Source organism: Ipomoea nil, unplaced genomic scaffold (genome assembly GCF_001879475.1).
Source record: "Ipomoea nil cultivar Tokyo-kokei standard unplaced genomic scaffold, Asagao_1.1 scaffold3197, whole genome shotgun sequence".
NCBI lineage: Eukaryota > Viridiplantae > Streptophyta > Magnoliopsida > Solanales > Convolvulaceae > Ipomoea > Ipomoea nil.
The window spans coordinates 114,863-186,951 of NW_017619625.1; the positions used below are offsets into that span (position 1 = coordinate 114,863).

At 37.7% G+C, this 72,089-nt stretch overlaps 5 protein-coding genes across 6 annotated transcripts; 4 read left to right on the forward strand and 1 right to left on the reverse strand.

Moving 5' to 3' along the window:
* Window positions 1-22,796: 22,796 nt before the first annotated feature.
* On the forward strand, window positions 22,797-24,095 carry LOC109168355 (oxygen-dependent coproporphyrinogen-III oxidase, chloroplastic-like). The gene is made up of 4 exons (XM_019317369.1): window positions 22,797-22,842; window positions 23,348-23,526; window positions 23,616-23,714; window positions 23,803-24,095. The coding sequence occupies exons 1-4, from the start codon at window positions 22,797-22,799 to the stop codon at window positions 23,890-23,892; spliced, it is 414 nt and encodes a 137-aa protein (XP_019172914.1). The 3' UTR covers window positions 23,893-24,095.
* A 52-nt stretch (window positions 24,096-24,147) lies between these two features.
* On the forward strand, window positions 24,148-25,969 carry LOC109168345 (ribonucleoside-diphosphate reductase large subunit-like). Of its 2 annotated transcripts, XM_019317357.1 has the most exons (7): window positions 24,148-24,296; window positions 24,471-24,711; window positions 24,803-24,879; window positions 25,043-25,213; window positions 25,304-25,390; window positions 25,469-25,618; window positions 25,809-25,967. In XM_019317357.1, the coding sequence occupies exons 1-7, from the start codon at window positions 24,153-24,155 to the stop codon at window positions 25,860-25,862; spliced, it is 924 nt and encodes a 307-aa protein (XP_019172902.1). In that variant the 5' UTR covers window positions 24,148-24,152; the 3' UTR covers window positions 25,863-25,967. The 2 variants fall into 2 exon arrangements, with proteins under 2 accessions (XP_019172902.1, XP_019172904.1); XM_019317359.1 differs by lacking the exon at window positions 25,304-25,390 and having other exon boundaries at window positions 25,809-25,969.
* A 2,422-nt stretch (window positions 25,970-28,391) lies between these two features.
* On the forward strand, window positions 28,392-33,188 carry LOC109168342 (uncharacterized protein At4g15970-like). Its single transcript, XM_019317353.1, has 3 exons — window positions 28,392-28,752; window positions 31,681-32,049; window positions 32,635-33,188. The coding sequence occupies exons 1-3, from the start codon at window positions 28,423-28,425 to the stop codon at window positions 33,118-33,120; spliced, it is 1,185 nt and encodes a 394-aa protein (XP_019172898.1). The 5' UTR covers window positions 28,392-28,422; the 3' UTR covers window positions 33,121-33,188.
* Window positions 33,189-44,412: 11,224 nt separating this feature from the next.
* LOC109168372 (uncharacterized aarF domain-containing protein kinase At4g31390, chloroplastic) lies at window positions 44,413-55,632 on the forward strand. Its single transcript, XM_019317382.1, has 14 exons — window positions 44,413-44,866; window positions 44,957-45,163; window positions 45,721-45,810; window positions 45,911-46,057; window positions 46,469-46,633; window positions 46,939-47,079; window positions 52,145-52,324; window positions 53,375-53,570; window positions 54,058-54,185; window positions 54,407-54,478; window positions 54,656-54,771; window positions 54,890-55,037; window positions 55,151-55,220; window positions 55,409-55,632. The coding sequence occupies exons 1-14, from the start codon at window positions 44,573-44,575 to the stop codon at window positions 55,471-55,473; spliced, it is 2,019 nt and encodes a 672-aa protein (XP_019172927.1). The 5' UTR covers window positions 44,413-44,572; the 3' UTR covers window positions 55,474-55,632.
* An 11,519-nt stretch (window positions 55,633-67,151) lies between these two features.
* On the reverse strand, window positions 67,152-69,086 carry LOC109168357. Its single transcript, XM_019317370.1, has one exon. The coding sequence runs from the start codon at window positions 69,084-69,086 to the stop codon at window positions 67,152-67,154; it is 1,935 nt and encodes a 644-aa protein (XP_019172915.1).
* Between the last annotated feature and the right edge of the window lie 3,003 nt (window positions 69,087-72,089).

Here is a 72,089-nt window from a genome sequence, read left to right on the forward strand (position 1 = left end):
TAAACAATTTCTCACAACGGGGGTTATCTCTATTGACTACATGATGTCAAAAGATAACGTAGCGGCCGCTAACTCGCTAACCCGAGGATAAGCAAATGGTTGTGGAGAAGTTGGAACGAGGAATGGGTCTGAAGCCCTTGGACTAAAAGTTCTATAGTGGATACCCAACCTAGCTGGCACCTAGGTTCAATGGGACAACTAAATTATGGAACGGAGCATGTCACTGTGGGGGTCTCGGACTCCCTACCACTCCTCGTTAGAAACAGTGACTCCCGCGCAAGGTTAGCATGTTGATGCTTTAATGATTCGAATGTCGGTTGACATGTGTGAGTATGCGGGATACTCGGAAAAGAATCACCTATGTGAGAGAGAAGTGAGGGTCGCTTCAAAGGAGAATTGATGGCACAATTCTTCACAAACTCTTGCAGAACCAGGACGGTGACCCACGACCAAAATGGGCACACTCATGAGAACAGAGCATGGTTGAGAGATTCCTGTGTGAGATATGTCATCGTCTACACAAACGGCATTCGGTTCAAAGACATCGCGTTCTACCGTACAGCCAGTAGAGTAAACATGTCTTCACAAGGGAAGGTTCAAAGGGTATAGTGATCCCTACCTATCCTATGCAGGGATCGACCGTTAAATACAGTTGTTTCCGATTTCAAAATACCCTGAAAATCAATTTTCATTCATGTGGGGGATTGTTGGAAAAATAGCATTAAAATGATATTTTGAGTGATTATTTTGTGGTACAAATATATGTGGGATCCACTTCCGATTTGGGTCGGGTCAATGTGGATTCGGGTTCTTCGTAGTGAGACGAAGAATTTGATATAATGTACGCTCAAAATGGGTAATAGGTGAATGAGAAATTGATTCTCAAAGTGAACCTATTTGAGAGAAGTCAAAATTTAAGCTTAATGCTAATCAAGATTAGCATTAGATTCGTGCTACTCATGTTTCGTTGTAGCACTTTCGTGTTGTGCCAATCAGGCATGCTAGTATTTAAATTATTAAAACATTATGCATGTGCTGGTAGCACATCACGTGCAACTTAAATTTGATAAGCTTTGAAAGCTTAATTATGGAAATTTGGGATGATGCATTATGCATGGACGAAAGCTTGCATGGACGAAAGTTATGCAATTAAACATTGAAAGCTTAATTAGTGAATTAAGCTTTTGAGCTCCTTTCGTATGAGCTACTTTCGTGTTGAGCACGAGTCAATGCTATATGCATTGATTCGTGCTGCACCGTTTCGGTGCTTGCGGACCACTCGGGTGTGTTTTCCGGTCCCAATTTGTTAAACTTTCGAGTTTGTACGGACTTCTCGGTCACTTAGATATTTTTGAAACTGGTCGTTATGGTCGGTACGAATTAATCGGATATTAAGTTCGTGACCGTTGATATTATTTCGATAATAAATTCGACCGTTTCAAACGTTATAATTCAATTTTAAATTGAATTTATGTTGGTTAATGTGTCATGATGATGCTATTAAGTACCAACCTCCTATATAAGAATGTAGTGGGAGTAGAGATCTTTTCAACTGTATAGTGAGAGACAACAAGTGAGGGAAGAACACGAGAGTACACAACACACAAAGATAAGCACTTTTTCTTCTCAAAATTCTGCTCCTACTTCTTTCTTGCTACTGTGTTTTGCCCGTGCTCTAGTTCGCCGGGTTCGTTCGTTTGGGTGCTCAAACGTCGAACCGTTGTACGTTTTATCCTGGGAAACCTAGACCACAACGCTCCTAGCACTTTTGGGAGGTGGCAAATAAGGTTTTAAGGAAAGACAGACACTTTGCCTAACTCGTACATTTCTCTCTTCCTTCTCCTTCTTTCTTGTTTGGATTATGCTTGTAAGCAAAAATCCGTTCTCCATCTTTTGGTATATTCGTGGTTGATATATATTGGTATATCTTTTTCGTAGATATACATGTATATATAACCTTTAGGTCCGTTTATATATATTTGTGTGTATATATATACTTCGGATAAATATCCAATAATATTTTATATACTTGTGTGTGTATATATAAATATTATTTTTTGGGATATTAAATCGATTGTGGTTCATTATCACCAACAATCCTTAGGCCTACAATAGGAGAATACAATGTATTGCATGGGTTTTGTTGGTTTTATGACTTTTGGACAGTCAACGGCAGGCGAACACTACCGTTAGAATAACGAGAATATAGGAAAAATATAGGAGAAATATGTGGAGAGAATATAGGAACTTTGTATTAATGAATATTGCTTGTGAATATCTGCTCGTCCTCCCTTGTCATCTATGTGAGAGGCCTATTTATACGTATTTTGGGCCTAGAGCCCTACAAGGAATAAGAATTCTAGACTGCCTCATATTGGGAGTCTTAGTTACATAATGAGACCTAATTCCATTATACTATAAATAATGAGTCCAATTCTAATTATATTGGGAATAACATGCCCAATCCTTGACAAACCCTTGGGTTGCTCTGTCTTGTACGTCCTTCTTGGGCTTCCATGATCCAGTTGCTTTTCTTGGGTCGGTCCGTATGGCCCAGACCTAGTATATTATCCATCATCTAGTCCCCCACTTTCTTAAGATTTCGCGAAGTCGGTGTCTTAGGAAAGTATCTCAAAATATTCACTTATTAGCTAATAATAATAATAATAATAATAATAATAATAATAATAATAATAATAATAATAATAATGATAATAATGATAATAATGATAATAATAATAATAATAATAATAATAATAATAATAATAATAATAATAATAATAATAATGTACGGCAATAACACCACATGAACATGAAATGGTGGATTTCTTTTGTTATTATTATTTATTTATCTATTTAATGTATATATATTCACAATTCATGCAAAGTATGCGCATGCCATACGTTCATATATATAGAGGCACAAAAATAGGATAGCATTATTAGGGATAGTTATGCTGTGGGCTCGTGCCCAGCATGCTTCATGCGCACGGATAACGGTGCCGTCAGGCACCGTTATCTTCCTCTTTTTTTAAAAAAAAAAAAAAATTAATTTCAGACCGCTTCGTTATAGGAGCATATATTCACAGCTTTGTGTTCATAATTTCATAACTGTACATTCATAATTCCATAACTGTACATTCATAATTCTATAACTGTACATTCATAATTCCGTAACTGTACATTCATAATTCAATAACTGTAAATTCATAATTTTCGAAGCTCTATGTTCATAATTGTATGTTCATAATGTCAGAGTTCTATGTTCATAATTTCATAACTGTACATTCATAATTCCATAACTGTACATTCATAATTCCATAACAGTACATTCATAATTCCATAACTGTACATTCATAATTCCATACTGTATATTCATAATTCCATACCGAACATTCATAATTTTCGAAGCTCTATGTTCATAATTGTAAGTTCATAATTCCATAACTATACATTCATAATTCTATAACTGTACATTCATAATGTCATAATTGTATATTCATAATTTCATAACGAATATGCCGTTAACGCCGTTAACAGCGTTTCGAACAAATTTTTTTTTTAATTAAAACAGCGTCGTTTTCACGGAAAACGACGCCGTTTTAGCACCGTGCAAGGTGCGCACGTGCGCATAGCATAACCATTATTAGTATATAGATATATGACCAGTAAAGTGATAAAGCAGGCCAATTAAAGGACTATTTGCCTTTCTACACGCGAGGAAAAGGGAATACATAGGGCTGTGAGAAGCGTTAAGCATTCAGGTTTTGTACACGGCATACACGAAGAAACCAGCGGACCATCAGCAGCAGCGCAAAGAAAGAAAGGACCTGCCATATGCATTTGTATACTGGCACACGCAAAGGGTTGACTTTGTCAAAAGAGTAAGGGTACGTGGCCAAAGGAGGCTAAGGGTGAGCCCATGTGCTATGCTTATGTGAGCATGTTCTATATATATATATATATATATATATATATATATATATATATATATATATATATATATATATATATATATATTATATATGAAGCAGACGCGACCCGAGGCTGAAGGTAGAATGGTCGGAGAAAGAGTCTCATCATCAACTTCATCTTTTTCGGCTATTATGGCTACTACGATTTTTGTAGGCGACAAGAAGATCAAGGATAATCACTTCTCTTGTTGCAGCAGTCGGAACCATGGACTGAGAATCGGGGAAAATGTTGTAGCCTTCTTTGTCAATGTTGCTCGCCATCAGTCTCTTTTCCGTAGTCGCAACTCCCGCAGCAGCTTCTCGCGGTCACCGCTTACCGCCGACCGATCATTTTCGCACGCAGGTGCAAATGTATTATATATATATATATATATATATATATATATATATATATATATATATATATATATATATATATATATATATATATATATATATATATATATATATATATATATATATATTTTTTTTTTTTTTTTTTTTTTTTTTTTTTTTTTTTTTTTTTTTTTGGCTGGTGCTTTTTAATGAAGTTTTTTTTTTTTTGGGAATAGCCATGCTTTCTTCATCTTTGCGAGAGTGGTTGATACACACTGTGGCGCTTGGCAGCAACCTAAGCTGTACAATCTGTGAGGCAAGCGGAAGTGGAGGCAGAGCGCATACTTTCTCCGAGAAGGAATAGAATTTGAATGGATTCCTCTTTTTTTTTTTTCACTTTGAGTGACCATTCAATTATCATCGATAGTTGGCGGATTGATGCGTCGTGGCTAACCGATCGGTTACCCTTTTGACTGGTCGGTCAACCCGAGTATTTTTTTTTTTTTTTGTCTGATGGTGATTCATCTGGTTTTTCTACCAGACATCTCTCAGTTAGTCTTTTTCAATCTGTTTATCTATTTGTTGCTTCTTCCAGCTCACTATTACGCATGATGTACTTTATTCATCTGTCTAGGTTACATCCCCCTCCTAACCTTTCTTTCCCAGGTTCTTGACTGTCACAATGCTTGAGTGAGCAGTGAGAGATTCCTCTAGATCATGATTATCTGGACTCGACCATCGAACTTCAGGTGTTTGCTGATCTTTCTAATGCTGACGTGTCTTTTGGACAGCTGGATAGTGTAGGGCCAAGAGCTAATGATAGTGGTTGCGGGCTGAGCATGGGGATGCTTCCAGCTGTGATCCTGCTTCTTGGATAATATGCAGCAAATTTTTTTTTATTTTTATTTTTTTGTACAACTGGGTGTTATAATGGCAATTTCTATTCTGCTTGTTTTGCTTTTATATTCTGTTTGTTTTGCCAAGTCTGACGTTTCCCAAGCCATTTTCCTCAGTGAAAGCTTGGCAAGTCTTCAAGTATCATAGTAGTTCATCTTTGTGTTTCTCAAGCCATTTTTCTCCTTCTTCAAATGTTTGCGCATGGCGCTAGCTCCTTGATACAGAACAAGCACAGCCTGATGTTATTGTTACTCTGAATGTTACCCTGTAAGCTAAGCTTCTCCACCATCCACATGATTTTTTTTTAATTTGTGATAAAGATCGGTCTTCGTCGCTGCGGCCAATGAGTCGGCACTTCCGGCTGGTTGGTCGATCGCGGCGACCAACCAGGCCTGCCTGCGGCTGGTCGGTTTAGCCGGCCGCGGCTGGCCAGTTTGGCCAGCCGCAACAACGCCGGTCGGTCGCAGTGACCGACCATGCTTCGTTTGCGGCTGGCCATTCAGCCGTAACAACGCCGGTCGGTAGCTACGACCGACCAGGCTATGTTTACGGTTGGCCATTTTGGCCTGTAACAGCGTTCTCTTTTTTTTTTTTTTTAGTATATTATTATTTATATAAGGAAGAGTTTCCTTTTGCTAAACATCCTCTATTTTGTTTTTGTCCTCTTTGTAGCCGATTGGTCGCCCAGCTTCGGGGCTGACCAGTCAATCGTTGACCGCTGGTGACCGGTCAGTCATGGCTGATTGTTCGCCACTCTCTTTGACTTTTTTTGTTTTTGTGTTTTTTTTTTATGATGGAAACCGCCGGTGCTGAGTGAACAGTCGGTCACCGAGAGGTGATTGACCGGCAGGTCTTGGACAGCCAGTCCTTCAGTCTTGACCAACTTTCTTTTTACTCCATTTGACGTTTTTTCTGTTTTTCTGTCTGGCATCTCTCAGTTAGTCTTCTTCGAGCTATTTATTTATTTTTTGTTTCTTCCAGGTTAATGATATGCCCAGAGTACTTTAATCGTCTTCTGATTCACAACGTACTCTTGACTCTTCTTCCCAAGTTTCGGGCTGTCGCAGCGCTTGAGTTAGCGGTGAGAGATTTTATTTGGTTATAGGGGTTCGACCGCCAACATTCAGGTGATAGCTGAACTTTTCAAATGCTGAAGTGTCTTTCCGGCAATTGGATTGTGTAGGTCCAAGAGCTGATGATTTTGGTTGCCAAGATGGGCCGAGCAAAGGGATGCTATTGTCAGTGATCATGCTTTCTAGATGATATGTAACAGTTTTTTTTTTTTTTTTGACCCATTGGGTCTTGTAATGGCGATTTCTAATATGCTCATTCTTCTTTTTCGATTCGTTGTACCGCTCTCAGATTTGAGATTCCATACTCCATTTTAGTTATCTCGTATTCTTCTTCGCAAAAGATATTTAAGAACGTCTCCCGCTCTCAGCAAGTACGCCCAACCACCAAATAGTATGCTCATCCGCCAAATATTTTTGTGAACATCGCCCGTTCACAGTAGTATGCTCATCCGCCAAATATTTTTTGAGAACGTCGCCCCTTCTCTGCCAGTATACCCATCCACCAAAGATTTTTGAGAACGTCTCCCATTTTCTGTTAGTATACTCATCCATCAAAGACTTTTGAGAACGTCTCCCGTTCTTTGTCAGTATGCCCAACCGCCGAACGATTTTTGAGAACGTCTCCCGTTCTCTGTCAGTATGCCACTCCGCCAATGGCTTTCTTGAGAACGTCTCCCGTTCTCAGCCAGTATGCCCATCCGCCAAATATTATCTGAGAACGTCTCCCGTTCTCAGCCAGTATGCCCAACCACCGAATGATTTTTGAGAACGTCGCCCATTCTCTGCCAGTATGCCCATCCACCAAATATTTCTGAGAACGTCTCCCGTTCTCAGCATTATGCTCAGTCGCCAAATATTTCTTAGAACGTCTCCCATTCTCAACAGTATGCTCATCCCCCCAAATATTTCTGAGAACGTCTCCCGTTTTCAGTTGTATGCGCATCCGCTAAATACTTCTGAGAACGTCTCCCATTCTCAGGTTATGATATCCCATACTCCATTTGACCACTTCCTGACGACCCTGCTTTATACCCTGTTGTGTCCTAGACTCTGCCCTAGACTTTATACCGACTAGACTTCTCTCCTATAACCCCTAGACTCTACACTAAACCCTTCACCCGTAACTCCCCGTTATCTATTAGATTCCCCGTGACCTGATATTGTCAGGTTCTTTACTCCGGCAGTTATATGCATTTGTTTCACTATGATCTGATTACTGCTCCATGCGTGACGACCAGTGAGGGGTTTGAAGTCCGTTGACCACCGAGTCGTAGGAAGACGAGTCGATCACTGAGTGGTGGGAATACGAGTCGACCACTGAGTAGTAGGAGGCCGAGTCGACCATTGAGTGGTGGGAAGGTCTATCGACCACTCAGTGGTAGGAAAGTCTGTCGACCACTGAGTGGTGGGATGACCAGTCAGGATGAGTGGTTCGCCTAGATGACCAGTCGGGGTGACCAACTAGGATGACTAGTCTGGATGACCAGGTGGCAAAGCACGTGATTAGTCTGGATGACCAGTTGAGGTGACCAAACCACCCGCGTAGTTTGTCCAAACTAACTGCAAGAATTCAAAGGGCATTTGAGGTGGTTTGTTGATATTGGAGGTAGGTTGTCTCTATTAGTTTGATTGTTTTACTCTGGATGATTTTATGTATATTGGAGGTCATCATCGTGTGACGCTCCCTATTGTCTTTATGTGGTGCCTGTCCTAGAGAGTGGTAGGACTACCAGGGTGCGAGTGACCAGCAATCTTTCCTCATTATCGTGGCTTTTGAGTGCATTTACTTCATGTAAAGGGTAGGCGCGGGAATCCTTTCAGATCAAACTGATGGCTTTATTAAAATTCTATGATATGATAGTCTATTGTACATAATAACTAACCATGCGAGATTATTTTTCCAACCATTGATAGTGTTTCTTGAGCCGCCTTGAATTCCGAATGTGTCTTCTTGGTTTGAATTTGTAGGTCTTGCTTTCTTAGCGAATTATGGGCTTGTGTTTCCAATTTCGGTCTTCCTGTTCCTCACAGTCGTCATCTTGCCAACTGGGACTTTCCGGCAAGGGTTCTATTTTTTGTTCAGTTGGGATAATGTCCCCTGCTAGTTGCGTGGGTAGTAGTGACCATTGGTTGGGGCAAGTGACCGGTCTCCCTATATGGATGGGATCCTCAGCTGGTTGCGTGGGTCGCCGTGACCACTGGTTGGGGCGAGTGGCTTGTCTTTCTCTATGGACGGGATCCTCGGCTGGTTCCGTCAGTTGTCGTGACCACTGGTTGGGGCGAGTGGCCTGTCTTTCTCTATGGATGGGATCCTCGGCTGGTTTCGTCAGTTGTCGTGACCACTGGTTGGCGCGAGTGGCATGTCTTCCTCTATGGATGAGGTTTCCGATTTCCTTTTGTAGAGTGGTGCATTCTTCGGTGGTGTGACCTGCCTTCTGGTGGTAGCGACAATATTTAGGTCCTCTAGCAGTCGGTTTCATATACAGCGACCGGTTGATTGGTTGTGAGAGGGGTGGTAGTGGTCGGCTCGTGGCCGATGTATGGCGAGGTAATTTTGCATTGTACGCTAGTCGGGACCCTAGTTCGGGGACCGCTCTATAACAGTGGTTGATGGGTTCCTTGTGGACGCTTGATTTATTTTTCTTTTCTGACGGTCGATCACCCAAATGTGTTCTTATATCTTTGCAAGGCCGTTCTTCTTTCCTCTTCCTTTTCTGCCGCAAGGCTTCCTCTGTATCTGCGTATTTATGGGCCCACTGGATGGCTTGGGCATAGGTCTCGGGGTTTTTCCTTCGTAGGCTAGTGAGTAGATCCCCAGACCTTAATGCTTCCATGAACAATGTTAGCGCTGTTCGATCGTCCAAGTCCTCTGCTATCTACATTTGCTCTTGCAATCGCTTTAGAAAATTTTCCATTGTCTCTGGCTCTTCTTTTTGTACTGAAGTTAAGGCCATAGAGTATTTTTTTTCTCTTATATTTCCAGCGAAGTGCGTTAAAAACTGCTTTGCAGGGTCCTGAAACAATTGATAGATTGGGATGGTAGTGACGTGAACCATTGCTGCGCTGCCCCACTTAGTGTTGAGAAGGTGTAGCAGCACATAGGATCTCCTGCCCCTATTATTCTCATCCTTGTTCGAAAACTGTTCAAGTGGTCATCGGGGTCGCCTGTCCCGTCAAATGCGGGGATCGCCTGGCATTCAAAGTCTTTTGATACGTGATATTCTTGGATTTCTATGGAGAATGGGTTGGTGGACATCGGAGACCGAGTGGTCGGCCGGTCCTTTCTACCCTCGGCTTCCATCTGGACGTCGGGGGTCTCACCCCAACCTTCTACCAGGCCATCCAGAGAGACTCCTCTCTATTGCGCTCCACCGCTTGCGATTCTCGCGCGCGAGGGCATGCCATCTGAGCAACCCTCGCACGCCGTTGGGGGTTGAGTCTTGTTTTCCGTCGCGGTCGTTTAATCGTGAGGTTGTCTTGTCCTAGTTGTCCGGTGGGGGGTTGTTGGCTTGAAAGTACTGGGCGGTCAAGGATTGAGACCGTGCGGTGATGTTCTCTGGGTGATTCATGCATTCTCTCAAGTGACATGTCCTTGTTGTTTGCTCTGTCCGAATGATATGACGAGGGGGGTCCCGTGGGAACTCGCCCCTCAGTATGCAGTCACGCTGCAAGACTCCCAGGAGGTGCTCAGTGGCCTCCACTACAGTGGGAGGAAGTTCAACCGGTTGGGTCTGTGAGACGCCAGCGACGGGTGAGCGTGTGCTTGAATGAATTGTCCTATCTTCTCGAGGATTTTCCAGGTTAATACCTTCCCTTGGGGGCACTGACCGCTCGTTGATGCGAATGGTAGGCCTATTGAGGGTTTCTCGCAGATCCCGAACAGACCAGCCTGTGCGGGTGTTACGGCGAGTGCTCCCCATGATTAGGGTTTCGATCGTGTGTTTTAGGTTTGTGGGACGAACGTAAACTTTTCGTATCGATCCCCACAGACGGCGCCAATGTTGGTTTTATGACTTTTGGACAGTCAACGGCAGGCCAACACTACCGTTAGAATAACGAGAATATAGGAAAAATATAGGAGAAATATGTGGAGAGAATATAGGAACTTTGTATTAATGAATATTGCTTGTGAATATCTGCTCGTCCTCCCTTCTCATCTATGTGAGAGACCTATTTATACATATTTTGGGCCTAGAGCCCTACAAGGAATAAGAATTCTAGACTGCCTCATATTAGGAGTCTTAGTTACATAATGAGACCTAATTCCATTATACTATAAATAATGAGTCTAATTCTAATTATATTAGGAATAACATGCCCAATCCTTGACAAACCCTTGGGTTGCTCTGTCTTGTACGTCCTTCTTGGGCTTCCATGATCCAGTTGCTTTTCTTGGGTCGGTCCGTATGGCCCAGACCTAGTATATTATCCATCAGGTTTGATTCTAATATTAAATTGAATGCTTCGTTCCCTTACTAACACGATAATTTATGATCAAAACCTTAAATGGTATTTTTTTGTTTGAGGTACCCTATACTGCATTATTGTTGATTCTTAATTAACTGTGACAATATTGAATTATTGAACAGGTAATAATGAGCTCGGAGCGAGGCAGTAGATTCGTTAGTTTATGTGAAATATTCTTTCAGAATCTTATTTCAATCGTTATGCTGTGGAACCATGTTCACCTTGCAAGGTGGACACAGTTCTATGTTCATAATTAGTAAACTATATGTTCATAATTATAAAGTTATATATTCATAATTTTTGAACTTTATATTTATAATTATTAAACTCTATATTCACAATTACAGAACTCTATGTTCATAATTACTGAACTATATATTCATAATTATAAAGCTATATATTCATAATTTTTAAAATTCATATTCACAATTATTGAATCTCTATATTCATAATTACATAACTATATGTTCATTATTATGTTCACAACTCTATGTTCATAATTATAGAACTATATATTCATAATTTTGAACTATATATTCATAATTATGAACAGTTTTAGAATCGTGTCCACCTTACAAGGTGGACACGGTTCCACAGCGTAATTTGCCATCTTATTTGTCATTTATGTTTTAGATTATCTAATTTAAGGATTGTTATGCTGTGCAACCGTGTGCACCAAGCATGATGCACACGGGTCTAGATTAATAATTTATATACTATAGATTCATAAATTCTGTACTATAGATTCATAATTGATAAACCGTAGATTCATAAATTAAGTACAGTAGATTCATAATTTCTATACTACAGATTCATAATATCTGTACTGTACATTCATAATTTCTGTACTGTAGATTCATAATTTCTAAACTGTATAGTTATCAAATTATGAACATATAGTTATGTGATTTGTAAATATAGAGTTCAGCAATTGGGAATATGAACATAAAAAATTATAAACATATAACTCTATAATTATGAACATATATTTATAAAATTAGGAATCTACAGTATAGATTTTATGAATCTATAGTATATAAATTATGAATCTAGACTCGTGTGCACCATTCATAGCATAATTTGCCTTAATTTAAGATTTGGGCCACATCGGACTAGTGGAAATTGGGCCAAGGCCCATAATTTAATTTCATTTGGTTGAGTTTAAGAGTCCGTACTGCATAGCCCGAAATAGAGGCAAATTATTGTGTAGACCATGAATATCAGGTATATTTTTAATATATTAAAAGTATATTATTTTTGTACTGAAGGTACATTATTTTTGTATTGAAAATACATTATATAAAATAATGTAATCTTAGTATATTAAAAATGTACTTTCAAATAATGTACCTTATTGTACATAAATAATGTACCCTTAATATATTAAAAATGTACTTTTTATTTATGGTTCACACAATTGTGTGGACCATGGTCCATGCAATAATGATTGCCAAATAGATATATACAATAGTCAATTGTTATATCGTGCACCAGGGCGCACAATGCATTGTGCGCCTCGCCTTCCCAAAAGTCCAAAACGACGTTGTTTTGTTAAGTTGTGTGGGGGTTGTCGCGATGGAGTGTATGTGTATTTTATTATACAATTATGTACATTTTATTATACAATTATGTACATTCGAAACATGAGTTTTTTTTTTAAGAGTTAAGAGTTTATGTGTATCATGTTAAGAGTTTATGTGTATCATGTATTATGTTAGATTACGTGTATTATCCTTTCAAAAAAAATGTATGTGTATCTGTTATACAATTATGTACATTCTATTATACAATTATGTACATTCGAAACGTGAATTTTTTTTTAAGAATTTAACAGCAGACACGACAAACATAATTTTTTTATAAAAAAAAAGTACAAAACGACGCCGTTTTAGGTCAGAATGCACAATGCATTGTGCACCCTGATGCACGATATAATTTGCCTACAATAGTTTCGTTACTTCCTAGTTCGTTATGCCTGAAAAATATAATAATATTTGACTTGCATTAAAAAAATGATTGAACATCAAGACTCAAGGTGATCCATATTCTTAATGACTTCATATTGTATATAAAATTATTTTTTTCAATTTTTTTTTTTAATTTTACATTTTAATAACGTTACCACATAATATAATTATTCAGAGCGGTGAGAAACATATTAGATTATTAGTATTTTTTTTCGAATAACAGTGCTATTCGAAGGTGTGTAAACTTGGTTTTGTAACTCTAGCTAGTAAAAAAATACAAGAAGGTAAACTAACTTAAGTTGAACATAGTTGATGGGCTCAAATCATAAAGACCAATATACCACTCTTGCTGGAAGTCGAACTTGTTATATTGTAGAGCGATTGTCGAATTTGAAACTCTGATCTGTGATTATGAAGTCAACATGACCATTACAAGAAAAATGCACATAGACAACACTAGAAAGACAACAGTTTTTAAGAAAAGTGTTGTCTTTTGTATAAAAGACAACAGTTTGGTCCAAAATCGTTGTCTTTGATGCAACACTTTTGTCAAAGACAACGGTTTTTACTTAACCGTTGTTATAAGTGTGTTGTCTTTATGCATTTTGTGAAAAGACAACACCACAACGACAACAGTTTTTTAAAACCGTTGTCTATGTGCGTTTTTTTTTTTTAAAAGACAACGGTTTTTTTAACCGTTGTCGTTGGTGTCTTGTCTTTAAGCGCACTTGAATACACAACACTAGAAAGACAACGGTTTTTTAAAACCGTTGTCTTTGTGCGCTCTTTATTTTTAAAACGACAACGGTTTTATTTAACTGTTGTCGTTGGTGTGTTGTCTTTAAGCGCACTATAATACACAACACTACAAAGACAACGATTTTTTAAAACCGTTGTCTTTGTGCATTATTATTTTATAAAAGACAACGGTTTTATTTAACCGTTGTCATTTATGTGTTGTCTTTTAATAGCACTTGAATACACAACACTACAACAACAACGGTTTTATATAACCGTTGTCATTGCGCATTCTTTATTTGTTTAAGAAAACGGTTTTATTTAACCGTTGTCTTTGGTATGTTGTCTTTAAGCGTATTTGAATACACAACACTACAAAGACAACGATTTTGTTGAACCTATGACCTTAAACATAGCAATTAAAGTTTAACCAACTAAGTAACACAAACTTTTATGTACTAAAGTGCAACATCTGGTATATAACTGGGTTGTTTCTGTGTTGTCTGTGAAAACCAAGACAACGATTTTATAAAATAGGTTAAAAATGCCTCTAAGAAGAATAGAACTCAAGACTGTTAAAATAATCTAACATAACAAACTAAGCTAAACTAACCACGCCACACCAACACTTATATACTCAAACCAAGCCACACCAACACTTATATACTCAAGCACAACATCTAAGATATAACGAGTTTGGTTCTGTGTTTTCTCTGAGAACCAAGACAATGATTGTATAAAATATAACTTAAGGATGCCACCAGGAAAGATAAAACCCGTAACCTCTAACATAACAAATAAAGCTAAACCCACCAAGCCACACCAACTCTTATTTACTAAAGTGTTACACCGTATATTTTACCTATAATTTGGACCTTCATTGTTTTTGTTACGAGATGAAAATAGATGTTTAGAAGATCTAGAACAAAAATAAAAATGTAATTAATTTTTTTTGTCCAAATATAGTGCATAAAAATTTAACAAAGAAATAATACAATTCAACAATTCAACAGTTAATTTAATAGTTCTATTTTCGTTCATATTTAAATATAAAATTATTCACCAAAGATTTTATAAATCTACAGTATAGAATTTATGAATCTACAGTATAAAAATCTATGAATCTCGCATTTTGTACCTATACCCGGCTATTTTGGGTCTAGCGACCCGGGTAATAAAGCTAATATTCTCTTACCCTGTTATACATATATATATATATATATATATATATATATATATATATATATATATATATATATATATATATATATATATATCGTCCAGTTTATGGTGGACCCGATCCCTATAAAACCATGAATATACCCGGCCTACAGGCACCCTAGTCTAGTGGTCTCTACCCGACCTCAACCTAGTTACTTGGGGTTCGATTCCTATTAGTAGCGCTAGCATAATTAGCTGTAGCCCATTCATTGGGCCGTGATCTTTGTATTTGGATCTTTATATTTGGGCCGCCAGCCTGGGCCTGTACCTGGGACTTTATAAGTACTATTTTAGGCCTAGCGCCCCGGATAATAAAGTTACTATTTTCTAACCCCCGTTCTGTACCTATATACCCATTACTATTTTGGACCTAGTACCCCAAGTAATAAAGCTATTATTTTCTTACCCCCCATTCTATACCTATATACCCGAGTTATGATGGACCCGGTCCCAATATAGGTGACAGTTCACTTTTAGTTTTTTTTTTTTTTAATCAAAACATTCAATTTTTGTCCTAATATTATTGTGACATGACCAATTTTGGTCACGCACTTTGTATTAAAAATATCAAAATGTCATTCAATTTAATTTAATTTCAACGATTTTATTGATATAGGACCAAAATTGATCATGTCGAAATAATACTAGGATCAAAATTGAATATTTTGATAAAAAAGGATTACAAATAGACTGTTACCTATAAATCTAAGATCAAAAATGAAATTCAATCTTCTTTAAAATTTGACTTTCAAGACTATCACACTTTGCAAAAATCTCTTTCTCCAAAAAAAATAAAAAATAAAAAAAATAAAAAATAAAAAAATTCCCTCGCACACTCTGTAAAAAATAATCTCCTTCCCTCTCAACAAATAAATTTCCTCTCAATTATTTTCATTAACACTTAAGGAAGACAAAACAAAAACAAAATTTCTTCCGCCATTTCATTTTGCCCCAGATCCAAATTCGAGTCACCGAGAGCTGAAGTCGATGAGACGGAGAGGCGAGAGCTGAAGTCTGAGTTCCGCCAGTCACGTCACCGGCCACCGCTGCTCTCAGCTGGTCACGCCACCGCTCACCGCTGCTCTCCGCCAGTCCGACGCCACCACCAGCGCCCTTTTCTCATTACTTCTAGTTGAATTCCAATTTCCATGTATTTCCTGTGATCTTAACATGTTTATCTTTTTGTCTTTTGTTTTTTTAAATTTAGTATATATACGATACTTATAATATAATATAATATAATATAATATATATATATATATATATATATATATATATATATATATATATATATATATATATATATATAAAAGTAAAATCCTCCTACATCATTTTTCCGCCCAAACTTTTTTACTCAATTACTTAAATATTTTAATTATTGGTCAAAGAATTAATAAATCTTATTTAATTTGGTAACCAAATAATATTGCATATTTATAGTATTGCCTATGTGAATACTATGCAATACCATAATTATGAAATATCACAATTAAGACAAGAGTATATATATAGAATCAGTATCTGTTTATTATTTTTTCAAGAGAAAATGACACTTTTTCCCCCTGAGTTATATACTTATAGTCATTTTTCCCCCTCAATTATTTAGGTAAGCACATTAGCCCCCTCAATTTTTCTAAAAGTGATGGTTTTCCCTCCCTGATATATTAAATTGACATTTCTAACCTTAAAGTAAACATTTTATTTATTTTACTTCTCCAACAAATTATCGCGTATACGTAGGGATGACCACGATTCAGATCAAACTGAACCGGACACTATAGCAATTGAATTAAAAGTTTCCAGTTATGATTAAGATCTAGAACCTAATATTTGGATTTCAATTTATTAAAATTATGAATAAAAAAAATTGGATCTTGAACCGTGAATCGGCGGTTCTGGATCCGGTTCGGGATTTTGAACCGTCTTTATTTTAAAATTTTATTTTTTATTTTAAATAGTCTAAATTCAACAATAAATGTATTTTATTTTTTCAGTTCGGTACATGAATCGTCCGTTTCGGTTCGCGATTTTAATAAACTATAAATATCGAGTTTCGATTCTAAATTGTAATTGGAATATTTCGATTTGGTTGCTATAGTGTTTGTTTGGTTTGAACCAAATTATTGTCATAATTTGTTAGAGAAGGAAAATAAATTAAATATTTATTTTAAATATTTATTTTAAGGGTAAGTATGTCCATTTAACATTTCAGGGAAAAAACAGCCACTTAAATAATTCAGGGGGAGAAAGTGCTATAAGTATATAACTTAGGGGGAAGAAGTGTCATTTTCCCTTTTTTCAATTATATATTTAATTAATTTTAATTTTAATTATAAAAATATTTACAGAATATTAATTTCATATATGGTCAATTTTTTGTGGCTATAAAATGATAGGATTTGCCTCTCCCTGTACTACTCGATCAGAGATTCAAGAATCAAATTCTCTCTCTAAAATTTTTTCAAGAATGGTGGATTGTCGTCATTGTTCCCGGTCCCAGCACAAGAGAGTGTCTCATCCTGGTCGGCATTAACATTTCCTTTCGTATGTATTCTCTCTCGGTTTTCTTTTCAAATTCTGAGTTTCCCACGCGTATGTGTATGTTTATCAACACGTCTTCCGTGTGCAGGTATTTCAAAAACGAATCGAAATTGTGTCATAACGTTGGACAAAGCTTTATGTATCCAACTTGGGGGATGAAGTTTCGAACAACAATATTTTTGTAAATTCTCTCCAGTGTATTTTTTTAATTCTTATTTCAAATTTATTCATACACATAGATAATCTGGGTGTGTGCATGCAGGAACTGTTTTCATATATTGGTTATTTGAATTCGTCCACACTCCACATAGAGAATTTGTTTGTTTTTTTTTTTTTTTTTTTTTTTTTGGATTTTCCAATATTTAAATAAGAAAAGTGGTTTGTAATAAAAAATGTTGATATATTCTTTTTTTTTTTTGTTTTTTTTTTGGGAGAAGATATGGATCTAGAAAGATTGATCGGGAAGCAATAGAGTTCGCTGCTCATCAAGTGGATAAAGTTTGGGGAGGGACGAATTCTGTGTATATGTAAAGAGATATAGAGGGAAGCATGATAAGAATACAGTAAAACCATAAAATGAAATTCAAAGCATTTTTAGTTGTCAATATATCAGTTGAGCTTTGTTTCGATTCAATCTCTTCGTCTTTAAAGTGTGCATTTTCTGTAATAAGAGAGTAGTTTGTCTCTCCCTTCAAGAGGTTTTTCTTGCCATTAAAACTTTTGTTTTGGGGACAAAAGAATTATGAAGTACTGTAGCTTAGTTTGAATAGAGTATTATTTTGATTTTATTCTTTTGCTGACTTCTCTTGATTCAAATCACTTTTCTAATGTGAAATGATGTTATTGACTTACCATGTTTGCTTCGATATGCTAAGTCATTTAAAATATAATAAAATTTATAATTGTATTACTTCCATAATAATAATATTGAATAAATATTAACTATATGTTTAGAGTTAATAATATATTATATTAAAAGATTAATATCTAATATAATGATGGTTAATACGGATAAACCTTATATAAGCATAATCTAATATAGAAAAATATTCATTATTAACCATATATAACTTATGAATAAATGAACTTATTGAAACTTAATTATTTATAACTTCAACTTTAATCTAAATATATGACTTTAAATATATAGTTTTAATATCCAAAATTAATAAGATTTTTCTTAATGTGAATCTATATATTTATAATAATTTCAATTTAATAATATTATACCTTAATTACAAAAATTCTACCTAACAACTTTAGTATTACATGACATACAATAATTACCATAAATAATATTTAATAATTGACAATTTGTATTAGGCAATAAAAATTAATAGTTAATTATTATGTCAATTATAAAAAATTTTGTACTGTGAACAAATTATTTTTTATTATTTTGATTTAATAATATGTTTATTATATCTTATTTATAAAAATTAAAAGTAATACTTTTAGTACTGTAACTAATAATTAACTTAATTATTAAGGCAGTTAATATATATTTAACTTTAAATATCTTTAAATTTATGAATTATAGTAGCATGGAATCAATTAGTGGGACAATTATATTATTACAAGTTGCATTAATAATTGACTTTTTAAATTATATTCCATTTTTAATAATGAGTATTTTCCTAAAGTATATACATACACAAATTATGCTTATCAAATATAGAACTAGAAGTGTGTGTGTGTGTGTGTGTATAATTAATGAAATTATTTTATAGAAATTTCCATATAATTATATATAAGCAAAATCCTCATATTTAATTTTTCCTGTCTAAACTTTTGTAGTCAATTAATTAAATATTTTATTGGTCAAATAATTAATAAGGCTTATCTGGTAAGAAAATGTAAAATGAAAGTTAACTAAAATATATTAATTGGTAATATTATGTATGGTATTATTTTTTATAATATAATTAGTAATATTATTGTTTAAGTATGATAAAAATCCTAATTTTAATTCGTAATATAATAAAAATTATAATCGTGACCAGCCCTCTTAATTTATAATCTATACTATAATTAGAAATAAAATCCTATTTACCTGATTTTCAACACAAACAATAGTAAATAGTAAAGGTAAATTAACAAAAAAAAAATTAAAATTAAAAAGGAACATGAATATTTCACAATAATATTCTACATTATCAAATAAAAATTGAACAAAAATTAGGTAAATGGGAAAATGAAATGAATATTAATAATTGACTCAAAATTAAAAATTAAAAATAAAATGGAAATTAGGTTAATTGAAAAAAAAATATTAATAATTGGCTGAAAAAAATGATCCATACTTACTAAAATGGAAAAGGAAATGGTCAGATTATTACTTTTTAATTTTTCACTATAATATTACACTCTAGAATAAATCAAATCACAATTATATCATAAATATTTCACAAATTTAAACAATGAAACAGAAATTAAAAATAGAACGAAAATAATTCAATAATAATATTCTACATCATCAAGTAAAGGTAAATTTAAAATGAAAACAAAATATTTCAATAAGAATATTGTACATCATCAATAATAAAGACATATTTTAAACAATAGTAAAGGTAAATTAAAAATAGAACAAAAATATTTTAATAATAATATTCTACATCATCAGTTAAAAATGGAATGAAAATTATGTAAAAATATCATTGCATCTGATTTCTAATTGACTCATTGACTGAAAAAGAAAAAATAATTGATTGGAAATGAATATGATATTATTAATTGACTGGAAATATAAAAGGATTGACTACAAATAAAAAATGATTCATAATTGACTAAAGTGAACAAAAATTGTCAGATCATTGCATTTTAATTAAAAATTGGACGGAAATATTTCAATAATAATATTCTACATCATTAATAGTAAATGCATATTTTAAACAATAGTAAAGGTAAATTAAAAATGGAATGGAAATATTTCAATAATAATATTCTACATCATTAATTAAAAATAGAACGAAAATTAGGTAAAAATATCACTACATCTGATATTCTAATTGACATAAAATAAAAAATGACAATTGGCTGAAAATGAATATGATATTACTAATTGACTGAAAATATAATAGGATCACTAATTGACTGATATTCTACGATTATATATTTTCACCCGAGTCACCCATCGTAATGGACTGAAGATGTTAACTATAGACGAGGATTGACAAGATTGTGTTGCTACTACCAATGTCGTATACAATGAGGTTTCAATAATGTGTAAATACAATCGGTGATATTATGTTCTTTTAAATGACAAAATTGCTATATATCTAGACAAAAATATATTTTCCATACAAATGAATTAGGATAGCAATTCATTCCTATAACTAAGTTGCTAAAGAATGAGCATGTTTGCCTAATTTATAAAAATACTAAACAATGATAAATAAAATCTTCAAAGTTACAGCACTGCATGCGTACATCTACACATTAGCTATTAATTTGAGCAATTATTTGCTCAAATTCAAGCAATGGTAACATCAAAACATATAAACAATCCAAATCATATTTTCAATTGCACTGTACAATATAATATTTGATATTCTAATTTAAATAATTATATATCAATTTAAATATTCTTAGGGGTGTATTCAATCATGATTTTTATAGAGTTTTAAAGACTTTTAAAATTATAGATTTTAATAAACTTTGATTGACTTTCATAGAGGTCGTTCAAAACTTTTTAAAACTTTAAAGACTCTATAGAAGTTAATATAAAAAATATTTATAGACTTTTATCAACTTTTTATTTTAAAAAGTCTACAAAAGTCATTGAAATTCTAAATTGAATACATCCTTAAAAACTTCCAATGATTTTGATTCTTATCATTTATAATTTTCTTACAAAACATTTATAATATATCATAAAATTCTTCTATTATATAGTTCTTCACCCACATCAACATTCTCAACATTATTATTTTTATCCATAGTATGCTGAGATTTCTATGCTAATTACTTATTCTTCAAAAAAAATGCTAATTACTTTATTTATATATATATATATATATATATATATATATATATATATATATTAATAAACATCAACAAAAAAAATCATTTCATTAGAAATTCATAACAATATTAAACAATAAAATTTATAATAAAAGAATTGATCAAATAAAATATTTAAAAATATAATTACTTGCATAAAATAAAAAAATAAAAATCTAATATTAATAATATGTATATAAATTATACTTGATATATTGCTAGGCATCATACAAAGTACTATTATTTGCAATAGCAATTTGAGACTGCGAACAACAACAAGGTGCTACTGTTTGCAACCCCAAATTGTTGTTGCGAATAGTAGTTCGCTATTCGTAGTAACCTGTTGTTAAAAAAATGAAAAATATATATTACGAATATAAACATAAAAAGAATAAAAATCAAAATATATAAGTATTTATATGAATATTATGAAACATATACTAAAATTTGATGATGAAAAATTTGCTTTGTTCATGTATTTAGGGAGAATTAGAGAAAGTTAGGGATAAAAAATTCATAGAAAAAATAAAAATCAATATAAACAAGCAATAATGTTTAACAAAAAAAAAAAAAAAGCAATAATGAAGTAAAAATAATATTATTTTGAATTTTTAAATGAAGATGGTAAAGTTTAGGAGAGAGAGAAAAATTAGTAGAGTTTAGATATGAGGAAAATATAGGATAATGAAGAAAAAAAATTATTTTATTGAATTTAGATAGGTTCATAAACTTTGTAGGGAGAAAAAATAGAGTTTAAATAGAGAGAGAACGTTCAAAGTTGTTAGAAAGAAAATTTTGAAATCTTGGGATTGATGGTTGAATTTCAACTATTTATATTTGAGAAAGAAAAGTCTACAAAAGTCTTAAAATTAAAAAGTTTACAAAAGTTCATAACTTTTTGAATACCACACGAGTTTTAAAGACTCTTTAAAAGTCCTAATCGAATACTATACGATTTTTAAAAATTCTTTAAAAATCTTGATTGAATACCGCCTAACTTTTAAAGACTCTCTAAAAATTTGAATTGAATATCTCTAAACTTTTAAAGTTCATAAAAGTATTTAAAACTCTATGAAAGTCATGATTGAATACACCCCACTTTAATATATATTATAACAAAAATACTAGTTATAATTATAATTATACAAAAGGGCCTAAACCAGTAAACCCTCTGTCTCTCAATCGCTCAAAGCCTCAAAGAGTCGTGAACCCTAACAACCCTCTCTGCCTCTCCCTGTCTCTCAATCTCTCGCAAATCATGTACAAGTTAACTAATTCTATTCCCTCTTTCAGACAAAAATTTGGTCTTCCCGCTCTATTTCCCTCTCATTTGCTCAGAACATTCTCTCAGACAAGTCATCCCGCTCTCAACCTTTCCTCCGGTCAGTGTCATTCTTTTCTCACACTCTCATTCTCATGTCTTCTCTTCTCTCAAAATCAGATCTAGATCTAGTCCCCATCCTCGTTGGTTCTATAATCTTCCGGTGGCATTCGGTCGCCAATTTTTTCGCTCGTCGCTGAAGATCGAAGACTAGAGACGAGAGAGTTGCTGCCAGCTGCATGCTCTGCCGCCTCCAAGCCTCGCCTGTTCCAAGCGAAGAATGGACGAAGCTGCTCCAAGCCTCGCCTCCTCTCCCGTCGACGAAGGTTGCTTAATTTAGAAATTTTCTGCTATGAAGGATTAAACTTCTAATTGCTTAATTTTTATTTTTTTTTATGTCTGGGTTGATTTCAATTCTAGTCTGGATTCCCTTGAAATGGATCTTGCTGGAGATATTATGTTGATTTGTAGATACAATTAGTTAATTGATTATGGACCTACCCAGAATGCTATTAATCATCTGCAGCATCAGAGATAACTCTGCACTCAATTAGTAGTGGCATATTGAGTAATCTCCTTAGAAGTCGTTCGTTGAAGTCCAAGAAGTGTAGTATGTGTAAATGTCCATGTATGTATATAATGTCCATGTTTGGTTATGCATAAGAAATGTGAGAGAGTGTGAGTTTTTCCTTTAGGATCCTCTTCAAAAAAACCATCAGTATAATACTGCTATAGTCAGCATCTTACAATGTCTCACTGTAAATCTCCATAGTGCCTCAAACCTCCAGAAAGAATTTGCAGTGCTGTTGACATCCCTACAATTGTCAAAAGTATTCGATGTCTATTTCTGCCTAAATGACTTAATTGTGCATTTTTGGATTGCAGAGTGTGCAAATTCTGTTATTCCTGCATATATACCCATTATAGAGAAGAGAAAGGATACGCCATTCACAGCCAGTCACAAGGAATGGCAACAAGTACGTAGGGGACGCTATGTGGAATTCAACTTGGTATGAAATTCAGCTCCAGTTTCTTCAAGTTCAATTTTTACAAGCATTTGAGCATTTTCTAACATTAAGTGTTCTACTTTGAATTGAAGGTCTACGATCGTGGAACTACATTTGGACTGAAGACAGGTGGTCGGATAGAGAGCATCCTTGTTTCACTTCCACTAACTGCTAGATGGGAATATGGCCATGTAAGTCTACCTCAACTCTATTCTTTCATCTCTTAGAAATAAAAAAGCAGAAATAATCTCAATCACAAGAAATTGCCACCCATTGCAGCAACCAGCAGAGGGGACTGAAGAATGGCGACTATTGGATGCTTGTATCAACCTGCTCTACCTTTTGATTGGGTTAAATGATACGCTGTAAACCTATATCACTCTAGTCATAATATGCCTAATACATAAAATAGGTGGTACGAAAAAGATGGCCGCAAAACTGACAAATGGAAGACTCAATCTCAAGACCAGAGGCATTCAGCCAGAAAAAGGTCAGGCACGTATTCCTTTACCATTGCGGTATATGCCAGGTTCAAAGGATCCATTTGTGAGTTTGGTTCCATTTACATGAGTCCGGAATGGCTTTTTTGCCGAATTGTTTACCACTCCATTTGGCACACTCTTCTTTAGATGGGCTTCCAGTTGATGAGAGTTGCTGTTGGGATCCACAGGGATGATATTGAATCTGCCATCAAGACGTACCATTTAATGTCTCAAAGATGGTTCACACATGCATCCCCAACTCTTTTTAATGGTGGAACTCCAAGACCTCAAGTAGGTTGACTAGTCATTTTGCTATGTTACAACCACTATTTCTTTGCTTTTGTATTACACTGCTATTGTGTTTTTTTTTTTTTTTTATTAATGATGATCACACATGTTATTCTTTGTAGTTATATTAATGGAATATTTATTAACCATCACATTGTTCTCTTGTTTTGCTTACAGTTAAGTAGCTGCTTTCTTATCTGCATGAAAGAGGATAGCATTGATGGCATATATGATACTCTCAAGGAGTGTGCTGTAATTAGCAAATCAGCAGGAGGAATTGGTATTTCTGTGCACAATATTCGTGCTACTGGGAGTTATATTCGTGGAACAAATGGGGCATCCAATGGAATTGTTCCTATGGTACGTGTGTTCAATGATACTGCACGATATGTTGACCAGGGGGGTGGCAAAAGAAAAGGCATGTGATCATGTTCTGTTCTATTTCACAGATTTGAGCTGTGGTAGTACCTTATATTGCTTTTTCTCATGCTGCTCTTTGCTCCATACAGGTGCTTTTGCTGTTTATCTTGAGCCATGGCATGCAGATATCTTTGAGTTTCTGGATTTAAGAAAAAACCATGGAAAGGTATTGTTGGATTCATAATGTTCTTGCATGTATAGTAGTTAGTTGGACATGAAATATTATGGTTTGACCTATATTATGATTATCCTGCACAACACTGTTGACTCCTTGTAAAAGCTTTTGGTTACTCAATAATTGATGATATAAGGTGATATGCCATTTTCAGGAAGAGCATCGAGCCCGGGATCTTTTCTATATTCTCTGGGTACCTGATTTATTTATGGAGAGAGTACAAAGAAATGGGCAATGGTCATTGTTTTGTCCAAATGAGTCCCCTAGATTGGCAGATTGCTGGGGTGAAGAATTCAGCAAACTCTATACGCAATATGAAACAAAGGTACTGTTGCATTGTTCAAGTACACCGCACACTGGATAGTTTCTTCTTGGTACTTGATTCTTATCAGTTTTCTCTTTTACTCGGGGCAAGGCCAAGAAAGTTGTACATGCACAAAATTTGTGGTTTGAAATTTTGAAGTCCCAGATAGAAACAGGGACTCCTTACATGCTATATAAAGTGAGTTGTATGTGCTATGAGTGTTCATTTGTGGTATTGCTTCAGTTATCCTTAATTTTTTTTCCTTCATTATTGTAGGATTCTTGCAATAGAAAAAGCAACCAACAGAATCTTGGTACTATTAAATCTTCTAACTTGTGTACTGAGATTATTGAGTACACAAGTCCAGATGAAACTGATGTCTGCAATCTGGCTTCGATTGCTTTTCCACGATTTGTGAAGGAGAAGGTAATTCCAATGGCATGGTTATGCATGTTTATTATGGAGTACTGCTTTTGCTTAAAATATAATGCTTGGCTTTATCATTCTGCTATGTGCAGGGGTACCAAATGAATCTCAACCATCTAAGCTAGCTATCTCTTATAATGTTATGTTGACTACGTACTAACTAATTTATTTACTCACTTTTTACATGTAGTTCCAACAAGTTGATTATGACAAAACGGTTATTGATCGGGTGCGTTCAGAATGAGCCGATGTTGTATCAAGTCATATAGAGTAGGTATGATTTGATGATTCGAACGTTGTGGTCATTTAGACTTAGTTCGTGGAAATGTTTTTTGTAGTATTATGACTTGGATGGTGATTCGATTTGAATTGGTCATGAAAGTATTTAGACTTGTTTATTAGTTCTTTTGTATTTTGAATCTTAACTTGTGCAAAATTATGTAAATACACTTGGTGATGGTGAATGGATAAATTAATTTTGTATATTATTAAAATTTAAGCAGGTTAAAAACAGTTAAAACCGTTGAGACAACGGTTAAAAACCGTTGTCTATTTTACAACAGACAATAGTTTAAAACTGTTGTCTTTTCTACAAAAGGCAACAGTTTATGAGCGTGACTTTTAACAACAGCGGTTTCAACAACACACAATAGACAACAGTTTATAACTGTTGTCTTTCAAAGAAAAGACAACGGTTAAAAATCATTGTGTTTTAGAGAAAAGACAACGGTTAAAATCCGTTGTCTATGTGCATGACTTTTAACAACACCGGTTTTAACAACACACAATAGACAACGGTTAAAAAACCGTTGTCTTTTCTATAAAAGACAACGGTTAAAAACCGTTGTCTATATTCGTGATTTTTAACAACACCGGTTTCAACAACAATAAATAGACAACGGTTAAAAACCGTTGTCGTTTCTAGAAAAGACAACGGTTTAAAATCGTCGTCTATGTGCGTGACTTTTAACGACACCGGTTTCGACAACAGTAAATAGACAACGGTTAAAAAACCGTTGTCGTTTCTAGAAAAGACAACGATTTAAAACCATTGTCTATGTGCGTGACTTTTAACAACACCGGTTTCAACAACACTTAATAGACAACGGTTAAAAAACCGTTGTCGTTTCTAGAAAAGACAACGGTTAAAAAACCGTTGTCTATGCGCGGGACTTACAACAACACCGGCTTCAACAACAGAAATTATACCCCTACGACAACGGTTATTAACCGTTATCTATGTGCATTTTTCTTGTAGTGGACCTAACTTGGTTGGGGTTGTCCCAGTTAGTATTAGTATATTTTAATTTATCAAGTTATTTGTTTACATGTACAGAAACTAATAACTGTAGGTACAAAATGTATTAACTGAAGGTACAAAATTTTTATATTAGGATTCATAATGCAATATGAACTATGGCCTATGATATAACAATTGGCATTGCAAATTATTGTGTGGACCGTGGTCCACGGCAAAAATATCGTCGTGAATATTATGAGTGAAAATAATGTACATTATGTGTTAGAATAATGTATATTACGTGTTAGAATAATGTATATTTCGTGTTAGAATAATAAAACATCTGGGATAATATAATGTATATTATGCTTTAGAATAATGTATATTATGAATTATAAAAATGCATGTTGCAGCTAGGGACAAAAAAAATAAAATTAAAAAAAACGACGTCGTTTTTATACTTGATTCACACAACTGTACTATTGTCGTGCACTGGCTTGGATTTGGTTTCGTAAACAAGAAGTCAACAATATGGCTGGTGGGTTTGGCCGTTTGGGTTGGCCAGGAATTGAATGGTCTGAGAAAGGTAAGAGGCACTAGCTAGTACTAGATTTGGATTTTATAAATTCGGACACAATAATTCTACTTCTTTTTGTAAAAAATAAGAACTGATTTTGGTTATTCATCAATGATTCAGACTAATTTTACTAAAAATATGCAATTAATTTTATAATTATTGTAAATTTTTAAATTTATTATATTTATAAAATTGACTCTATCCGGATCTTTTTTTCTTATTTATCAACAACTATCAAATGTTAATTTGTCCAAATGGATTAATTAAATCAGCATGCACTTTTTACTTGAAAGTCTTAGCTTATTGGGGAAAACGAGGAATATATTCCCATGTACTGGCTTGGGTTTGGTTTTGCGAACAAGGTGTCAATAATATGGGTTGGCAAGAAATTGAATGATCTAAGAAAGGGTACCATAGACTAGGGTTGATATTGTTATGTAACTTCAGTTAACACATTCTGTATCTATAGTTAATAGTTTCAGTACATGTAAAGTTGTAAACAAATAACTTGATAATTGCTGACACATAATATGATAGCTACATGTACATAAACTATTAACTGAAGGTACAGAATGTGTCAACTATAGATACAGAATCTGAAGGTTATTTTACTGGCAAATAATATGATAGCTACATGTACAGAAACTATCAACGGCAACTACAGAATGTGTCAATTATAGATACAGAATCTGAAAGTTATTTTTGGACTGGGGTCTACAATGCAAGGTAGACTCTGGTCCATGGTACAATTTGCCGAATTCTACACTTAGAATAATTGAAGGAGCTAATAATATTGATACATTAATAATTCAAGGTGATAAAAAATACTATAAGTATATTATTTAGAGGGAAAAAAATACAATATTTCCAAAATATAATTTAAAAGAGTATGTTGTATGGCGTAGGAGTATAAATATGTGCTGTGTAGCATGATGTTGTTGAGGTAAGATGTGGTACCACATTGGGGCTTCAACATACCAAACAATAATGGAAAATTTGGGAGGAGAAAGAAAAAATAGTAACAATAATAATGATGAAGAAAAGCTGGTGGAGGAGGTGGCCGCCGGCGGCAACGGCGGCCGCGCCAATCAACCCTTCCACCACAACCTTCACCACATTATTCCAAGTAACGTTGTCAAAATCCTTGTCCCTTTTATGATCGTAACGTTGTCGTGTCTCTTTCTTTATCTATCCACCTCTACTAGACAACTCTTCCCCAACAACCTCTCCAACTTGAATGATGGAAACTTTTCTGTTACTTCATCTCCTTCTGCGCACACTACTACTCCCAACAAAACCATTCCTTCTTCATCCATGGTAAGTTATTCTAATTTTATACATTTTTTTTTAGAACCTACATGAAGAAGATAAGTTATCATTATTTGATACCCATGAACTAGGAGTGACCGAAAGAGTAAAAATTGGAACAACAAGTAAGATAATTCAATTTCCTCAAAAAAAAAAAAGTAATAGCTAGAATTCAATTTAAATATGGTATTGTAATTGCATGCATGTAATGTTTTCTTTAATTTTAAACCTTGAATTTATTGGCATGGAATCTAGAATATTGATCCTAATATGATAATTTTAGTTGTAATATTACTCTGCATTATATATATATATATATATATATATATATATATATATATATATATATATATATATATTCTCAATTTCTCATTGTATTATGAACAGAGAAAAGGGTCAAATAGACCCTTAAACTTTATTCAAAAGGGCAATTAGGCCCCTGAACTTTATAAAAGAGCAATTAACACTTGAACTTGTTATTTTGGAGCATCTAAGCCCAGTAGCCGGTTATTTACCTGAAATAACAGGTCATTTAAAATTTCGGCGAAAAAATAAAATTTCCGGCGACGAATTTTTTTTTTTATTTTTATTTTTTAAAAGCCTTCCACCGGAGAAGGCGACCAGCACCTCTGGTTGCCATCTCCATTGGAGAAGACGACCAGAGGTGCTGGTCGCCTTCTCTAATGGAGAGGACGACCAGTCCGGTCGTCTTCTCCAATGGAGAAGGCGACCAGATCTGGTCGCCTTCTCTATTCGAGAAGATGACCGGACAGTCTTCTCCAATGGAGAAGACGACCGGAAATTGCTCCGGCGAATTTTTTTTTTTTTCCGGTTTTTAGCATGGTCAACCATGAATTCCGGCGGTCAACAGCAGTAATTTATCGGTAACCTGTTGGTTACTGATAAATTGAGCTTATTTGACTCAAAATGATAAGTTTAAGTGTTTAATTGCACTTTTTTTTAAGTTCAGAGGCCTAATTGCCCTTTTGAGTAAAGTTCAAGGGTCTATTTGACCATTTTCTCTTATGAACACGTACGCTTAGTTAATCCATAATACTAATCCTAATTGATAGGAAATATTCCTTAGATTTAACCTCCCTTTACGTCCCATATCCTGGTTTTGTAGTCGGTCAGAGTCAAACGATTCGGGTCAAAATCAATATTTAACCCTATATCTCCAATCTATCTCTACAACACTTACACAGGACTACATGAGGAAACTCTCCCGGCCCTCTCTTTATACTATGAAATAATAAAAAGCTTCTTCAAGCCTAACTCTGGGATCTTCTCTCCTTTGTTCAAACAATTTCCATATGAATTATATACATACAAAATACATGAATGCAGGAAACAGAATGTATTATCACTAATCATTCTTCTTTAATTTGACTTTTCAAAAATTTTGAACTATCCAATTTTTTTTGTACCAGGGAATGGACATTTAATATAGAAACTAAAAGTCTAAAGCAATCAATATAACATAGCAGGAGTGCAAGCTATGATTTAATTACTATAGTTTATTGCTAATTTATTATTAGGGTTTCGTAGGGTGGGCGCCCTGCCCAAGTCAAATGTTAGGATATCTATAATTCTTCATTTTGTTATATTTTTTTTTTTTACCATTTGACACTTAAGAATAATTTATGTATGCAAGATGTTACTATATACATGTAGAGAACTTATTATTGTATCTCCACAATTACCCACGGTATCCCTAAATTACCACTTATTATAAAAGATTAAAAAACAAATTTCATTTTTTTTTTTTAATTTTATGGGACAGCGTTCAAGTCAAATATTAAAAAATATAACCAATTTAGATGGAGCGTTATGCTGTGCATCCGTATGCACCACCAAATATTAAAAAATATAACCAATTTAGATGGAGCGTTATGCTGTGCATCCGTATGCACCATGCATGGTGCATACGGATGCAAAAATGACGTTGTTTAAGCGTCTAACTTTAAAAAAAAAAATAAATCAGAATTGCATAACTACACATCCATAATTTCACTACACTATCATAATTTCATAACTATACATCCAGAATTGCATAAATACACTTTCAGAATTGCATAACTACACTTCCAGAATTGCATAACTACACATCCATAACTTCATAACTACACATCCATAATTGCATAACTACACTTCCAGAATTGCATAACTACACATCCATAACTTCATAACTACACATCCATAATTGCATAACTACACTTCCAGAATCGCATAACTACACTTCCAGAATTTCATAACTAAAAAATTCAAAATGAATGAACTAAAAATGAATAACATAATGTTGTTGCTCGGAATCGAAACTGATTTTTTTTTTTTAAGTAGGGTGCGCGTTTTATACAAAACGACGTCGTTTTTGCATCCGTATGCACCATGCATGGTGCATACGGATGCACAGCATAATTTGCCAATTTCAACCGTTATGTGGTGGAATCATATCCACCTTGCAAGGTGGCATTGTTCTATGTCATAATTACTAAACTATATGTTCATAATTATAAAGCTATATATTCATAATTTTTGAACTTCATATTCATAATTATTGAACTCTATATTTACAATTACAAAATTATATGTTCATAATTATAAAGTTATATATTCATAATTTTTGAATTTCATATTCAGAATCATTGAATCTCTATATTCATAATTACAAAACTATATGTTCATAATTTTTGAACTATATATTCATAATTATAAACAATTTTGAAATCGTGTCCACCTTGCAAGGTGGACACGGTTCCGCAGCATAATTTGCCTGTGAACACGGACTAATTCGATTATGTACACTAGATTTAATTTTAATAACAAAAAAAAAAAAAAAAAAAAAAAAGAGATATAAAAGCAGTGAGTTAATAATTAATAAGCCATATATTCTTATTAATTAGTAGTTAATTTCACTCGTATAATCTTAACTGGTAGGAAAAGGTGGTTGAGAACAATTTAGAGGAAGTGTTGGAGAAGGCAGCCATGGCAAACAGAACAGTGATCATAACAACCTTAAACGCAGCATGGACAGCCTCTGGCAGCATATTTGATATGTTTTTGGAGAGTTTTAGGATTGGGAACCAAACAGAAGGCCTGTTGAAACACGTGGTAGTGGTGGCCATGGACAAAACCGCTTACGCTCGATGCCGTGAATTACACCCTCATTGCTACGCCTTGACCACCGACGGAGTTGACTTCTCCGGCCAGGCCAATTTCATGACCAAACACTACTTGAAGATGATGTGGAGGAGGACGGACTTTTTGCGGCTGGTTCTTGAAATGGGATATAGCTTCATTTTTACGGTATATATATATATATATATATATATATATATATATATATATAAAAGCATATTTTTGAATTATTAATTGTTGGACGGGGATCGGTGAATGGTTAAGTTTAGCAATGGGTGGATAGGGAATTGTTGGGTTGAGGGCGATGAAGGAAGGTCAAGTCCAACACCATGCTTGTCTCTTGAAAGTCTCAGAAATGTGATAGATAGCCGTATAAAGAAATAAAGTGTCCGGCTTTGTAATCCTAGTTGGTAAACGATGATCACAATGAACTAATGAAGTAAACCAATCTAGGTTATCCATAACTCAAATCATTGGGGCAAAAATTTGAACTCGTGACATTGTGTTTACAAGCGTGAATCTCTTACCATCTTAGTTTGGGGTCGGGGTAGCTGTAAGCGGTCAAGTCTAGCATTGGTGACTAGGAGGTTGTTGGATAGAGGCTGGTGAAGAGTCAAATTTAGTACCGTGCCTTTTAAAAATAATAAAATTGTGTCTTCATAATTATAGTTTTTTATGTAACTAATAATAAATCTTTGATCCTAACAGTTTTATATGAGATGATCTTACATAAATTTTTATATTTTTTAATAGGACGCTGATATAATGTGGCTTCGTCAACCATTCTCACAGTTGTACCCGGACACCGACTTTCAAATTGGATGCGACCAATACCGGTATGACTCTTCTGACTTAAACAACTACGCAAACGGCGGCTTCTACTATGTAAAATCAAACAACCGCTCCATCGAATTTTACAAATTTTGGTCCAAATCGAGAGAGGCTTTTCCGGGGAAGAACGAACAAGACGTGATAAACATCATCAAATTCGATCCTTTCATTAAACAGATTGGGTTAAAAATAAGGTTTCTGAACACGGCTTACTTCGGAGGGTTTTGCGAGCCCAGCCAAGACCTTAATTTGGTGTGCACAATGCATGCCAATTGTTGTGTTGGTCTTGACAGCAAAATTCATAACCTTAAAATGGTTATTGATGATTGGAAGAATTATATGGGATTAGCCAGCAATGAGAGGACATCCAGGCCAAGAAAATGGACAGTTCCAAGACGATGCGGGTAATCTGTATCTACCTCTACAAACTTAATAAGAGCTAATAAAGTTAGGTCTTATAAAAAATGGCCAATAAAATTAAGTCATAATGAGAACTAAATAATGTTGGTGTAACTGTTTGTTGAAATAAATAATTCATATTATTTTGATTTTAATATTTTTTTTTATTTTTCCTATTTTACCCTCTATTATATCATTTACTTTTTTCCTAGATATTCATGCATTATATTCCGTTAGTTAAACTTTAGTAACAGATAACAGAATATTTTATTAACTATTTATTATTGTTAACTTATTTATTTATTGATTTTTATAAGAAAAGTCTTAGGTTTGAATTCCATCCCAATAAAATTTTGACATAATTGTTAAATATATACAATGAATATGTAAGAGTGTATTAAAAAATACAAAAAAATAATAATAATAACATGAACTTTGGTCAATTAATTAGAATCACACATTGGAAATAGAATCACACATTGGGAATTGATGAAGCGTTATACCTAATTTACAATAGAGTTAATACTCAAAATGGTCCCTCAACTATGCCATAATTACCAATTTGGTCCTCAACTACCATTCTTACCCAATTAAGTCCTCAACTATGTAACTTTTACTCAATTAAGTCCTCAACTATACAATTCTTACCCAATTTAGTCCTCTGTATTAATTTGACTGTTTGTTGACTGTCAAAAGTCGGGATAAAATTATAATTTTATAAGATTTCTCCTTCCTCTCCATTTAGCAGCGCCAAACCATGCAGCAATACACTCCGATCAGATTTCGATCGTCAAAAAATCGTTGGAAATCAAATTCATGGGCTATCCGATGCATAACCACTACTTCGATACTGACAGGTTTAGAACCCAACCGGAGCTTATTGCTACATGGTTTGGCGCTGCTAAATGAGGAGGAAGGAGAAAACTTGTAAAATTACAACTTTATTTCCACTTTTGACAGTCAACAAACAGTCAAATTGACAAAGGACTAAATTGGGTAAAAATTGTATAGTTGAGGACTTAATTGAGTAAGAATGATAGTCGAGGACTAAATTGGTAATTACGACATAGTCGAGGGACTATTTTGGGTATTAACTCTTTACAATATATATTCAACATAGTTAACAAACTATGCTTATGAGTTAATTTCAGAAAAGGTCCTCCGACTATCATGATTTTCCATATTTAGTCTTTGTCTTTTAATTTGGACGAATTAAACCCTTGACAATTAAAACTTTTCCACCAAAGGTCCTTCTGTTATCTCAACGTTAATTTAACGTCAAATTAAGGGGTATCTTTGTCTTTTCCTAGCCTGTGCGTCTTCATCATCTTCATTTCCCTATTCAGTTGCGCAAAACACCCTTCGATCTGGTTCCTTTTCGCTTTGAGTGTGGTATAACTCTATCGTGCTGAAGATGAGTTTCTGCCCCTTCAATCTCTCCCAAAAATATTCTTCCCATCTGTTATGCCAATACCAAATGATTCAACAATTTCATACCCATTCATCAACATTCAGAATTTTCAATACTAGTACACCCATCTGTAATGCAAACTCAACTATGCAACACCACTTCTGAACAATACGATGAATTAATTCCGGTGACCTTTTTTTACCAAATAAAAAACATATAAAACAATGACTCGTTGACCATAATATTATTGAAGAAAGCTAATTGATATTAACCTTTTTGGAGATGGTGAGGACTGAGGAGGCATTTTCCAACGGCATCCATAACGACAACTTTGCTTCTGTCATGGGTGTCGGAGCCATAGGTGTTGACTTGGAAGACAGGTTCGCTGCTGCAACCGTAGGAAGAGAATTCGTCACCTGTAAAGTCTGTTATAATTCACGTTGAACTGCTGCAAGTTTTCTATCTTTGATCAGCGCCGCCGGCAGCGCTCCGGCAATCTTGTTATGGTTCAGATCCAACCAGATTAAATTGTTGGAAAACCCCATCACCTTGGAGAATTCGAACTGGAACGCGTTTCTCGACATGTTGATAATCTGGGCAGTCTTGTTTTTCCCGAACAAGGACGCCTCGCCTTCCAGCTTGTTCCGGGACAAGTCTATCCTGACAAAATCAAGTTTGGTTGTGGGAGAGATAAAGATCCGGCGTTGTGGGGAATTTCCAGAAAGATTCCGGGATAGTTCCGGTGAGCAAGGAGGAAGAGCTCTGGGCAGAATAAGGTCTGAAGAGGGGTGGTTTGAAAGCTGAATCTGGTCTGAAAGTCTGAAAGAGCTGCAGTAGAATCTAAGACCTTTGGTGGAGGATTTTACTGCCAAGAGGTTGACCTCACCATGAGGAATGAGGCCTCTTGTCTCTTGATATAAAGTTGTTGATGTGGTCTGCAATGCAGTGGCATGGAGTATCTGAGATGATGGCAGTTGCAGCAAATGAAGGTAACTCTGGCTGTTCCACACTTTTGCAATTTTTATTTGGCTTGCAGGTGCTGGTTCTATGGAGGAATAAGGAGTACCACCACTGGTATAGGGGTGGTCTGTGAGGGAGGAATAAGGAGGGTCCACCAAGAGTGGTGGACCTCTGCTGCAATAATGAATGGTCTGAATTTGGACAGAGAAGAGATAGCCTATTCTGCGGCCATATCCTAAAGCTTTGGGTGGAGGGCTGTGGCCGCCATGGAACTGATCCTTCTATGGGAATTGAGGTTTCATGTGGCTTGATTGTTGGAGTAAAAGCTCTGAAACAGAAATAGGAAAACAGAAAAGGAGGTTGCAGGTCTGATCTGATCTGTTTGCAGCAAAATGCTTAAGGGAGGGAGACCCTTGTTGTGTCTGAATGAGAATGGAAAATAGTAGGAGGAATAAGTGTTCAATGGTGGTACCCTTGGTGAGATCGTTCATGTCTAAGTGTTACGTCTCCAGGTTTTAATTTTGAGCTCATCGGCCTAGAGAATTTGGTTTCTTACTAACACTGGATCCCCATTTGTACAACGTATACATCCACGCCAACCGCACTGTGAAAATTACCTCTCCCACCGACGTGTTCAATATACTCGACCAAGATTAGGAAGAAGAAACCCAGCGAAGGAAATGACCCTTTTAGCCCTTCACTAACATCTATTTAACTCTTAGTTAACGGAAGGACCGATGGTGGAACAATTCTGATAGTCAAGGGTTTATTTCGTCCAAATTAAAAGATAATGACTGAATTTAGAAAATCACAATAGTCGGAGGACTATTGCTGGAATTAACTCTATGCTTATTATCATTGTCTTTTGTGGGAGAGGAGGATTTGATTATGTTTTTGAAGATGCATTGTGTCAAGGAACTAAAATAGCAATGAAGCACATCAGGGGATCGGACTAGATCAAATCTAGAATTTATTTATGGCGGAAGTGGCAACAAGAGGAAGCATGAATCACGTACGCCGATTAATAGGGGTCTGTTGCAAAAACTATGCTTGTGTACTATCCGGCCAGTGAATGTGCTTCCCTCTAAAACTATTATTGCACTAGTTAATCCAACATTTCTGCTACAGGTCGTCATAGTTATACATTCTAGAAATATTTATGTTTATGAAAAATTTGATTATCTTGCATTGATATACGTCATGATACCGAATGATACTTTGATAAATTTTAAAATACTAATTTAAAAATACACATTGAATATTGGATTATTCGTCCAATGCGTGTGCAGTAACTAGTACATCTATATCTATACTATATATAAAAACAAAATCATGAAATTTTAACTTCCCGCCCAATTCCTAAAAAATCTCTCTTCCCGATAAAATATATTGATTTCTAATTTCCCATTCGTACAATAATTCTGGGTAAAAATTCTATTCTAAAATTATAAAATAGTGTAATACAATTCGTATTGCAATCTATACTATATATAAAAACAAAATCCTGAAATTTTAACTTCCCGCCCAATTACTAAAAAATCTCTCTTCCCGATAAAATATATTGATTTATAATTTCCCATTCGTACAATAATTCTGGGTAAAAATTCTATTCTAAAATTATAAAATAGTGTAATACAATTCGTATTGCAATCTATACTCTCTCTCTCTCTCTCTCTCTCTCTCTCTCTCTCTATATATATATATATATATATATATATATATATATATATATATATATATATATATATCCTGAAATTTTAACTTCCCGCCCAATTCCTAAAAAATCTCTCTTCCCGATAAAATATATTGATTTCTAATTTCTCATTCGTACAATAATCTATACTATATATATAATAATAAAATCCTGGAATTTTAACTTCCGCCCAAGTCCTAAAAAATCTCTCTTCCCAATAAAATATATTGATTTCTACTTTCCCATTCGTACAATAATTCTGGGTAAAAATTCTATTCTAAAATTTTAAAATAGTGTAATACAATTCCCTTTGTACATCTATACTATATTAAATATATATAATAACAAAATCCTGGAATTTTAACTTCCCACCCAATTCCAAAAAAAATTCTCTTCCCAATAAAATATATTGATTTCTACTTTCCCATTTGTACAATAATTCTGGGTAAAAATTCTATTCTACAATTTTAAAATAGTGTAATACAATTCTCTTTGTACATCTATACTATCTATCTATCTATACTATATATAATAACAAAATCCTGGAATTTTAACTTCCCGCCCAATTCCTAAAAAATCTCTCTTCCCAATAAAATATATTGATTTCTACTTTCCCATTCGTACAATAATTCTCAGTAAAAATTCTATTCTAAAATTTTAAAATAGTGTAATACAATTCCCTTTGTACATCAATACTATATATAATAACAAAATCCTGGAATTTTAACTTCTCGCCCAATTCCTAAAAATTTCTCTTTCCAATAAAATATATTGATTTCTACTTTCCCATTCGTACAATAATTCTGGGTTAAAGTTGTTGTTGACTCAAAGTGTTTTGTCAAAGTTATGCAAAAAGAATTCCAGTTCTATAAAGGAATACCAGTCATAAGAGGAATAGCTAATGAAGAATACTAGTTCTAAAGAGAATTATATTGTTATTGAAGTTTTTCTAGTTCTAGTTTGATTAGGAATAGCTTTGTTTTTCACAAATATGTTAGGAGTAGTTACTATAAATAGGGATTGCCCTTTATTGTAGAACCCAAGCATTCAATATTAATCTTGTGAGGTACGAGAGTCTTTGAGAATAGGATACTAAATTCCCCTAGAAAGTAGTACATGCGTTTAGGTTTCAATAGTTTGGTAGGAAAGATCATTCTATTGTGTAATCTCAGGTTCCAAACAGTGTACTTTAAATATTGAGCTTTTAGTGGATTTAGGCAAGTTCTCAAATTGAGAAGTGCCTCGCAGATTAGGGTTGTTTGCCCGAACTGCGTTACAGATCATTTGTGTTACAACGTCAGTTTCAACATCACTGTGTGCTGCGCTTATACAAATTTTCAATTGCTATCCGAGCCAAACTGCTTAAGTTACTAGCAGGATCCTAATGGAGTTTCCAAGAGAAGGACTATCAAACACAGAAGGGATACAGTGCTATGAGTGCAAAGGGTTTGGACACATCCAGTCAGAATGTCCAACATACTTTAAAAGGAAGAACAAGACATGCATGACAACATTAAGTGATGACTCAGACAGTGAAGAAGACACCAACACCAATTTCATAGCATTCACCGCAATATCATGAAAATAACAACGGAGAAGATATACAAGAATTACTAGAGGCATATACTCAACTACATGCCAAATGGGAACAAATCATCAAAATAAATCTAGATCTCATGGAAGAAAATCAGTTTCTAAAAGATGAAAAAGATAGAGGAGAAAAACGCCTTAAAGATACTTAGAATGAATTAATGGAGTCGAAAGGCAGAGAGGCCAAACTGTTACAAGAAATCAAGGAACTAACTGAGAGGCCTTGATCTCCAAATCTAGCATCCAATGAAAGTCATTCTTTTGAAATTCCTGAAGTGTCGCAACATCACTTCCAACACCGAAGGAGGATCAGATGCTATTACTGTCACAGACTGGGGCACATAAAAGCATACTGCTTCAAAAGACAAAATGATCTATATTATAGACAAATCAACATAGATTGGTCAGTACAAAGCAAGAAAATCTGGGTAAGAAAAGATCAGAATGTTGCCTACACCTCAAAAACTAGCAAAGAGCAAAACGTATGGTATTTTGACAGCGGGTGTTCAAGGCATATGACATGAAATCCAGAAAATCTGGAAAACATTCAGTATAAGAATGAAGGACATATTACCTTTGGAGATGGAGGAAAAGGCCAGATCATTGCAAGTGACATCTTGAATGTCCATGGGCTGCCTAGGTTGCCAAAAGTCCTTTTAGTACAAAGTCTAAAAACAAATCTAATCAGCATAAGTCAGCTTTGTGAAGATGAACTCAAAGTAGAATTCTCTAAAGACAATTGCACTGTGTTTAATCAGAATCACAAGTGTGTCATGATTGGAAAAAGGTCCGCAAACAAATGCTATACATGGAATGGTGACCTATCTGGTTTACAGACAACTAACAAGCAAAAACAATCACGGCACCAACATATGGGACACATAAATTCTCATGACATCAAAGGGGACCAAGAAATATTCCTAGACTATTCAAGTTATTCATCAAACAGTAAGACCTTCAGTGCACACAGTACAATGGAATCCACGAATGTGGTTATTAATGACACAATTTCAAGAATAACCACTAATGATGACGAAAGTCCCAGAGTTGTTGAAACAACTGTTCCAACACCTCTGACTACTGTTATGCAGAATCACAAAACAGAAACCGAACCAGATGAAGAAAAGGATGATGGCTCTTCAACGATCATTATGAGCCCTGTTCTGATTTCACAGGAACCCTACTAAAATATTCAAGACGAACGCGAACCACCTCCAACCTGTTTGTGCGAGACAGCCCTGGAGGGCGAGGGTGGTATGACGGTTGCAACAGAGCGTTTTCCGGCCATGATTATGTCACCGGAAATTAGAGAAATTCCAGTTTCGTCTAGGTTATCCCATGAAGATCAGATCGGATATTTTAGAGATCATTTTGAAGAGCTTTCACCGAATTTTGTGCTATTTTCAGAAATTAATGATGGCGCAGAATTAGTACGTTCGAAATTCCGGTCAGGAAATCTAGATGCGATCGTAAGGCAGAAGAGACCGATTGATGGAATCTTCGTGGATTCATGTTTGCATGACCAGAATACATCTCCGATTAAAAGAATTCTCGACAGATTGTCTCAGCTTTGGTGTCGCGCTCCTCCGATGTGCAATTTCCCTTCGGGATGTCGCGATTGAGGAGAAGTGATGAAATCAAAGGCGTTGGTAGTAATAACAGAGGAAGAATAAATCAGAGGAGAAATTAGCTGTGATAGGCTGATGTAATTGGGATTTAAAAAAAAAAAACAAATCATACTCAACGATAGCACTCACCAATAACAGAGATACATGGAATCAATTAAAGGGGAGATGAGTCAAAAGTCAAAGTTTTTTTTTACATGAAATCAATTAAGGGGGATATGAGTTAGAAGTAAAAAGCTTTTTATGGAATCAAGGTTTTTGCCAAAAATTTGACAAAGGGGGAGAATGTTGACTCAAAGTGTTTTGTCAAAGTTGTGCAAAAAGAATTCCAGTTCTATAAAGGAATACCAGTCATAAGAGGAATAGCTAATGAAGAATACTAGTTCTAAAGGGAATTATATTATTATTGAAGTTTTTCTAGTTCTAGTTTGATTAGGAATAGCTTTGTTTTTCACAAATATGTTAGGAGTAGTTACTATAAATAGGGATTGCCCTTTATTGTAGAACCCAAGCATTCAATATTAATCTTGTGAGGTACGAGAGTCTTTGAGAATAGGATACTAAATTCCCCTAGAAAGTAGTACATGTGTTTAGGTTTCGATAGTTTGGTAGGAAAGATCATTCTATTATGTAATCTCAGGTTCCAAACAGTGTACTTTAAATATTGAGCTTTTAGTGGATTTAGGCAAGTTCTCAAATTGAGAAGTGAGATTAGGGTTGTTTGCCCGAACTGCGTTACAGATCGTTTGTGTTACAACGTCAGTTTCAACATCACTGTGTGCTGCGCTTATACAAATTTTCAGTTGTGATGTGTCAAAAGTTCGGCAAGGCATAACTTTTGACTCGGTTGTCCGTTTTGGACAAATGCTGTTTTGAAATCGCGTATTTTTTCGAGATCTATCCACCGCAAACTGCCGTAGGCGGTTTGGCCCACCAATTTCTTAAAAAAAATGCTTTATTAATTAGTTTCTAAGAAAAAACTATGAGAACCTTATGTTTTATTAATGAATTTTAAAATTTTTTAATTAAAAAATTGTCCCGTGCATTATTTGATAATCTCTCTTTATAATTGGTCAAATTATTTAATTATGGTAAATTAGGGAATAATTAATGATGGTAATAGAAATCCTAGCAGAATATTAGAATTGAGGGATAAAGTACAAATAAGCCACTGAACTATTTGGGAAACAGCAATTAAGCCATCAAACTCAAATAACCATCAAATAAGCCATTGAACCCAGAAAAAAAAAGAGCAAATAAGCCATTGAACCCTGAAAAAAAAAAAAAAAAAGAGCAATTAACATTTTTTATAGGTTAACTCCAAGTTTTTGCTGATTGGATTGCCAAATGTTTATTTTATTTACGTTTATTATTTTTTTATTAATATTATCCACTTGGATAGTATTATATTTTAAAATAATTATAATCAAAATAGTTTTATCTTGTTGAGATTTGATTTGTTTATTTATTATTATTTTTTCACTAGATTTTTTTGTTTAAAAAAATAATAATAAATAAATAAATAAATTAGATCTAGACAAGACAAAACTACTTTGATTATAATTACTTTAAAATATATTACTATGTAGATGGATTATAATAATAAAAAAACGTAAATAAAATAAACATTTGGCAATCCAGTCAGTAAAAACCTGGAGTTAACCTGTTAAAAATGTTAATTGCTCTTTTTTTCCGGGTTCAATGGCTTATTTGGGGGTTATTTGAGTTCGATGGCTTAATTGCTTTTTTCCAAATAGTTCAGTGGCTTATTTGTACTTTATCCGTCCCTAGAATTGAAGAATATTTAATTATTGTTATATTATTATTGCGACTCACGGAATACAATACAAGAATATTTAATTATGGTTATATTATTATTGTGTGCCTCACGGCCATTATATACTAACAAAACTTGAAAAGAAACTAATAATAATAATAATAATAATAATAATAATAATAATAATATAAGTGGTTAAAATAATATTTAAAAGTAATTAAGTGTTAATAATAATAGTAAGAATATTAACGTAAGAATTATAACATAGAATAAATCGTAATAATTATTAACTATAGTCTAGGATTAAATTTGGAATTGTCAGGAAAGATAAGCGACCTCTGGTGAAATTAACTCTTTATCGATTTAAATATTCTTAATATATTACAACAATTCTATTCCGTGCATCGCACGGGTGAAAATACTAGTTCTGGGTAAAAATTATATTCTAATATTATAAAATAGTGTAATACAATTCCTATTGCAATCTATACTATATATAAAAACAAAATCCTGAAATTTTAACTTCCCGCCTAATTCCTAAAAAATCTCTCTTTCCAATAAAATATATTGATTTCTAATTTACCATTTTACAATAATTCTGGGTAAAAATTCTATTCTAATATTATAAAATAGTTTAATTCAATTCATATTGCAATCTATACTATATATAAAAGCAAAATCCTGAAATTTTAACTTCCCGCCCAATTCCTAAAAAATCTCTCTTCCCGATAAAATATAAGGTCTAAAAATCACTCAAAAATACAATGAGGTAAACTAACTTAAGTTGACCATAATTGATCAACTCAAATTATTAAGACCAATATACCATCTTACTAGAAGTTGAACTTGTTATCCTGTGCAGCGAGGGTCGATTTTGTAACTTTATGATTATGAAGTCAATATGACTTAACTTAGTTAGGGTTGCCCCGTTAGTATTATATAGTGTGATTATACTTTATTATTATTCTAAATGGGTGGTCACCTCTTGTATTGGTGATATTGATTCTTTAAAATAAGGGGCCGTTTGGTTCACTGAATGTTAGATTATTTTAGGGAATGTTAGATTGCTGGGAATGTTAGATTTATGTGTTTGGTTAAAATTGAGGTATGTAATATAAACTTGTTTGGTTTAGGGGTTATCTTTTATGTTATAATTATTATTTTTACTTTAATACCCTTAACATATTTTCATATATTTGAATAAACGTTTAAATTAAAATAAATAAATAAGATAATGACATCATATATAATTACATGATTTAACAATAATTAATTAACATAACTTGTGAAACAAAATTATTTTATAAGTTAATATGACGTAATAAAAAATAAAATAAAATATATAATTAGAAAAACAATTAAAAATGATGCATATAATAATTAATAAGTCCACATAAAATATATATTTTAGGAAAAAATGTTTAAACATGCATGGTAATCTTAAATAACCTAAGAAATATAAGGGAATCACATTCCCTTCAAAATCCTATGGGGATGGTATGTTGCATTCCTTTGGAAATGTTACATTCTATTGGGAAAGTAAGATAACATGAACCAAACATGGGGATGTAAGCTTATGAATGTCACATTCTCGTGGTTATATTGGATAACTTGAACCAAACTCCCCCCTAAAAATGAATGAGAAATACAAGCTGAAAAATTAAACACTCACAACTCAAAGACAAACTAAGAACCAATTACTCGTCGGGTCGGGATATGAGAGCCCTTAGAGTTGAGATTCAGCCTTTTGAAAGAAGAACCAATTACTCGTGCCAAAACATAAGCTACATGATTCGCTATCCATAAAACTTAGGGTGTGTTTGGTTCGCACATAGGAATCGGAATCGGAATGGGTATCAAATACTTGGTAATGGTAATGGGTTTTGGTGAAAGTATTTAACATGTTTGGTAGTAGGGTGGAATGAGAATGGTTACTAATAGTAGTGCTTGAGAATGAATAAGGGAATGAAACCCTTATTTTATTTGAGTATGAATTTTTCAATTGATGGGGTATTGAAAACCTATAGTAGTGTTCTATAAATCTATCAACCAAACAACAACAATCACTTTCATACCCATTCCTATGTGCAAAACCCACCAACCAAACACAGCCTTTAAGTTTAAACTAAAAAGTGCAGTAAACAATCAAAATGAGTTCACTTTGAGCGCCTGAGCGGTCTCTATAACCAACTTGATTGGGGTTAGATTATTAGTATACTTTTTCTTTATTTGGGTTAGTTGCAGCCAATCTGAAGCTGAAGCCACTCGATTTGCACAAGTGGAAGCTGAAAGAAATCCACCACAAACATACCGCTCATCATCCCCTTCCCTTTATGCGTCTCCCAATTTTCCTCTTTTCATTTCCTTCCATATTCTAACTAAGACAAGGCAGAGAGAGAGGAGCCATGGGAGTGGTGGTTTGCAGCTCAAGCTGCTTCTACTCTTCTTCTTCTTCTTCTTCATTACCTTCCACTGAAATTCAATGCAAGAGAAAAAGCAAGAAGCTACTTTTTGGTCCCGTTAAGCCCCCGAAGCGCTTCTCGTCGCCCAGTATCTACGCAGTCAACACCTCTTCCACTCAGGAATCCATCCAATCACTAAAATTGGAACCCAAAGATCCTTTCACCAACAGCGCTCTCGACCAGCTCGATATCGAGCGTGGAGTTTGCATTCCCTTCCGCAAATACTCCCCCGAATCAGTGTGTAAATTTTACTAATAATTCCTGTGCATTTCTTTATTTTGTGTGTTTTGGGGATTACTGATTTTGATGTGATTGCTGATTGGTTAGGTGAAAAATAAGGTTTTGGAGTCAAGGGGGGCAATATTATCCTTGATTGGTAGAGGGGTAGAGATAGTATGGAATTTGGGGCTTTATTGGACGAGTTTAGTGTATGATTATGTTGTGGGTCGTGATCAAGAAGTTGTTCCTTTCCGTGCTCGCCAGCTTAGGCAACTCTTGTGTGACTTGGGGCCTTCTTTCATCAAAGCTGGACAGGTTATGTTCTTTCCTTCATTTCAATTTTTAGATAAGACTTAAATTTTGATGTTGTGTATAGTTCAGCTTAGCTTAGTTTAGAAGACCTCATATTCTGATCACATGCTAGCATGTTTAAACAATTGGCCAGTGCCTATTCTAGAATCTGCAAATGACCAATGCCGTGTTATTTCAAAGAAATTGGAAAATCTTAACAGCCTTTGTGCAACATCTCCGATATAGGAACTTACTGTTAGGGATGAAATAAAAACCAGTGATCTAAAATGTATGTACTAACATTGTAGCTTCTTGAAGAAGACAAAGCTAATGGGATATCCCAAAATAGAAAGTGTGATGAAAATAGTGGGACAGAGATAATAAAAAGTATGGAAAACAATAGATTACAGAAGCCACAAAATAATGGAGACAATTTATTAAGTAACAATAACCTGTAAGACCTTCAACCCTTTAGTTTCCTATGGTTTTTGGCTTTTTGCTTATACTTCATTGTCTGTTTTTCTGAAAATTCTCATACTGATTTACAGAACAACCTTGCCTCTGTTTATTTTCTTTGGCAGGTGCTTGCAAATAGGCCTGATATTATTAGACAAGATTACATGAATGAACTTTGCATTCTTCAGGATGATGTTCCTCCTTTTCCTAATCAGGTAACGAGTTGATTAGCTTAGTCTGCTGATGAATTTTGTCTATTATGATGCTTCTTCAGCATAATTTATCTACGAGTAGCAATCATTAACAATGGTTTAGGTTGCTTTCAACATCATAGAAGAGGAATTGGGCCAACCTCTTGAAGCTGTTTTCAGCAAAATATCTTCGGGGACTATAGCAGCTGCAAGTTTGGGTCAAGTTTATCGAGCTACATTACGTGCAACAGGGGAGGACGTTGCTATTAAGGTTGTGTAAAATTTTAATCCACATCTAATTGTTGGTTGTTTAACTTTTGCTGGATCTATTAACCATACATTATACTAATACGAAGTACTATTTTCCATGCTTGGTTACTGATTTGTTGAAACTCTTTTTCATTCATAGGATAAAACAAAAATACCTGAATATCTTTACCAGTCTATTTTACTTTCCACAAGAGTGCAAAAGTATACTATATTTAGTTGCTAAGTTCTGATATTTGGGATACGATATCCTCTATTAAATCTTTTATACTATAATTTTGTGACAGTAAAGCAAGCAATTAATTAGTTGTTTGAGTTGCATTTATTTTAGTTATTCTTATGCAAGCTTCTGAATATTTGATTTTGTAAAGAAATGCTTTTGATGTAAAGATGGATATACATTTGTTTCTTCCAGGTGCTAAGGCCTGAGATTGAGCCTATCATATACCGAGATCTTTTTCTTTTCCGAACACTGGCTTCATTCTTGAATGGAATCAGTCTGCAGAAATTGGGATGCAATGCAGAACTTATAGTGGATGAATTTGGGGAGAAGCTATTGGAGGAGCTAGACTATACATTGGTAATGCGTTGCATATATTTTCTATTTGGCCTAAAAAGGGATAATGAATATCTTTTATTGCATAAATTAAAAACTTTTCTTTCTTTTCGTCATGCATTAGTTTAAAAAAAAAAAAAAAAATCAGTTATAGGCAATATTTTGATTTTCACGGCCAGGGGTGGTAGAATTATGATATTTTGAGAACATATGAGCTTAACTATCTGCATATGGATTGCAATATCTGAAACCTTAGTTGTGGGTAAGTGTGTTTAATTACCAAGCTCATATGATAACTTTACCTTACACCTCTTTCTTTGCTTCTCCAGGAAGCTCGCAACATTGAGGATTTTTTGGAAAATTTCAAGAATGACCCCACAGTAAAAATTCCTCAAGTTTACAAAAAACTTTCTGGTCCACGTGTTTTAGTAATGGAATGGATTGATGGAGTACGATGCACTGACCCAGAGGTGTGACTCTTTAAGCTTTTAATAAGTGCTGGTTTTGAAGAATAGTTCTTATCTTGATATATATATATATATATATATATATATATATATATATATATATATATATATATATATTGTAATTAGGTTTAGAGTGCTATACCTCTTGAGCAGCTCTCTCTCACTTTCTCTCACACTTTTAGGGAGGATTTCAGCTCTCTATAAATGCAGGGCTAGAGGACAACTGATATGGAAGTTTCCATATACCTCAAACTCTAATTTCTTGATTTCCTAATATATAGGATTCTCAATATCACAGAATATTCTATAACACTCCCCCTCAAGTTGGAGCAAAGATATTGATCATGCCCAACTTGTTACACAAATAACTGACTCGGGTTCCAGTAAGGGCCTTCGTGAATAAGTCCCCGAGTTGTTCTCCTGTCTTCACAAATCCTGTGGAGATTAACCCTTGTTGTATCTTTTCACGTACAAAATGACAGTCAATCTCTATGTGCTTAGTTCGTTCATGGAACACCGGGTTTGATGCAATATGAAGAGCAGCTTGGTTATCACACCATAGCTTTGCAGGAATTGGAGCTTTGAAACCAGACTCATACAAAAGGTTGTGTATCCACATCACTTCACTCGTTGATTGTGCCATCGCTCTATATTCAGACTCTGCACTCGAACGAGAGACTACATTCTGCTTCTTGCTCTTCCAGGAAACCAGATTACCTCCAAAGAACACACAATATCCAGTTGTTGATCTACGATCCTCTTTGGACCCTGCCCAATCAGCATCAGTAAAACACTCAATCCTAGTGTGACCATGATTCTTATACAAGATTCCATGTCCTGGGGCTCCCTTTAAGTAACTCAAAATGTGCTCTACAGCTGCCCAGTGATCAATAGTTGGGGATGCCATGTACTGACTCAAAACACTAACTGGGTATGCAATATCTGGACGAGTTACTGTCAAGTAGTTTAGCTTCCCAACTAGTCTTCTATACCTCTCAGGATCTTCAAACAACTCCCCCTCCTTTGACAATTGCAAGTTCGGTGTCATGGGAGTATTACATGGTTTAGTACCTAATTTTCCTGTTTCAGAGAGTAAGTCAAGTACATACTTCCGTTGAGATAGTAATATACCTGTTTTGTTTCTCATAACTTCAATACCCAGGAAGTACTTCAGTGGTCCCAAATCTTTAGTTTGAAATTGACTATGAAGAAATGACTTGAGAGATGAAATCCCTTCGGTGTCACTCCCTGTAATGACAATGTCATCTACGTAGACTACCAACCAGATGATACCTGTTTTGGACCACTTGTAAAACATGGAGTGATCCGATTTCCCTTTCACCATCCCAAAGCTCTCAACAGCTTGACTAAATTTTCCAAACCATGCACGTGGGCTTTGTTTCAACCCATACAACGATCGCCGAAGTCGGCATACCTTTCCAGACTCCCCCTGAGCAACAAACCCAGGAGGTTGCTCCATATATACCTCTTCAAGAAGATCCCCATGCAGAAAAGCATTCTTGATATCAAGCTGATGTAAAGGCCAATCATTGATGGCAGCCATTGAAATGAGTAATCTGACAGAAGTAAGCTTAGCCACAGGAGAAAAAGTGTCAGAATAATCAACCCCATAAGTTTGGGCATATCCCTTAGCCACAAGGCGGGCTTTCAAACGAGCCACAGACCCATTAGAATTAACTTTGACGGTAAACACCCATTTACAACCAATAGGCTTCTTATTTGCAGGCTTAGTGACCAACTCCCAAGTACCATTGTGATCCAAAGCAGTCATCTCTTCAATCATGGCATTACGCCACCCAGGATGGGATAAGGCTTCCGTAACAGTTTTAGGGATTAGAATAGAATCAAGGGAAGCAATAAAAGAACACGAGGCAGATGACAGCCGATCATATTTCGCAAAAGAGGAAATAGGATAAGTACAACTACGTTTACCTTTCCGTTGAGCAATCGGAAGATCATCATCCAAGACTGGATCAAATGACACAGAGGTGGTTTCAGGGCATTGAGCTGGTACTGGATCCGGAAGGGAAGCAGGAGGTGGTGCCGGAACAGGTCGGTCTACGAGAATACACCTGTAAGACAGGAGGAGTAGGAACAGAGATAGGAACAGAGGACGTGACCGTATACATCAAGATATCATCTCTCTCCCCCTCACGGAGAACATCAGGAGATGCAGGAAAGAAAGGAACATCCTCATGAAAGGTGACATCAATGGAAACAAGGTACCTACCAAGCTCAGGAGAGTAACATTTGTAACCCTTTTGCACACGAGAATAACCAAGAAATACACACTTCAAAGACTTTGGATCTAACTTGGAGACATTGGGACAGACATCCCGAACAAAACACACGCAACCAAATATCCGTGGGTCAATATGAAACAAAGGTTTCGAAGGATACAGAGTATGACAAGGTATTTTCCCATCCAAAACCGCAGAGGGCATACGATTGATCAAGAAACAGGCTGTGGAAACAGCATCAGCCCAGAACTGCTTGGGAACCCCCCTCTGAAACATCAAGGCCCTCGCAGTTTCAAGCAGATGCCGATTTTTCCGCTCAGCCACCCCGTTTTGGGAAGGTGTGTCAACACAAGAGGACTGATGTATCATACCTTTCCCACGCATATAAGAGGCAAAAGGATGTGAAAAATATTCTCTAGCATTGTCACTACGTAAAATTTTGACAGGAATACCAAATTGAGTTTCAATTTCAGAACAGAACCCACAAAACACATCAAACAATTGAGAACGAGACTGCAGTAGGTATAACCATGTCATGCGGGAAAAATCATCAACAAAAGTAACAAAATACTTATAACCGAGTTTAGATGTCACAGAACATGGACCCCAAACATCAGAATGTACTAACTCAAAAGGAGCAGACGCTCGTTTGTGAACTCTAGGACTCAAATGCACACGATGGTGCTTAGAAAACTCACACGACTCACAATGTAAAAAAGACAAACTAGAAAACTGCGGACACAATTTCTTCAACAAGGGAAGGGAAGGATGCCCCAAACGACAATGTGCTTCAACTGGAGTGACAGCACCAGAACACGCAACAGACTCCGGCCTCGCTGTGTCAAGAACGTAGAGACCTCCAGACTCGCGCCCCTTACCAATAACCCTCTTCGTCATAAGATCCTGAAACACACAATGATCAGGGAAAAACGTAACGGAGCAATTCAAAACACGAGTAAGACGGCTGACTGAAATTAAATTGAACGAAAAATTAGGTAGGTGCAAGACAGATGACAAAGGAAGCGTGGGGATTGGCGTAATGGACCCAGACCCAAGTACACGAGAGGAGGATCCATCCGCTAAGGTGACAGGGGAACTATGTGGATGGGAAGAGAGCGTGGAAAATAAACTAGAGTTACCTGTCATATGATCTGTAGCACCCGAATCTATAACCCATTTGGATGAGGATGAGAGAAGGCATGTGGTTGTATTACCTGAGTCAGCAATAGCAGTGACCGAAGAGGATGAATGTTTCAAGGATTCTTGGTACTGAGAGAACTTGGCAAACTCATCCGCAGAGACCATGACCGTTTTGGAAGATGCCTCAGGTGTATATGCAATATTAGCAGCAGAATTTCCCCGCTCCCTCAACCACTTCCTACAATCCCTTTTTATATGCCCAGGCTTATGGCAATAATGACATACAATACCACCAGAACTGTACCCCTGAGAATTTCTACTATTCCCACTATGAGGCGGATTGGATGATTGCCCCTGGGAGTTCCCACTACGAGGATGGCGGCCAACGAGAGCACTGCTTGGTGGGATGGTTACACCGGAAAGACTCGGTTGCAATTGCTCCGAACGAATCAAACGTGGGAATACAGCAGCCAGAGTAGGGACGTCTGAGGTACTCAGAATGGCAGACCTAGCTGTATCAAACTCAGAAGGGAGACCTGCCAAAAAACTCATAACAGCCAGTTGTTCACGTTGTTGTTGCTGTGTTTTAATGTCAGTAGTGAAAGGCATAAGCTTATTAAGCGCCTCATATGTTTTCTTAAATTCCATAAAGTATGCCATAAGAGATAAATCTCGTTTCTCAGCACGATAAAAAGACTTGCAAACATCATAAATACGAGTAATATTCCCTTTCCCAGAGTACAAATAATCCAAATACTCCATCAATTCCTTAACAGAACCACAATGACTAATGAAACCAACAATACTCTCATCAATAGAATTACGAATCTGCAGAAATAAACGTGCATCATCCCGCACCCAAGTAGGCTCTTGGTCAGCCAAAGATGATGTTAGGTGATCTGTCTTATCCAAACTGTGAGATAAAGAGTAATGACTTGAGTCCATTCCAAGTAATTAGAGTCATTAAGCTTACAGTCCGTGATCTTAGAAGTCACAGGAACAATATCAGTGACAACAACAGATTTATTATCAGCCATACCCACCAAAACTTGAGCCCAAACAGATCAGAAACTACGCCAAAAAGTGAGCCTAAGGGGTACGAAACAACCTAACCTTAGAACCGAAGTGGCAATGGTCCAAACTAAGTCCGGAACTGAGACGGCAGGACTTAGGCGACCCTGGTAGACCTGACCGGAGAAGTTTCCGGTCACCGGAGCAGCCGCACGCGCCGGCGCGTGACGGAGGAGGCGGCGGTGGTGGTGGCGCGTGAGGCCCACGCGCAGGGCAGAACACCGGGAAACGCTGCAGATGTGGTCGCCGGACGCCGGCGGACCTTTCTGAGTGGGCGGTGACGACAGGAGACCGCCGGAAAAAAAAAATTTATTGAAGGGGCTCCGATACCATGTAATTAGGTTTAGAGTGCTATACCTCTTGAGCAGCTCTCTCTCACTTTCTCTCACACTTTTAGGGAGGATTTCAGCTCTCTATAAATGCAGGGCTAGAGGACAACTGATATGGAAGTTTCCATATACCTCAAACTCTAATTTCTTGATTTCCTAATATATAGGATTCTCAATATCACAGAATATTCTATAACATATATATATATATATATATATATATATATATATATATATATATATATATATATTTGTATTATGTTTCAGGGAATCAAGGAGGCAGGAATTGATATAGATGGATTTTTGACAGTAGGAGTTAGTGCAGCCTTGAGGCAGTTACTTGAATTTGGCCTATTCCATGGAGATCCACACCCTGGAAATATCTTTGCAATGCGTGATGGCCGTATTGCATACGTTGACTTTGGGAATGTTGCTGTCCTAAGTCAGGTAATTTTAACTTCCTAAGAACATAGACTTTTGCAATGACAGGTTGATTAACATGTTCCTGTTGACTTTACCTCTTCTGTTTTTCTGTATATCCATGACATTCACACAGTCACACTAAGAATTAATTCTACTTTTGGTTTCTAAGGTCCCTTTAATATAATGGCATTTCCATTGCTTCCTCCCAAGTTAAAAATTGGACATGAATGGTCCCTCAACTACTGAAATTGGATGGAGAAATAAAGGACCATTTCTGTCCAACTTCAAATAGTTGGGGAACTGCTACTGTAATAGAAATTTGACATGACTGGCTCTCAAATATTGAATAGAAATGGTCCACCTATTTTTAGAAACTGGATGCAAATGGCCTGTCCTTCCATTAACAAAAACCTAGGAAAAGGTCCATTTTTGTACTATTTTGTTAAGAGTAAAGAAACAGGGAATGGGAAAGAAAGATGAAATGGTTTTATTGAATGTGAAGGAGGAACAGGGCTGTCACTAAGACACCCTCCAGCAAGAGTTTCAGGCTCTTGCCCAGCTGCTACAGCTATGCTGGAACTTAGAATAGATGTTTGGATGCCCTCCTCTCTTGAGGAGGTTACAATTTATAATGTTGTGCAGTAAATAAGTATAGTAAAAGGAGAGGATTGAGAAGCTGATTTATTTCTGTCAGTTCCCATGATTTAGGCTTCTCCCCTGAACTGTGCATTGGCTGTCTGATTTGCCTGATTTGTTGTCCAGACTTCCTGATTTCCCTTCTTGTGGTGAATCCCCTTTTTGCGTGAGTAAACCACCCATTCATTTGGGTGCATATCATATGTTCAATAGCTGAGGGGCCATTCTTCATTTTTTACGTTATGGAGAAAGATTGAATTGTCACTATCTTTTGTTTATTCTTCTACTGTTTGTTTGTATGAGTGGTCATCTAATTGTATCTCTAATTATCTGGTTGCAAATATCAGCTAACTTTTTAATTTCACACTTTCATGGTAATAGAAATATTACCAAAAACATGAAGAGCGTTTATGAATTCACTTCCCTTTTCCTTTTCAGCAAAATAAACAGATTTTGATTGATGCTGTTGTCCATGCTGTAAATGAGGACTACGCTGAAATGGCCAATGATTTTACTAGACTTGGTTTCCTAGCTAGTGGTACTGATGTGTCCCCCATTGTCCCAGCTCTGGAAGCAATTTGGCAGAATTCACTTGAAAAAGGACTTGCTGACTTTAACTTCAGAAGTGTTACAGGTAATGTTGATGCGTTTTTGTTGCTTAATCTTAACCAACTTTTATCTGTGTTACGAAAGTAAAGGGAGAGTTCTGAATGTGCTGTCGTATATTGTCTCAAACTGTCTTATAGAAAAGAGAAGACTACGATTAGGAAACAAGTTTCCATATGCCTACCTACCTAAATCCCTAAGACTGCCTAATCTATAGACATTCCAAATAGTATATCTATATTCCATAACAATCTGTAATGTCATCATTACCTAGTTACAGAATTTTTTTTTTTTTTTTTTTAATTTATAACTTGTATCGTGATTGGGGATTTTGGTGAACATCTTTCATGCTCATTCCTTGTAATAGAATTCACATTTGCACTTTTACTTTATAGTTTCTAGCTTGCTTAATGATACATGGGCAAATTTAGGGCCTTTCTTGCAGATGCAGATGCAGCTGCCTCAGCTTTCAATTCTTATGAATTGATATGATAATGCATGTTTGTATGATGCAGGAAAGTTTAACCAACTAGTTTACAACTATCCGATTCGTATCCCAGAGAGGTTTTCTCTTGTTATTCGTTCTCTATTGACTCAAGAAGGCATCTGTTTGACATTGGAGCCAGGTTTCAAATTTCTTGAGGTGAACTAAACCATCTTGTTCTTTGACCTTTCTCTGAAAGTGTATTGTACCTCTGAATTATTTCACAAACTACCTTCTACTGGATTCAACTTAAATGGCCTCCCTTTCTGTTTTTGATTTGTTTTCTGGTTACTTGAGAATTGTTTCAAATGATTTTAAGGAAACCCATAAGTTTTCAATTTAATTATATGTCTCCCTATTAAGCTCAAGAACTTTTCCAGGTTGCGTATCCTTATGTTGCGAAGCGCCTTCTTACAGATCCTAACCCTGCTTTACGGGAACGCCTTATACAGGTTGGTTAAATAAATTCTAGACTACATTTGTAAACATGCCCTTTTTTTTTTTTTTTTTTTTTTTCTTTTTTGGGATAATGGTAAATTATATTATTATCCCGAATACTACATTTGGCGAAACCTTGTTTCCTTCCTAAATTTCTTCTTACGCGGCTCGGCTGCTGCTTCATTTGTCAGGTTTTATTCAAGGATGGTGTCTTCCAGTGGAAACGGCTCGAGAATCTAATAGTTCTTGCCAAGGAAAACGTGGCAAAGATGAGCAGCAACCCTGCATTGAGAGGGAATGGCAGCGTGTGAGTGTCGGTCCAATCCATTGTTGTGTCTCAACTTTAATTTGTTTGCAGCTTTTAGTTCAACTCAGCTGAATGAAGAATATAAAACACATTGGTTTGGGTTGGGTTGTGTTGACAGACAAAAGTACAAAGACGTTAGAGTTGAACGAAGGTTGGATCTGACAGACACAATCAAGGATGGAGCTCGAGTGTTCCTTCTGGATGAAGGCATTCGCAGGAAGCTTCTTCTTGCTCTCACTGAAGACTCTAAACTTCACGTTCAAGAGGTATGTATGTATTATGTATATTCACCATAAAGAAGAATGATTTTAATTTGCAGGTATGGGTTATGGATAAATAAAGCAATACAATGGCTAAGGTTCCGCTTATTGTACTGCAGCTTGTGGATGTATACCGATTGCTTGAAGACCAAATTGACATACCTTCAGTAGCAAGGGAAGTTGTTGAAGGTATCTGTTTTATATTTTCTCAAACTTTTTCGGCCACTCATTTAGAATGGTAACAGCGGTGTCATCATATTACATTACATAGTACTTGGCTGTTTCAATCACTTGATACTCATATAGTCATATGTTGAATTCAAATTGTGGAAAAGTTAGTTATTGATTAATCTCAAACTTGATAATCAATGGTGCAGATCTTCCATCCCTTGCTCGTGATGTCATGCTCTCATGGAGCAACTCCGTGTTATCGGACAGATAAGAATATAAGATGCCATGCTGCATTGCTTTGCTGCTGTACAGAAGTAATATTTACAAAAACCATTTTTTTTTTGTCTTTCTTGTTTGGTTAATAAGCTGACTACTACAACATTACATTACATCAAAAAATTAATTTACTATTTGTATAATTGTATATATACATATAACAGTGTTAATACTACTTTTTTTTTTTTTTGAATAGACATTGAACCTCTCAGACACTAAATAAGATTAATCTGGATGAATGAAAAGGACTGCTTTCATTAAAGATTAACAAAAATAAAATAAAATAAAACAAAATAAATGGTGTTAACAGAGACAAGTCTACGAGGAGAAAGTGGTGGGTGGTTTTTTAGGCGCCAAAAACCGCGTGAAGGGCGGCACTTGACCGACAGCCGCGCATTTAAAAAGTTGATTTGACGAGTCAGAGCTCCCTCTCTTCTCTTCTCTTCTCTTCTCTTACCATACATAAAACGACAAAACCAACTTTTCAACTTCACCTATACCTTGTCCTACTATTTTTATTTTTTTAATTAAAATTAAATTCATTTTATGTCTTAAATTTATAGATGTTTGTATACTATTATTTTTTTTTTTCAAAACATCTCATTTGGTTATAGTATTATTGTGGTATGATCATTTTTTTAATCATTTGTCAACAAAATTGTTTTAATGACATTAAATACAATGACGTTTTGGTCTATTTAATTTTAAGCTAAGTGTTACTTATTTTTTTTGTCATAGATTTATGCGTTATTTCATTTTTAGTTTTTTTTTTTAAAAACATTTCCGTTAGATTCAAAACAATCTAGGACAAAAAATGGAATTAACTTTTTTAAAGTAAATAAAAAAAATCTTTTCAAAAATACTTTTTGAATCAAATTATAAACCATTTTAATTTTTAAAATTATATTTGGTATAGAATTATAAAGATAAAAATAGCTTAATTTATTATTGACGGATAGCAATTACGAGATTTTTTTGTAAATAAAAAGGTTAATATATCAGGTCAAAAAAAAAAAAAAGGTTAATATATGGAACATAAATGTATGTACAAAAATGAATGAATAATTGAAAAGCAAAGGTTTTTTCAAAAAAAAAAAAAAATTGAAAAGCAAAGGCTAGTATTATTATAGCATGGCCTATGAAGTATGAAGCAAATAAGTTTGAACAGTATAAAGGGATGAATAAGACGTGTTTGGAGAAGATGGGAGGAATCTTTCTTAATTGGGCAGAAAACGTACCCATAAGGCTGCTTTTATTTCCCACTTCCACATGATCTCTCTCTCTCTCTCTCCCTCCCTCTTCTGCAGCTTTCTGGTTTTATTATTTCGGTCGCTTTCGCTCCTAAACACGCCACCCATATTTGCCCTATATCCGACCCAACAAAACAATAGAGTGATAATCACAATAATTTAGTGGTCATTAGAAAATAGAATTAATATTTGAGTTAATATCCAAAATCGTCTTCAATTATAGTGGTTTTTCTCAATTTTGTTCTAAACGATTTTGGTGACTTAATGTAGTTTCAGAATTTTGTATTTTTACTCAATTTCGTCCCAGACTTTTGTGTTTTTGCTCAATTTAGTCCCTCATTTGTTATTCCGTCCATTTGTTGTTAAATAAATAGACAATTCAGTAATTTTAATATTGACATCTCTTTATTCATAGACATGTGAAGTGCGAAATCCCTCTTTTTTTTTACGAATTACTCCCAGAATCACTTCTAAAGTTGGGAATATAAAATTTGATTCATAGGTCTGAGATAACTCTGGGTGTAATTCGTGTAAGAAAGAGAGATTTCTCACTTCGCAGGTTGAAAGTAAAGAGAGGTTAATATTGATATTATTGAATTGTCCCTTTATTTAACAGTAATTTGACGGAATAACAAACGGAGGACTAAATTGAGCGAAACACAAAAGTCTGGGACTATATTAGGTCACTAAAGTCGTTTAGGACGAAATTGAGAAAAACACTATAGTCGAGAACAATTTTGAGTATTAACTCATTAATATTTGGTGTCCACAAGAAACTAGTCGTTATACCGTGGATTATGGTTTGAAAACGGCGTCGTTTTTTTACACTTAAAAAAATGACTGCCGTTACACTTTAACAGATTTCGTATTTTTTCTGTTCATAACAAAATGAAACTACAGTGTATCTAAAATGAAACTGTCTTGCATATTGTGTTTATATTATCAAATGAAATTGTAATTGAATTGAAATGATACTTTAGTTGTGTTGAAATGAAACTGCAGTATGTATAAAATTAAACTGAACAATATGTCTCACATATTGAGTGTATATTGTCAAATAGAATTGTAGTTGAATAGAAATGATATTGTAGTTGTGCTGCAATGAAACTACATTGTGTATAAAATAAAACTAAATAATAGTTTCACATATTAGAGTGTATATTGTCCAATGAAACTGTAGTTGTGTTGTAATGAAACTACAGTTTATATAAAATGAAACTGAATAACAGTTTCACATATTTGAGTGTGTTGGTTTTAGGGTTTTTGGGCCCAGGGAGGTCCAACACAACCTTGGTTGGTGGATTCACCTTTCAATAAAAAAGCTTTGAGGAAAATATAATCTCAAAAAATGGTGTCTCTCTATTATCTGGGCATGGACTCGCCTCTTTTACATTCACGGAGGGCTCTTTATATAGTAGGCCCTCCTCTACCGAGTTAAGGCTCATTTAAGAGACTACTTTAAGACTAATTATATTTTGGGGCCGTTGGGTGGCGTTACCAGGCCAGCCAACGGCTCTCTCCGACTCTCAACGGCTTGCTTGGTCGAGCTTCTTAATTGCGGCTGATGGATTATATGAACCCGGGGGTCCGGATTATACAACCCGAATATATATTGAATACGAAGAACGGATAATAAAACGGTAAATATTGTATTGATTGGATATAAAACGCTATTACAGAGGTTCGGGACGTGTAATAACAAGGCAAATGCTGTAGGAAAAGTCCGAGATGTCTCCTTAGGACACCGGGGGGTGTTTATATACCCCTGACTGCCACGGGCCCCGGGCCCGCGGGAGGAGCCGCGGCCCGCGGCGCGGGACTCGCTCCACGCGAGGACCCGGCCATTGGCCGAGCACGGAGTGGTTGGTCGACCCCGGGGTGGTTCGTCCTGCTCCGGGTCTGACCCGGCTTGTCCTGCGTTGCTCCGCTCCGGCTCCGTGATTATTCCATCATCGGCTATAAATGCCGGGCAACGGATCTCTGCCGAGTCACCACCTGGGCCTGGGCTGACTCCTGGACTCGGCCCTAGCCCCTGTTGGGCCCTATAAACCTTTTACTCGCTGGGTCGTGTCTTTAAACACTCTGGGTTCCTTCTGCTATCCATGGACTCTGTCTCCTGGGCCTTGTTCTCTTGGGCCGAGGTCCACACCCCATCATCTAGTCCCTCACTTTCTCATACCCGGGCCTCTAACACGGGTATGGGAAAGTAGCAGTATCTCCTCCCTTTAATAAGCAAATCTCCTGTTTTAATTGTTCGAGTAACGCCCGAATTTTTCGCCATCTCCCTTGATTCACCGGGGCCGTTTAGATTCCTTCTTTGCTCCGGGGTTCCTATAAATAACGTTCTAGTCTCTTCACTTTCCATCACCTCTTTAATCAGCCATGGGTCGCTCCCATTTGAAAGGAAAGAGGATAGACTTTGGGTCGCCTCGACGTCCTCTTCCCTCGAAGCGGTCAAGGCCCAAAAAGGAGAGTAAAAAGAAGGCTCCTCGGCCATCCTCTCGAAGGCTCCCTACTGGTACACTTCCTCTGTTCTGCAGCCGCCGGCTCCCAGTCCTTCTCTCGTGGCGAACACTCCAACCTCGGCCGACCTGCCGCCACTTACCCTGGCCAGTGTTACTGCACAGGATGGATCTTTTGTTGAGGTGGCCGTCCCAGAGCAACTATCCTTCCGCATGACCTTCACCATCCCACTCGACGATCTGGATGGGCCGGCGACTGATCTGATGACCGATGCTGATTTCGCTCGATACTTGGAGTTATACCCGGATGATGAGGCGCCGGTGGTGCCGCCGATTATGCCAACTTTCTGGGATTCCTTCTGCCCGTATCCTACTGGACCATCGGAGGAGATGTTCTCTAAGAATGATCCTTCCTCTCCTGACGAGTGATCACCTGGAAACTGCCCACGAGGCTTTCAGGAAGGACTACGAAAGAAGCACTTTATACGATACTTGGAGTTATACCCGGATGATGAGGCGCCGGTGGTGCCGCCAATTATGCCAGCTTTCTGGGATTCCTTCTGCCCGTATCCTACTGGACCATCGGAGGAGATGTTCTCTAAGAATGATCCTTCCTCTCCTGACGAGTGATCACCTGGAAACTGCCCACGAGGCTTTCAGGAAGGACTACGAAAGGAGCACTTTATACACTTTTATTTGATGTAATAAGCTCCTTGGCCTGTGTATTGCCTTCTTGATTAATAAAACTACTTTTATTTCTTCTTTTCGAGGTCTCTGCTTTTTACCCGCCCAAACTCACTGGTTGACTGGTCCTCGAGTCGGCCAGATGACAAATCCTAAAGTCTGACATCTACAATCCGTATTCTTGGGAAATCTCGCCTTTTCAGTTGACGTGCGAATCTTCCTCTTCCCAAGCGCAGTTGATGGAACCATTCTTTGACAAAGATTCCCAAATCCCATCTCGCCCTGCCCTATGGCAGTTATGATTCTTTCCGCGATTTCCGCCTGGATATTCGCTCCCATTTTGGGCTATATAAGGGGTTACTTTCAATTGTACTCCTTACACCTTCTGATCCAGCAACCTCCATCATGAGTTATCGAACCGGTGATCGTCGCTTCTCCATTCGCCAAAAGGAACAGGCTCGACTGGAGAAGCTAAGGCAAAAGAGGCTGGCCAACGGTGGCCACTTGACGGGGGACTCTTCCTTAGATCCCATCGTCGTGCCGCCGGATATGTTAGACTTGATCCCCGTGGATCCGGATGAGCATCCAGTGGAGCCGGCGATAAAGGAGTCGGCACCAAATGAGGAAGAAGTGTGGGAGGTTCCTCCTCTCTTTGGGGTGGCCATGTCTCCCAGCGCCCTTGAGAAGCCCCTCCAAATGATCGATGACGGGAAGCCTGTGTCTACTTGGATGAGGTGCCGAAGCCGGAGCCGACTCCTCCACCCTTCCGTCCTTAACTCTTCCTGGAAGGCCCACCTCCTGCTCGCCCTGCGGAAGAGAAGGCTGATCCGTGACCTCTTTTTCTTTTAGCTTGTAACTTTTGGCCGAGATACAGGCCTTTATCTCGTTCTGATTAATAAACTGTCGCTTTCTTGTATTGTCATGTACGCCTTATTATTTTATGCTTCTCTTTAGCCGACTTTCGCCCTACCTTGTACATCACGAGGTCGACGCCGACTCCAAACTCGTTTAACAGAGTCGGCCTCACTCACCCGGCGCTACTGGCGTCGACTGGTGGGTCTGGCCCAATGACCCTACTTTAGACACCTTCGACCTGTACCCAGGCAGCCCAGAGGCCGTGGCCTACAATGGGCCTTACGTCAATGAGCCGTGTTGTCTTTGCTTGCCTTAGGTCTAGGCCAGACGCGCCGTCTTAGGCCAACCCTAAGCCTCAACCGTCACTCCGCTTCTCGAGGTCATTAATTGCAAATGTCCTTTCACCTCCCATCAACCTTTGCTATCCTCCAGTGAGTGCGTGACATGTGGCCACCTCTTGGAATTCTCCCCATTTAAATACTTCGTCATCCCCCTTTTCCTCACTTCATCTCTTAATTTCTGCAAAAAACTCCCCGAAGTCAAGCTTATTCTTCTCCGGCGACTCTTCCTTCCGAAGATCACCCAGGTTGGTACAATGTCCTCTTCTCCTTCTTCTTCTTCTTCTCGCCACTCGGCGGAGTCTCCCGCCTCCACGTCTTCGTCCTCATCATCATCTTCTTCTTCTTCTCGCCACTCGGCGGAGTCTCCCGCCTCCACGTCTTCGTCCTCATCATCTTCTTCTTCTTCTTCTCGCCACTCGGCGGAGTCTCCCGCCTCCACGTCTTCGTCCTCATCATCTTCTTCTTCTTCTTATTCGTCTACTCCTCCTCGCCGTATGGAAACCCCGTCTGGTCTTCCATCGGCGTCTTCACCTCAGTCGGCCCCTTCATCTTCGGGGGTGGTTACTCCTCTGAGCCCGGCCCCTCTTACGACGGTGGCGGCTTTTCCTCAGGGCACCCAACGGCCGAAGGGTAAATTGGACTCCATGCCCCGGTCGGCGGGATCTCCGTCACTGGTTACTGAGGTGGACCTGGAGCAGTCGGACACGCCTCCTCCCAAGAAGATTCGGCTGGGCTTGGAGCTCGAAGAGAATGCCCAAATTTGGGGGGGGGGGGGGGGGGGGGGAAGGGGGGCGACTACTCGGTCCAAAACTGGGGCGAACATGTCCTCCTCCCCAAGGACTTGGAGGCGGCGAAAAAGATGCAGGATGAATATATCCTGGAAGCTTCCCTGCGCCAGTCCTACCAAGTAAGTTCATTGCCGACCTCTTTATCAATTCCTTTTAGATTTCCTTCTAATCCCTGCTCCATTTTTCTTTTTCTTAGAACCTCACTTTCCAGCTGGAGCTGAGGAAGCAGATGCGGGCGCTCAAGACTACCATGCATTCCATTGTCGTTCGTCTACGCCAGTCGGAGGAGGCTCGCCTGGAAGAACAGGCGGTTTATGCCAAGGCGAAGGAGGTTCATACCGCCGAGCTGCTGAGGGTCAACTGCCAATGGGAGACAGAGCGAGACAAGGCCGTCACCGCTGCTGCCTCGGTTGCCACCGCTGTTGCCGAGTACAAGAACTCGGCTACCTTTGAGGCGGACGTGAAGTCGGCGGTTGAGGGTCGTCGAGAGGCGCTGGCGAAGGAGTGGCTGGCGACTCCAGAAGGGGACGACTATCTACTGGATCTGGGCGAGCGTGATTACCGCCTGGGCTATCATGAAGCTCAGATGGAGATCCATGCCCTCCTCTTGGCCCGCGACTCGACCTTCACTCCAGAGAGCTGGGGCATTAAACCGGTGCTCGATCCTCTACCAGCTGTTGAGACGCCTACGGCGACTGCTGATCCGGCGGCTCCTCCTGTGGCGAGCCCGATGACTTCGACTGAACAGCCTCCTCCGGCGGAAGATCCTTCACCTGTTCCTCCAGCTGGACCATCGGCGGAAGAACAAGTGGAGGAAGTCAACGTCGACACCCCTTCCCCCATAGTCTAGGGCTTTTAGAAACTTCTCCCCTTTTTTTTTGTAAGGGATGGCCTTCCCCTCGGGCTTTTATTGAATGAAACTTTTCCCTTTGCTCTTCTTCGTGTTTTTCTTTATGCAATTTTATTTATGCCTTTCGACTGCTCTCGTTTTCTATCTTTTCTCGCCGAGTCGCTCAGTCGAGGCGACTCCTCTAGGCTTTTTCTCGAAAACGACTAAGGGTCTGCGCCCTTGTTTCCCATCTTTTCTCGCCGAGTCCCTCAGTCGAGGCGACTCCTCTAGGCTTTTTCTCGGAAACGACTAAGGGTCTGGGCCCTTGTTTCCCATCTTTCTCGCCGAGTCCCTCAGTCGAGGCGACTCCTCTAGGCTTTTTCTCGGAAACGACTAAGGGTCTGGGCCCTTGTTTCCCATCTTTTCTCGCCGAGTCCCTCGGTCGAGGCGACTCCTCTAGGTTTTTTCTCAGAAACGACTAAGGGTCTGGGCCCTTGTTTCCCATCTTTTCTCGCCGAGTCCCTCAGTCGAGGCGACTCTTCTAGGCTTTTTTTTCGGAAACGACTAAGGGTCTGGGCCCTTGTTTTTCATCTTTTCTCGCCGAGTCCCTCAGTCGAGGCGACTCCTCTAGATTTTTTCTCGGAAACGACTAAGGGTCTGGGCCCTTGTTTCCCATCTTTTCTCTCAGGAACTGTTATCAAGATGTGAAAAGTGATGGCACTTTATTCAAGGTTTGAACTTTAGGTGATTGTTGGTGATAATGAACCAAAATCGATTTAATATCGTAAAATAATATTTCTATATACACACACAAGTATATAAAATATTATTTGATATTTTATCCGTAATATATATATACACACAAATATATATAAACGGACCCAAAGGTTTTTTATATATATATATATATATATGTATATCTACGAGAAAGATATACCAATATATATCAACCAGAAATTGGAACTAATAATCCTCAGATTATAAGTCCAATCCAACGTATATCTCAAAAGAGGGAGAACGGATTTTTGCTTAAAAGCATAATCCAAAACAAGAAAGAAGGAGAAGGAAAAAAGGAATGTACGAGTTAGGCAATGTGCCTTTCTTTCCTTAAAACCTTATTTGCCACCTCCCAAAAGTGCTAGGAGCGTTGTGGCCTAGGTTTCCCAGGATAAAACGTACAACGGTTCGACGTTTGAGCACCCAAACGAGCGAACCCGACGAACTAGAGCACGGGCAAAACACAGTAGCAAGAAAGAAGAAGTAGGAGCAAAGTTTTTGAGAAGGAAAAATGCTTATCTTTGTGTGTTGTGTACTCTCGTGTTCTTCCCTCACTTGTTGTAAATCACTTGCTCCTACTACCTCTTCTTATATAGGAATTGGAGTACTAAATAGCATTTAGTAGGCATTCATGGCACGTTGGTAACATCTGAAACAGCTGGTCATTAGTGCAGGTTTAATTCAAAATTCAAAATGAATTAATACAGAGATTAATTCCTGTAACGGATGAATTAAATCTCCACTGTCCAGAAACAGCTCTGGTAGACCGAAGTGCTTTTCGGCCGTAGCGCACGAGAGCAACTTTCGTTCTGCATGCTCTCGGCCAGGCCGCAGCGCACGGGAGCAACTCTCGTGTTGCTTGGTCTCGGCCAGCGCACACGAGAGCACCTCTCATGCTGCTTGTTCTCTGTTCGACCAGCGCACGAGAGAGCAACTCTCGTGTTGCTCTCTGTTCGGCCTAATGCTCTCGGGCCAGGTCGAACCCAGGCTTTCAAGTAGCACAGCTCTGGTAGACCGAAGTGCTGTTCAGCCGCAGCGCACGAGAGCAACTTTCGTGCTGCATGCTCTCGGCCAGGCCGCAGCGCACGAGAGTAACTCTCGTGTTGCTTGGTCTCGATCTCGTTTCAAGCTCATCCGCCCAGTTTCCCCCAATGTCCTCCAGCTTTTTCCGGATTCCATCCACGATTGTATGATTTACGTTCTCGACTTGTCCATTGGCCTAGGGGTAAGCAACTGACACCTTGGTTTGGCGTATGCTGTGCCGTCGGCAGAAGTCGACAAAGGGTTGGCAGTCGAACTGTCGACCGTTATCGCTGACCACATGCTCAGGTAATCCAAAGCGGCAAATTACTTTCTTCCACAAGAAGCGTTGACACTGATATTCGGTGATGGTAGCTAGTGGCTCAGCCTCAACCCACTTAGTGAAATAGTCGATGGCCACTACACAGAACTTCAGACGCCCGTGGGCGACTGGTAGTGGGCCCAGCAGATCAATCCCCCATTTGAAGGGGATGGCCGTAGTAACCGGCGTGTAGAAAGTGGTTGGCGGAGTATCCTTTCGAGCGAATGCTTGGCAGATCGCGCATTTGGCTATCCACTCGATGCAGTCCCTCATCATAGTAGGCCAGTAATATCCCTGAACGACTAAATTCCGCGCGAGAGTATGGGCGCCCTGATGAGCTACACAGATTCCATGATGGGCTTCGTCCATTATTTTCTCCGCCTCTGTTCTGAGAAAGCACCTGAGGAGGGGACCCCCAAATGACCGCTTGTATAGTTGCCCATCGATAATTTCGAATGACGAAGCCTTGCGACGGACTCGGGCGGCGACTCCGGGGTCCTCGGGCAATTCCCCCTTTTCTTTGTACCGTCGAATATCTTCGATCCAGAACATTTCGGGGTTCCATTCCTCAGCCGTCACTTGCTGAATCTTTGAGGTCGCCTCTTCTATGCCGGGTCGAACCAGTTCTTCCTTTTGGCAGATCTTAACGAGATGATCCGATACACCTTCCAAAGCGATTTTTTAAAGTATGTCGGTCTCTGTGTTGTCGGCTTGAGAGATGTACTCTATCTCATAAGCGCAGAATCCCTTCAATAATTCTACCATTTTTTCCGTGTATTGAGCCATCCGAGCGTTTTTCACGTCGCAGGTTCCGGACACCTGTCCAACCACCAAACGAGAGTCGGTCTTGATTCGTAGGCATTCCGCCCCCAGTGTCTTGGCGAGTCGTAGGCCACCCAGCACAGCCTCGTACTCGGCCTCATTGTTAGAGGTCGGGAACAAATAACTTAAGGCGTAGTAAAGACTGAACCCTTCCAGAGTAATCAACATAACTCCGCCGCCGCAATGTTGGCAACTGGCTGCTCCATCCGCATGTATCTCCCACCATTCGCCGGGGCCATCTTCCTGGATGTCATCCCTGCCGCTTTCTCCTGCAGTGCACTCGACCAAGAAATAGGCCAAGGCCTGTCCTTTCACTGATGGGCGAGGCTGATACTCGATCCTGTACTGGGTCAACTCCACCGCCCACTTCACGAGTCGGTCGGACGACGTTGGATTCCGTAACACGCTTCCTAGGGGTTGATCGATCAAGACCCGGACGGTGTGGGCTTGGAAGTAGGGCGCCAGTTTGCGCATGGTGATTATCAGAGCATAAACGATTTTCTCCAAAGGCGTATATCGCGCTTCGGCTGCCTTCAAAGAACGACTCACGTAATACACCGAGTGCTGAGCACGTTCTTCCTCTCGGACAAGTACCGAACTCACCGCCTTCGAGGATGCCGCTAGATATAAGAACAATGGCTCACCGACTTGGGGGTGGATAACACTGGAGGTGTGGAAAGATATCTTTTCAACTCATCGAATGATTGCTGGCACTCGGCTGTCCACACGAAGCCCTCCTTCTTCTTCATAGCCTCGAAAAAGGGCACAGTCTTGTCCACCGATTTGCTTAGAAATCGGCTAAGGGCAGCCAGTCGACCGGTCAACCGCTGAAGGTCCTTAACAGTACTCGAAAGCTGCATGTCCATGATTGCCTGCACCTTCTTCGGGTTGGGCTCGATTCCCCTTTTGGTCACCATATACCCCAAGAACTTCCCACCTTGCACGGCGAAGGCGCACTTTTTCGGGTTAAGTCGTAAATTGTATTTAAGCATTATCTGAAAGCAGTCGGCCAAGTCCTTAGCATGATTAATTTCCTCCCGACTCTTTACCAGCATGTCGTCTACGTATGCTGCCATAGATTTTCCCAATAAGTCCTGGAACAGCCGGGCGACCATTCGGGTGTACGTAGCTCCCGCATTCTTGAGTCCGAATAGCATGACTCGGTAACAATACACCCCATCCGGGGTCAGGAAAGCGGTTTTCTCTTCATCGGCCTTGTGCATGAAGATCTGATGGTATCCCCGAAAGGCATCCATGAAACTTAGCAAAGCTGACCCCGCCGTTTCGTCGACCAACTGATCTATCTGAGACAGCGGAAACGGGTCCTTCGGACAAGCCATGTTAAGGTCGGTATAATCCACACACATTCGCCAAGCCGGGGCTTTCGGCACGAGCACCACGTTAGCCAGCCATTCTGGGTACTTGACTTCTCGGACATGACCCGCGGCTAACAGCGTGCTTACTTCTTTCTTCACGAATTCCCTTCTGTCGTTGTCTAGATATCGCTTCTTTTGAATCACTGGTCAATGGTCGGGGTCGACAGCGAGCCGATGAGCGATGATAGATCGGTCAATTCCCGGCATATCCTCCGGCTCCCAAGCAAAGACTAGCCGGTTCTCTCGAAGCACCTTTATGACTTCTGCCCGTACCTCATCTTGGAGACCGACTCCAATTCGAACTATTCTTTCTGGTCGTTCGGGGTTGATTTCAATATCTTCCAATTCGGCGGCCAGCTCTGGGCGGGGTATCATTGTCTTTTTTGGAGGTCGTTTTGTGATCTCGTGGACCTGCATTTCACGCTTCCCCATGCCCCTACAAGCTTGTAAATAGCAATCACGGGTGATTCTTCTGTCACAGCGGGCCATGCCAATCCCGTTCGGCGTGCGGAACTTCAAGCAGAGATGCTCAATGGAGATCAATGCTACCAGATCTTCCAAGCCTAGTCGACCAAGTATTGCGTTGTGCGAACAGGTCAAGTCGACCACAATGAATTTCATGTCCAGCTTTTGTACGTCGGGATAGCTGTCGATTTCTACTGGCAACGTGATTGACCATTCCGCCTTCACCGAGTCGCCCGTGAAGCCGGCGAGGGGCGTCTTAACTGGGATCAATTGTTCTCGTGTTAGACCCATCTTGGTGAAAGTCTCGAGGTACAAGACGTTGACACTGCTCCCGGTTTCTACCAGGATTCGCCGAACAACTACCCCATTTACGTCCATTGCGATGACCAGTGCGTCACGGTGTGGTGTTTCCCCTGTGGGTAGATCCTTGTCAGTGAAGACAATAGGCTCTCGACAGACTTTCTTCGAGCCACCTTCTCGTCCGTACACGGTCCCAACATACAATTGCCGGGCCCAGGCTTTCCTGGTATTCGCCGAGTCGCCTTCCTCTGGTCTGCCAACTATCATATTGGTAACCGGCTTCTGCCGCCACTGGGCCTCGTCTTCGTCGGTCGCCGGCTGCTTGCCGCGACTACCCTCGGTTGTTCCGGCAGAGTCGCCGTCTTCCCGGGCTGCCGATCTTCGTCGCCATTGGTTGGGAAGCGGGGTCCCTTGTTGGATAATCCCCTCCATGATCTTCTTGAGGTAATAACATTCTTCCGTGTTGTGGGTGTATGATTTATGATAACGGCAATATTTAGACATTTTACATGGATCCTCATTCGTCGTATGCTCCTCGATCGGGGGAGGCGGAGGAGGCGCGACTGCTCGTACTTCCTGTACTGGATGCGGGGGAGTCGACTTATAAGGGTGGATGCTGGGCCTATCATATGGGCGCCGTGCTTCAGGTCGCCTAGCCGGTTCCGGGCGTCTTTCTTTAGTTTCTGCGCGGGTTCTCTTTCCATTAGTAGATCCTCCGACCTCCCGCTGCCGCTTGTGCTTCATGGCCTGCTCCGTGTTAGCCCGCTTGTTAGCCATATGTATGGCCTCCGCAAAGGTGGCCGGCCGGTTGTCCCGTAGGTCACGATACAGCTGTCCGGATCGTAAAGATTCGATGAAGAAGGTGAGGGCGGTCTGGTCCTCAACTTCTTCGATAGACTGGATCTCTTTTTGCCACCGGGCCAAGTAAGTTTCGAGGGATTCGCTTTCCTCTTGATGAATGTCCCCGAGATGAGTCAGATCCTTTTGCGGCTTGATGTTGGCCGCGTAGTGACTCATGAAGCGGTCGGCCAGCTCTTCAAAGTTTCGTATCGATCCTTGGGACAGAGCCACCAACCATCTTTGCGCCGGCCCCTTTAGTGTCGGTAGAAAAGCGCAACACATGACAGGGTCTCGGACTCCTAAAACCTGTATTTTAGCCTGATAACTTAAAAGGTGCTCTCGCGGATCGCTGGATCCGTCAAAGGTGGCCTGTTCCGAGAATTTGAAGTCGCCGGGTACTTTGTAAGACATGATCTCGGAGGAGAAAGGTAAGGCAGTGAGCAACGTTCGTCCAGGGGACTTGGTCCTTCCTTCCATTTGCTCCCTCAGGTTTCGCACTTCTCGAGCCGGGTGAGCCACATCGTCGTCGTTTCGTGTGTGGTTTCCAGTGGACTCCGTGCTTTCGTCAACCTCCGACTCGGCTTGTTGGTCATCGTTGCGTGTAGGTCGCTCGGACCGTCGTGCCTGAGTCCTGGTCCTTCTAGTACGGGCTTTTTCTCAAGCGACCTCTCGATTTCATGGACCTGCCGGTGCGCGACTGGGCTCTCTTTCTCCCAGTCGTTCTCTCACTGATGGGCGCGCGGTATTTGGTCCGAGCCTGGAATGGACTGATCGCACCGGTACGCTCTCTGCCCGCCGATCTCCTCGCCTGCCTTCTTCAGATCTCTGGGGCGGTTGTTGATTGCGGGGCGGCGGTCGCGAGGCAGACTGTTCTCCCATTCCCCGGTTTTCTGCAACGATAGCTCGCCCAATGGCTCGAAGTTGCTCGGGGGTGAGGGGTATCATTGGTGATGGACGATTCAGGGGCGCCGACTCATTTTCTTGACTTTGGGCGTTTCGCTGATTCAGCTGCTCTCTCAAGTCAACTTCCGGCGCATTGTTACGGTTGATGGCCTGACTTCGTCCCTCCAACATGTTGCAAAGCCTTTGTCTTCCTTACACTATCCTTGTCCTTTTCGTGAACTCGCCTGCTCAGGAACGGACGCGGCTCTTCGTTTCGATCCCCACGGACGGCGCCAGTGTTGGTTTTAGGATTTTTTGGCCCAGGAAAGTCCAACACAACATTGGTTGGTGGATTCACCTTTCAATAAAAAAGCTTTGAGGAAAATATAATCTCAAAAAATGGTGTCTCTCTATTATCTGGGCATGGACTCGTCTCTTTTACATTCACGGAGGGCCCTTTATATAGTAGGCCCTCCTCTACCGAGTTAAGATTCATTTAAGATACTACTTTAAGACTAATTATATTTTGGGGCCGTTGGATGGCGTTACCAGGCCAGCCAACGGCTCTCTCTGACTCTCAACGGCTTGCTTGGTCGAGCCTCTTAACTGCGGCTATAAATGCCGGGCAACGGATCTCTGCCGAAGTCGCCACCTGGGTCTGGGCCGACTCCTGGACTCGGCCCTGGCCCCTGTTGGGCCCTGTAAACCTTTTACCCGCTGGGCCGTGTCTTTAAACACTCTGGGCTCCTTCCGCTATCCATGGACTCTATCTCTTGGGCCTTGTCTTCTTGGGCTGGGGTCCACACCCCATCAGAGTGTATATTATCCAATGAAACTGTAGTTATATCGAAATAATATTGTAGTTGTGTTGTAATGAAACTACAATGTATATAAAATGAAACTGAATAATAGTTTCACATATTAGGGTGTATATTGTCCAATGAAACCGTAGTTGAATTAGAACTATAATTTAATGATGTTGTAAGAAGACTACAGTGTGTATAAAATGAAATCCAATAACATGTTTCACTGTAATAAGACTATTGTATGTTTAATGTCAAAAGAAACTGTAGTTGAAACAAAATAAAATTATAGTTGTGCTGAAATGAAACTACAATGTATATAAAATGAAGCTGAATATGTTATACAAGTAGAACTATTTTACGCGGAACGGGTGCCGTTTCTTTTCATTAAAAGAAACGACATTGTTTTGGACCATTGTCCACAGTATAATTTGCCACAAGAAATTCACCATATTAAATAAAGCACTCATGATCTTGTATCCTTATCTACAATCTATCATTCAGAAATCAATTGAGTGTTCCATCGTTATATCGTGCACCAGGGCGCACATAGCAATGTGCGCCCCGCGCCCCTCAAAACGATGTCGTTTTGTTAATTTCTTGTATAAAATTCTGTGCATTCTATTATATAATTCTGCACATTTGAAACATGGGAATTTTCAATTATAAAATTTTGTGTTTTCAGGTATATAATTCTGTGTTTTCAGGTATAAAATTATGTACATTCTATTATATAATTCTGTACATTCGAAACATAGATTTTTTCTTTTAAAGAGTTAATAGTTTATGTGTATTATGTTAAGAGTTTATGTATATTATGCATTATGTTAGATTATGTGTATTATCCTTTCAGAAAAGATTATGTATGTACTATCCTTTTAAAAGAGATTATGTGTATTAAGTTATAAAATTCTATGCATTCTATTATACAATTCTGTACATTCGAAACATGATTTTTTTAAAGAGTTAACAGCAGACACGCGAAAAATTACAAAATGACGTCATTTTGAGCCAAGACGCACAATTGGTGCACGGTATAATTTGCAGTGCAGACATGCCACCCTATCTCTTGTTAGGGGTCCATTTTCGTTTTACTTTCAATTTGAGAAAAAACATATTTTATTTTATTTGGTTAATGAGAAAATTTATTTCATGAAAAAAAAATGAATTCATTATTTTACATTATTATTTATATTTCATACTTTATTATTAAAAAATATTATATGTATTCATATGATTCTATAAAATATAAAATTATTATATGTAATGTGATATTCTTATCATATCTTCTGAAATTGCATCCTTTCGCATTTTTAAATAGTATGAAATCCTTGAAAATGTGAAATTTAGAACATGCTAATTGTAAGTGAAATCATTATCAAATTATTAGATTTTTAGAACATTTTTCGTTTGTTTTATAAGTGGTTGATTTAATGGTTGTGGGCAATCTCCAACCACATATAACTAATATCTTCCTCGTCCCTCTCATCTCACTAGTGAATTTCCCAATATGCCCATCTCCTCCATTGGTGAAATGTGGAATCCCATGCCACGTATAGATTCTATCTTTTCCGTCCTTTTTGGCTCTTCTTGTCTTGTTAACACTTCACAATTCCCTGTTTTATCCTTCACTTTATATTTACTGACATCACCTTATTTCTGTACTTTGAGGATTTAACAATCAAATCCAAAGCTACCTTAAAGTGGAATATTTTTGCGTTATTTAGAATAGCCTGATTAAGAGTTAGTATTGCGGTTAAGATTTGAGTTGAATTTGAATAATTTCACTGTATAT

Excerpts from the sequence above, each read along its gene's own strand:
- LOC109168372 (XM_019317382.1), top strand. The coding sequence starts at position 44,573 with ATGGGAGTGGTGGTTTGCAGCTCAAGCTGCTTCTACTCTTCTTCTTCT. Across the intron at positions 53,571-54,057 it reads TAACTTCAGAAGTGTTACAG|GAAAGTTTAACCAACTAGTT; the intron begins GTAATGTTGATG and ends TGTATGATGCAG. Across the intron at positions 54,772-54,889 it reads TTGAGAGGGAATGGCAGCGT|ACAAAAGTACAAAGACGTTA; the intron begins GTGAGTGTCGGT and ends TTGTGTTGACAG.
- LOC109168357 (XM_019317370.1), bottom strand. The coding sequence starts at position 69,086 with ATGGAAGGAAGGACCAAGTCCCCTGGACGAACGTTGCTCACTGCCTTA.
- LOC109168355 (XM_019317369.1), top strand. The coding sequence starts at position 22,797 with ATGGACGAAGCTGCTCCAAGCCTCGCCTCCTCTCCCGTCGACGAAG. Across the intron at positions 22,843-23,347 it reads CTCCTCTCCCGTCGACGAAG|TATTCGATGTCTATTTCTGC; the intron begins GTTGCTTAATTT and ends AATTGTCAAAAG. Across the intron at positions 23,715-23,802 it reads CTAGATGGGAATATGGCCAT|CAACCAGCAGAGGGGACTGA; the intron begins GTAAGTCTACCT and ends CACCCATTGCAG.
- LOC109168342 (XM_019317353.1), top strand. The coding sequence starts at position 28,423 with ATGGAAAATTTGGGAGGAGAAAGAAAAAATAGTAACAATAATAATGAT. Across the intron at positions 28,753-31,680 it reads CCATTCCTTCTTCATCCATG|GAAAAGGTGGTTGAGAACAA; the intron begins GTAAGTTATTCT and ends CTTAACTGGTAG. Across the intron at positions 32,050-32,634 it reads GATATAGCTTCATTTTTACG|GACGCTGATATAATGTGGCT; the intron begins GTATATATATAT and ends ATTTTTTAATAG.
- LOC109168345 (XM_019317357.1), top strand. The coding sequence starts at position 24,153 with ATGGGCTTCCAGTTGATGAGAGTTGCTGTTGGGATCCACAGGGATGAT. Across the intron at positions 24,880-25,042 it reads TAAGAAAAAACCATGGAAAG|GAAGAGCATCGAGCCCGGGA; the intron begins GTATTGTTGGAT and ends TGCCATTTTCAG. Across the intron at positions 25,619-25,808 it reads CACGATTTGTGAAGGAGAAG|TTCCAACAAGTTGATTATGA; the intron begins GTAATTCCAATG and ends TTTTACATGTAG.